Source organism: Muntiacus reevesi, chromosome 3 (genome assembly GCF_963930625.1).
Source record: "Muntiacus reevesi chromosome 3, mMunRee1.1, whole genome shotgun sequence".
Classification (NCBI taxonomy): domain Eukaryota; kingdom Metazoa; phylum Chordata; class Mammalia; order Artiodactyla; family Cervidae; genus Muntiacus; species Muntiacus reevesi.
This window is the reverse complement of record NC_089251.1, coordinates 12,820,764-12,892,637: the sequence shown is the minus strand read 5'-3', so window position 1 is coordinate 12,892,637 and position 71,874 is coordinate 12,820,764. Positions and strand designations below refer to the sequence as shown.

Here is a 71,874-nt window from a genome sequence, read left to right as displayed (position 1 = left end):
AAAGTCCTTTGTAAATTGTATAATGTATAAATATGAGTGGTAAAGTTTTCTTTGAGTTAGGAACATTTTAGAGAAAGGTAACTAACATAACATAGCTTCTCTGAAAATTCTAATGAGGATATAATTTCTATGCAGAGTGGTTAAGAGATGGATTCTGGACAGATAGACATACGTTGTGAGTCCATCTGTTGCACTTAATTGTGTGTATCTTTGCACATTTAAGTAATGCACACTTGGACTTCCTCAGTGATCCAGTGGTTAAGAATCTGCCTTCTAGTGCAGGAGATGTAGGTTCAATCTCAGATCAGGGAACTAAGATCCCATATGCTGCCAGGAAACTAAGTCTGCATGCCAACTGCAACAAAGACCCAGAGCAGCCAAAAAAATATAAAGTAAAGTAAATGTTACATACTTCTGTTTTTTATGATTAAAATGTGTTTAATAATACTCACTTCTTAGAGTTATCATGAAGATTCCATTTGAAAGTACATGTAAAACACTTGGAGTAGTGCTTGGTACTATTGTTGCTGTTGGTTTGGAGACCACTTTTTTGGTTTTTAATTTATATAGCTGTGCTGGGTCTTAGTTGCAGCATGCAGGACCTTTTAGTTGTGGCATGTGGAACTTTTTTTCTTTAGTTGTGGCATGTGAACTCTTTGATGAGGCATGTGGGATCAAGTTCCCTGACCAGGGATTGAACTCAGGCCTCCTTCATTGGTATAGTGGAGTCTTGGCCACTGGACCACTAGGGAAGTCCCTGGACACCTTTTGAAAACAGGGAATTTTAAGTGACTCAAAGCAAGTAGGATGCAGCCAATTATACTGAAAGCTCATGACAAAGCTTTAGTAATTCTCTTTCAGTTTAGGGACTCGCACATCCTTTTGATGAGGAAATGGCTGATACCTCTGGCCTGGTGCCCTTTTCACATTTTTTAACATATTTATTTATTTTTAATTGAAGAATAATTGTTTTACAGTGTTGCATTCATTATTCCTACCAAACATCAAGATGGATCAGCCATAGGTATACCCATGTCCCGTCCACTTGAATATCCTTCCCTCCTCCATCCCTATCCCACCCTTCCAGATTGTTACCAAGGCCTGGTTTGAGTTCCCTGAGTCAATTCCATTGGCTATCTATTTTACACATGGTAATGTATGTTTCCATGTTACTCTTGTCCTACCTCCCACCTTCTCCTCCCCACCCCCAGCCATGTCCATAATTCTGTTCTCAACATCTGTATTTCCATTGTGCTGTGCTGTGTATAGTTGCTGAGTCATGTCCGATTCTTTGTGACCCCATGCACTGTGGCCCACCAGGCTCCTTTGTCCATGGGATTCTCCAGGCAAGAATGCTGAAGTGGGCTGCCATGCCCTTCTGCTGCTCTGAAAATAGGTTCATCAGCACCATCTTTCTAGATTCCATATATATTCATTAGTATATGATGATTGTTTTCTTTCTGACTTACTTCACTCTGTATGATAGGCTCTAGGTTCATCCACCTCATCAGGGCTGACTCAAATGTGTTCCTTTTTAAGGTTGAGTAATATTCCTTTGTATATATGTACCATAGTTTTTTATCCATTCATCTGTTGATGGACATCTAGGTGGCTTTCATGTCCTAGCTATTGTAAATAGAGCTGCAGTGAATGTTGGGTTACATGTGTCTTTTTCAATTTTGGTTTCCTCAGGTATATGCCTTATGGTAGTCTTATTTCTAGTTTTTTTTTTTTTTTTTTTCTAGTTTTTTAAGGAATCCCCATGCTGTTCTTGGAGAAGGAAATGGCAACCCACTCCAGTACTCTTGCCTGGAAAATCTCGTGGACCGAGGAGCCTGGTAAGCTACAGTCCATGGGTTCAAGAAGTGTTGGACATGACTGAGTGGCTTCGCTTTCACTTTTCACTTTCATGCATTGGAGAAAGAAATGGCAATCTACTCCAGTGTTCTTGCCTAGAGAATCCTAGAGGCAGAGGTGCCTGGTGGGCTGCAGTCTATGGGGTCGCACAGAGTCGGACACGACTGAAGCGACTTAGCAGCAGCAGCAGCAGCAGCATGCTGTTCTCCATAGTGGCTATATCAATTTGCATTCCCACCAACAGTGTGAGAGGGTTCCCTTTTCTCCACACCCTCTCCAGCATTTATTGTTTATAGATTTTTCAATGATGGCCATTCTGACCAGTGTGAAATATTATTTCATTATAGTTTTAATTTGCATCTTTCTAATAATGAGCGATGTTGAGCACCTTTTCATGTGTTTATTAGCCATCTGTATGTCTTCTTTGGAGAAATGTCTGTTTAGGTCTTTTGCCCACTTTTTGATTGGGTTGTTTTTCTGGTATGGATTTGTATGAGCTGCTTCTATATTTTTGAAATTAATCCTTTGTCAGTTGTTTCATTCGCTGTTATGTTTTCCCATTCTGAGGGTTGTCTTTTCACCTTGTTTATAGTTTCCTTTGCTGTGCAAAAGCTTTTAAGTTTAATTAGGTTCCAATAATTTATTTTTGTTTTTATTTCCTTTCACGTTTTTGATCCTATTAAACTACAGAGGTTTGAACTCCACTTGATATAAAGGTGAAAACTCCCTAAACATGGAGACTTCTCAAGTCTTGTTCATTAGTATGTGCTTAATATGGGATGAAACTGTTTTTTGATAAATATTTATTGAATAAAGAACAATGTCCTTTGCTTTCTGTGGAAAGAGACTTGGTTAATGTGAAGGTTTGATGCATTATGAAAGCCAGAATGGGACAGACTGATTCATTCACCAACAATTATGAGAAATAAAGAGAAAGGGAGCAAAAAGTAAGAATTTTCATACTAAAGAGGACTTTATGATATTATGGAATGTTCACTGACATTTCCCACATTCTCCACTTTTCAGCAGAAATTAAGAAGAGAATGAAGAGGGAGAACCAGAGCAGCATGTCCGAGTTCCTCCTCCTGGGGCTCCCCATCTGGCCAGAACAACAGGGCATGTTCTTTGCCCTATTCCTGGGCATGTACCTGACCACAGTGCTGGGGAATCTGCTCATCCTCCTGCTCATCAAGCTGGACCCTCGCCTCCACACCCCCATGTACTTCTTCCTCAGCCACTTGGCCTTCACTGATGTCTCCTTTTCATCTGTTACTATTCCTAGGATGCTGATAAACATGCATACTCAGCAACAATCCATCCCCTATGTGGGATGCATTTCCCAGATGTATTTTTTCATAATTTTTGGCTGTCTTGACAACTTCCTTCTCGCAGTGATGGCATATGACAGGTATGTGGCCATATGTCAGCCACTTCACTACACCACTGTCATGAGGCAGGAGCTGTGTATCTCATTGGTAGCTGCATCCTGGTTCTTCTGCTGTATCCATGCCCTGTTGCACACCCTCCTCTTGGCCCAACTGTCCTTCTGTGCTGAAAATACCATCCCCAACTTCTTCTGTGATCTCCCTGCCCTCCTGAAGATGAGCTGCTCAGACATTTCCATCAATGAGCTGGTCATCTTTACCGAAGGAGGAATGCTGTTCATCTTGCCTCTGAGTATCATCTTGGGCTCGTATGTTCGTATAGGGACCATCGTCCTGAGAGTCCCCTCCACTAAGAGACTCTTTAAAGCCTTCTCCACCTGTGGTTCTCATCTCTTTGTAGTATCTTTATACTATGGAACACTTGCTGGTGTTTACTTTTTCTCCTCATTATGGGACTCCAATGACAAATATATAATTGCTTCAGTCATATATGCAGTAGTTACTCCCATGATGAACCCCTTTATCTACAGCCTCAGAAACAGAGACATAAAACAAGCCCTAGAGATATTTCTCAATAGGGCTAACTTCCTGAAATGACAGTCACTAAATCCTCTTATTGCAGCCATGAGCACTGTAAGATATATCGCCTAAGATTACTGTATGGTTGGCAACTTTGTGTAACTTCAAGTGAATATACATTCTGATGTCACGTTGTAGTGTTGTTAATATGCCAACAAAGTCCAGTTTGTTACTTGGACTCTTAAATATTCTTTATCTTCAATTTTTTTCTGCTTGTTCATCATCTCTCATAAAATATGTGGAAAATATTATGCCAAACATTTTTATACTGTGATGCTGAGGACACACAGATTTAGCATCATGATCTACTCCTGGTGGGCTAATTCTTCCCTGTAAGGTGTGCTGAAATTGGATGCACTGGCTTCAAGCTGATTGTGAACATCTCTTTTTAACTCCATATTCAATGACCACATGCTGGTGGATTGAAATCAGCCATAATGGGGATAATTACACTATGGAAATTGGCAAATGCTACAAAGCAAGTCTCCCTACAATAGAGAGCCATTTTTTATTCATTTAATCGGGTGGAGAGGGAGGTGGGATGGGGGACCGGGATGGGGAATACGTGTAACTCTATGGCTGATTCATATCAATGTATGACAAAACCCACTGAAAAATAAAATAAAAAAAAAAAATTTAAAAAATTAAAAAAAAAAAAGTAAAAAAAAAAAAAAAAAAACAGTACACCACTGCATTTATAATTAAGAGACGTTTCTCTTTAGCAATGGCTCCTAACTTAACGTCTCATTTACTTCTTCTGATGTTAGTATATATATACTAGCTTTCTTTTTGTTAGTATTTACATGGTACTTTTCCCATCACTTTAAACTTTGTTATGTTCTTCTATCTGTAAAGTGTCAGTTGTTAACAGTGTGAAGTTGGGGTTTGCTCTTTTATGTAGATTGGCAATCATTTATGGAGAATTTCTCTCTTAACATCTAATCTAATCTAACCAGAATATACTTGAAGTTATATTTTTCATATTTCTATAAGTTTTCTTCTATTTGTTTGGTTTTTTTGGCTGCACTATGTGGCATGCAGGATCCTAGTTCCCTAACCAGAGATCATCGAGTCTATGCTCCCCACATTGGGGGCATAGAGTCCTAACCAACGGACCACCAAGGAAATCCCTGAATTTCTACAAGTCTTCTAGCTGAGATATCTGATTTCATATGTATTGTCTCTTCTCTTTCTCCCTTTTGATTAATTAAATATATATTTTATTATTCCATTTCCCCTCTGCTAACAAATTAATCATATATTATTATTGATTTATAATTCTTTTCTGTAATTTATGTAGAGACTATGTCTTGCTTTTTCTTTAAAATTTTTTTCTTGTAGTATAATGCATACAACCCGAAATTTACCACTTTAACCATTTGAGGTATACAGTTAGATGACATTTGGTACATTTATCACTGCTATCTTATCCTAGGGCTTCAAAAGGAAACTTTGTAGAACATCATGCAATTGAGCTCTTCAAAGGTATTAAAAAATAATGACAAAGATATCTATGAGTCAACGTGGAAGGATTTCCAAGCTATATTATTTAATGAAAAAAGAAATATGTAAGACAGCATCTATAGCATGGTACTTCTTGTGTAAAAATAAAGGGAAAATAACATATACATGTAACTTCTTACTGAGCAAGAAGAAGCACACAAAGAATAAATCAGAAGCTAATGAAACTGCTTACCTACAGGAGGTGGGTGGGTATGGGATAGGAAAAGATGGAGTGATAGTATATTTATTTGTATAGTTTGATGATGTTACCATTTACCTACTAAAAATAAATAGAAGATGATGGAGAATAAAGCAAAGTAGAACAAAACAGAAAATGAGCCTAACTATATTTCAAATTAATACCATAATCGGACTAAGGTGCGGGGGAATAAAATAATCAAGTAGTTATTAAACACAGAATTTTGTCTGTAAACTACTCTCACAGTAAAGAAAAAATTAAGCAAGGTTGAGCTGAAGTTAGTCTGTCATTAACAGTGATTTGAGTTCAAGTGACATTACTTGTATTCAAAGATTTAGCAAATAAATAAACCTATTCTGGAAAAGGGAGTAATTCATCAGTTGGGGAAAGTTGTCACATACATGGAAAAGGAGAGGCTGGAAAGAACTCTACGGTGTCAAGCTAGAACTGGACATAAATCAACTTGAGCCCATGGGTTTTAATATGTCTAAACAGACTGAAATTTATCAGCTGCCATCCCACACATTCAGTGGTGTGGGGATCTCAAGGGCTAATACTGCTCTGTCTGGACCTTACTGTGATATATGGGGAGGCAGAGTTCGTTGCTGAGTTCTTCAAAGGTCAAGGGCATTCACCTCTTCTTGTCCTCATGAGCAGGCAGAGGAGCGGCTAACATGTCGGTGACATTAGGGACACCTTCTCCCGGGACTCCTGTGGCTCAGTCCTTTGGCCTCTGCAAGGACCCATCTCAAGAAGAAGGCAAGAAATTGGCCAATTAGCTCAGCTGGATTCTTTTCTAACAAGAAGCTTGGGGCTGAGTCCCTGGGGCCTTACTCCTATCGATAAAAATGAATCTTCCTGCTCATTGTTCTAGTTCTTGTAGTCAGGCATGGAAGGTGCTAAAGATCCTTAAGTCATGGAGGTACAAGAGACGGATATTTAGGTAGCAGCCTGAACCAGCAAACATCAACATCAACCTGAGGAAGGTGGGGAAGCATCTCTTTTCCTAGATATGTGCATTGATGTGAAGACTAGGAGAAAGAGAGAGAAAAGGTATGTTTACATTGCTAGTGCAACCATGTGTTCACTGGTTCACACACTGACTAAATGGTGCTACCAGCCACAGGTGGCCATAAAATTAAAATAAATTAAAATTACCTAAAATTAAAAACTTGGTTCTTTACTTGTACTAGCCTTATTTCAAGTCTTTGGTAGCATGAGGTTAGTGCTACTGTATTGGACAAAGCAGATGTAGAATATTTCCACCACTGTAGAAAGTCCTATAATGGGTTGATAACAGAACATGAAGGGCTAGAATTCTCCTGTACTGCATGGGTGTGTGCTTGTGTGGGTGTGTGTAAGTTATCTGTGTGTTGGGTTTGACTATATGTGATTCAATGTGTGTAGTGGAGTTTCTCTATGTGTGAGTTTGATTTGTGAGCTGCCTGGATGTAGTCTTAGCACGTCTGTTTAAAAAGTTTTTTTGGTGTGATGGTTATACAATACTGTATATATCTAATGTATACAATCTGAGGAGTTTGGACATATGCACACACATATGAAGCCATCACCACAATCAAGTAACTGACATGTCTATCCCCTCTAAAAATTTACTTGTGTCCCTTTTTTGTGGTAGAAAACTTTACACAGTTTTCTGTGTAAAAAAAGTTTAAAACTCTTTTAATGAGTTTTTAAGTGCACAATATATTGACTCTAGGCAATATGCTGTATAGCAGGACTCTAGAACTAATTCATTTTGCATAAATGAGACTTCATATCAATTGAATAACCACACTGCATTTTCCCCTCTTTTCCTCTTCAGTGCTTGATAACCTCCATTTATTCTCTGCTTCTGTGAATTTCTTAAACTGAAATCATGCAGTAATTTTCCTTGTAAGACTGACCTATTTCACTTAGCATAATGTTTCCCAGGTTCATCCCCATTGTCACAAATATCAGAATTTCCTTTTTTAAAAGCAAAATAATATTCCATTGCATGTCTATGCCATATTTTCTTTATCCGTTCACCTGTCAATGGGCATTTGGGTTGTTTTCATAACTTAACTTTTGTGAGTAGTACTGTAATACACATGGAAATGTAGAAATATCTTTGAGATCCTGATTTCTATTCTTTCTGATATATACTCAGAAGTGGGATCGCACCACTTCTGGGTATACACACTGAGGAAACCAGATCTGAAAGAGACACGTGCACCCCAATGTTCATTACAGCACTGTTTATAATAGCCAGGACATGGAAACAACCTAGATGCCCATCAGCAGATGAATGGATAAGGAAGCTGTGGTACATATACACCATGGAATATTACTCAGCTGTTAAAAAGAATTCATTTGAATCAGTTCTAATGAGATGGATGAAACTGTAGCCCATTATACAGAGTGAAGTAAGCCAGAAAGATAAAGAACATTACAGCATACTAACACATATATATGGAATTTAGAAAAATGGTAACGATAACTCTATTTGCAAAACAGAAAAAGAGACACAGAAGTACAGAACAGACTTTTGAACTCTGTGGGAGAAGGTGAGGGTGGGATGTATCAAAAGAACAGCATGTATATTATCTATGGTGAAACAGATCACCAGCCCAGGTGGGATGCGTGAGACAAGTGCTCGGGCCTGGTGCACTGGGAAGACCCAAGGAATCAGGTGGAGAGGGAGGTGGGAGGGGGGATCGAGATGGGGAATACGTGTAACTCTATGGCTGATTCATGTCAATGTATGACAAAACCCACTGAAATGTTGTGAAGTGGTTAGCCTCCAACTAATAAAAAAAATTAAAAAAAAAAAAAAAAAGAATTGGGATCACTGGATCATACGGTAGTTCTGTTTTTAATGTTTTTGGGGAAACTCCATACTGTTTTCCATAGCAGCCATACCATTTACATCCATACCAGCAGTGTAGAAGGGTTTTGTTTTCATGATTTTTAAGTTGTGTAATGATAAAGTATTTCATTTTAAAGTTGTGTGTAAGTTGGTCTGAATCCATAAAAACCTCTACACTTCTGTCTAAGATAAGTGAGAGAGGGTCAAAAAGAAGCACTTTGTCACTCTGTTTGTGTTTTTGTGTCCAGCACTCTCACAATCTCATTCTTCTCTCCTTGAATGAGTGTAGAGAAGAGTGGGCTAAGTGACTTAGAAACATGTGTTTGCGTTTGACCTGGGGAGATAGTCTTGCAGCCTGACTCTTCTCTTGCTTCAGCTCTGGACGGAAACAGGCAGCTCTAAACAAAGTAATCTTTATGCTAAGTTTGTGGAAGTTTGTCCTGGTGGCTTGAAAGTATCAAACTTCTCCAGGGTCCCAAGTTTTCTTCATCGACATTTAATTATTTCCACATTTCCACTTTGGGGGACATTCTGATAGAACTTCTTGGTCCTACAGCATCTTTAATGTCTTGGCTCTCAGGCCACACATTGAGCAAATTCTCATGTCACTCACTTTGGTTGTATGCTTAGAGCTCACTCAAGCATTTAAAAACACTGGAGATGGAAGGGGAGAGAGAGACAGTGGTGCATATGAAGGCAATTATGTGTGAGTGTGCTCACTTGCTCAGTCATGTTCAACTCTTTGTGATCCCACGTACTGTAGCCTGCCAGACTTCTCTGTCCATGGGATTCTCCAGGCAAGAATACTGGAGTGGGTTGCCCTTTCCTCCTCCAGGGGATCTTCCTGATCCAGGGATTGAGCTGGCATCTCCTCTGTCTCCTGCATTGGCAGGCAGATTTATGAAGGCAGTTATTAACATATATTGGCAAATTTATTAAAAATGCAGTGAGTCAAGTGTTACGGATGTGTTCATCTTCAAGGATCATGGTCTGGGCCCTTATTGTTTCTTTGGATATGAGAGCAAGACCCCAAAAGTCAACATGCATTTTCAGGAAGCTTCTTGATGGCCCCCTCATACCTTTGTTATCATTAGTTCCTCACCTGGGATCTTGATCATTCATCCTGCCTAAATAATAAATTGATTTATTTAGTTTTGGGGGTCACTCTCCTATGACTGCTTCTCTTCAGTCAATGCTTTAATATCCCTTGTGGCATATTTTTGAACGTAGACATTTTTTATTGTGGTAAACATATATATATATATAACATAAAAATTACCATTTCAATGGTTTTTAAGTGTACAGTTCAGTGACATTAAGTACATTCACCTTGTACAATCATCACCACCAGACACCTCTAGAACATTTTTAGCTTTCTAAACTGAATCTCTGTTTCCACTGGATAATAACTCCTCACTTTTCTCTCCCACACAAGTCCCTGGCAACCACCAACCACCATTCTACTTTTTGTCTCTATGAATATGACTATTCTAAGGTCTCATATAATTAAAATCATATAGTATTAACACTTTTGTGACTGGCTGATTTTACCTAGCATAATGTCTTCAAGGTTCATCCTTGTAGCATGTGTCAGAATTTCTTTCCTTTCTAAGGCTGAATAATATTCCATTGTATGTAAAAGCAACATTTTGTTTATCCATTCATTTGTCGATGAACACAGATTGTTTCCATCTTTCAGCTACTGTGAGTAATGCTGTTTTATACATAGGTGTACTAATAACTCTTTGGCTTCTGCTTTCAATTCTTTTGGACATATTATTAGAAGTGAAGTTTCTGGATTATATTCTATGTTTTAAGTTTCTGAGGAACTGCTATAACGTGTGTGTGTGTGTGTGTGTGTGTGTGTGTGTGTGTGTGGCATGCGTCTGTGTGCGGGACAGACACAAACACATAAGCAGCAGTCTGGCTATAAAGTTATGGAAGAGACTGTGCATTATTTATTATTCTCCTAATGTCTCTCGTGGTATCTCCACTATGTTAAAAAAATGAACTCTCCTGATTTCCATTGAAGAGTTTGATTGATGTTTGCTTTATTGATGCTTAATTGATATCTCCAAGTGAATGGTCGTGTTCAGATAGATCATATTTTCATTGTTGTCCCCAGACTGGATGAGCCTCAATGTGTGAGCAAAATACAGTGAGATTTGCCTGTATATTGAAACAGCCACTGGGAGAAATTGGTAATGTATGGTAATTGTTATGCTCAGTATGTCTAAGTTCCTAGCATTTCCAGCAGAGATAAGAAGAGCATGAGGCCTGAGAACCAGAGCCATGTATCTGAGTTCCTCCTCCTGGGTCTTCCTATCCAGCCAGAGCAGCAGGGCATGTTCTTCGCCCTGTTCCTAGGTGTGTATCTGACCACGGTGCTGGGTAACCTGCTCATCATCCTGCTCATCAGGCTGGACCCTCGCCTCCACACCCCCATGTACTTCTTCCTCAGCCACTTGGCCCTCACTGATGTCTCCTTTTCATCTGTCACTGTCCCTAACATGCTGATAAACATGCAAACCCAGGATCAATCCATCCCCTATGCAGGGTGTGTAGCACAGATGTATTTTTTCCTACTTTTTGGCTGCGTCGATAACCTTCTTCTTGTAGTGATGGCTTATGACAGGTACGTGGCCATCTGTCACCCTCTCCACTACACCACCATCATGAGCAGGGGGCTGTGTATGTTTCTGCTGGCTGGATCCTGGCTCCTCTCTTGTGTCAGTGCCCTGTCCCACACCATCCTCCTGGCTCAGCTGTCCTTCTGTGCGGAGAACATCATCCCACATTTCTTCTGTGACCTTGCTGCCCTGCTCAAGCTCTCCTGCTCAGACACCTCTCTCAATGAGCTGCTCATATTCACTGCAGGGACTGCAGTTGTCATTCTCCCACTGAGTGGCATCCTGATCTCTTATGGCCTCATTGGGGTCTCCATCCTGAAGGTCCCTTCTACCAAGGGGATCTGCAAAGCCCTGTCCACCTGTGGCTCCCACCTCTCTGTGGTGTCTCTATTCTATGGAACCATTATGGCGCTGTACTTTTCCACCTCATCAGGCAAGTCCAAGGACAAAGACATGATTGCCTCACTGATGTACACAGTGGTGACCCCTATGCTGAACCCCTTCATCTACAGCCTAAGGAACAGAGACATGAAATTGGCTCTGGGAATTCTTTTCAGAAGCAATAAACTTTTCATCCAGTGAGAATCACCTAACCATGTTATTTCACCCACTGACCTTGTCAGATATACCCTCTTGAAAAGTTGCGTGTTGACCATCCATGTCTCTAGCATCTTCCCAACTGTCCTTTAAGTGGTCACAATGTTATTGGATGAATTCCTTTCACTTTAGTCATATCTACTGCCCATTTATTCTTCCATAATCCTCAATATAGGATTGTCCACAACACACATGCAATTTATGGTCTTCAAAGCCCCCAACTCCTTATTAGTCAAATATGTGACTTATTTGAATATGCTGCACTATTGTTTTATCTTCCTGAAGAGAGAAAGACTTAAGATAACAACACACACCAACCATCACTCTCAAAAGGAAAACATTATGCTGACATTTTATACTTCTGTTTTAACGATGAAAGCAGGTTTGTTTTAGGCTAAGATTAGAGGCATGAAACAATTCTATTTTGGACCAAGCTATACATTTTCATATCCTGAGTTTCTGATCTCAATGTGGTAGATGGTCAGGATTCTCAAATGTGTTAAAGCCCTTTACTTTTCTATGGTCAACATTTGGAATCTCAAGTAGAACCAATTTAAGTTTTGTGTAACATTCTTTTGCTAGGTTAAAGAATCATCCTTAGTAATAGGTGATGTAACTTTTCTTTATAATCTGCAGTTTCTATCTGTTGAAATAAATGAGATATAAACCAACTTCATATTTCTTCTTTCTTGTCTAGTGTTTTCCAGAGCTACAAATATTAAGTTTCTCACGTTCAGTTTTAGTAAAGTCCAGAATGTTTACCTTTTCAATGCAGTATCTAGTTATAAAGTACTTCTGATGGTTTGCTAAAACTGAAGTAAACTTTAATCTTACTGTGCTTCTGACAACAGGGAACCACGGAGTAGTCAGTCAAATTACCAAATTTCCCCATTCTAGGAAGACTATAATTTTCCCCTCTAAGTTGGATTTTTGTGTTGAGAACAGCCTTCAGCTGTCTGATTAATTTTAGTCTAGGAAAATGAGTGTTGTCTTTTTCTCAGAGGTCTCACTTCTAATAGGAAAAAAATTAAATGCATAAATTTACAATTTTTGCACACAAAAATATTTACTGCATGACACTATATACCAGGCAATTTTCTTCTTTCTGGGAATACAGGTTAAAAAAATTGATCCCCTTTTAGACTTTTTATTCCAGCACTCCTGGTTCTGCTCATCACACTCCTTTTTTTTCCATAGCAGTTTTGAACTAACACACCATAAGCTTTACTTATTTTTTAATTGTTACTGCTTCTTTACTGGAATGTGAGCTCTAAAGAAGATGATTTTCACGTCTGCAATAAATCCTAGGTTTTGCTTGTAGGTAAAAACTTCTATGAATAATGGAGGCATAAAAAGGGAGGGCAAACACGCTGGGGATGGAGTTCATAATTTAACATTGTATGATCCAGGAGGTAGAGCTTGTTGGAAAGGTAATAAGCAAACAAGACATTAGTGAGGACAGGTAAGCCAGCCATGGGGGTAGCTGGGTAAAAGTATTCCAAGCATGGATATCAAACCTAGAAATACTCTGAGGTGAGTGGGTGCCTGGCCTGTTCCAGGGACATTAAGGGGCCTGTGCAGCTGGACAGGGCTGAGTTGGGGAGAGATGGTAGGCAATAAGCTTAGAGATATCAGAGGGTCAGATTTGTAGGGCACTTAAGGTTATAGCAAGTGTATTAGTCAAGGCTCATTAGGGAAATAGAACAAATGGTGTGTGTGTGTGTATGTGTAGGAAGAGTGTTATTGGAATTGGTTCATGTAATTGTAGACACCAGCAAGTCCAGTTTTGCAGGGTCAGTTGGCAGCCTGGAAACCCATGGAAAAGTTATAGTTTGAGTCTGAAAGTAGTCTGAGAATAGACTTGCCTCTCTTTTTTTGGCCGGGGTTGGGGGTCAGATTTTCTCTTAAGACCATTGGCTCATTGGATGAGACCCACCTACATTATGGAGGACAATCTGCTTTATCAGAGTCTGAGCATTAAAATGTTAATCTCATCCAAAAAATAGCTTCGTGGAAACAGCTAGAGTTGTGTTTGACCAAATATCTGGGTCCTGCAGCCTAGCCAAGTTGACACATAAAATGAACCATTATAGTAGGCTTTCTGGTTTTCAGTCTGAGGATTTGGGAACCCTTATAAAAAGGGATTCAATAGAGAAATAACAGGGCCACACTTGGTTTTTTTTGTTGTTGTTGTTGTTTCTTTAAAAACACCCAGATTTGGGGGAGTGTAAGTGACATACAATAAACTTTGTATATCTAATGTACACTATGTGACTAGTTTTGACATTTGTGTATGCCCATAAAACTATCACTGCAGACCTTAAAGATCATGGATTTTCCTGGCACCTACCCTACTTTTCTCTCTTCTTGCCTCTTCTGTCCTCAGGGGAAACACTGATCTGTTTCTGTCACATGGATTAGTTTGCATCTTCTGGGCTTCCCTGATAGCTCAGTTGGTAGAGAACCTGCCTGCAATGCAGGAGACCTCAGTTCAATTCCTGGGTTGGGAAGATCTGCTGGAGAAGGGATAGGCTACCTACTCCAGTATTCTTGGGCTTCCCTTGTGGCTCAGCTGATAAAGAATCAGCCTGCAATGCGGGAGAACTGGATTCGATACCTGGCTTGGGAAGATCCTCTAGAGAAGGGAAAGGCTATCCAGTCCAGTATTCTGGCCTGGAGAATTCCAAGGACAGTATAGTCCATGGGGTCACAAAGAGTAGGACATGACTGAGTGACTTAAAGAAAAAAGAAAGAAAGAAAGAAAAAGAAATTAATTTAAATAGAATCATACAGTGTGTGTTTATTTCTCGCTGCCTTCTTTCCCTCAGTGTAAGCATTTTGAGACTCATGCATGTGGTGCTGTATATCAGCAGTTCATTTATAAAAATTGGTAAACAGTATTCCATTGCATGGATATACCACAGCTTTTTTGACGGATCTATGGGCTATTTCCAGTTTTGGCTATTAAATAAAGTTGTAATGAACATTCTTGTATAAATCTATGTGTAGATGTATACATTCTTTTTCTCTGGACAAATACCTAGTCCCATGCTAGGTACTGAAAGGTTATTGCTGAACGATAAGACGCCGGGATTCTTGGCCTCCGGAGGAGATGAATTCAATCCGGGACCAGAGACGAGGCTGGATCGCTCAGAGCTTTTGTGTAATAAAGTATAAAGGAGATAGAGAAAGCTTCTGACATAGGCATCAGAAGGGGGCAAAAGAGTAACCCCCCTCCTAGTCTTTAGCTGTATGTTAAATAGTCACTCACAGTCTGTTAATGAAATGAAAGGAATGTCATAAAATTTAGAATGGCACCAGATAATTCATCCCTGGCCATAAAACAATTGACTTGAGTCTTGCAGAAGGGCAGAATACCAACAAATAGTTTATATAGATTAGGGGAACAATACCTGAGTAAGTAAGTTAGGCCGTTTGGCGGAACCAACTTGAAGATAGAGTCTGGGGTACATTAACATAGCTTAAGACAACATTTCCATAAGAAAAAGAAATGTATTGGTTAACTCAAGGTTTGAGAGTAGTTAGCTTTGGGTGAGACCAGGTGTCATGGCAACACAGCATTTTAAGAGAAACCTCCTTTTAAATTTGTATAGAGAAGGAAAAACATATCGCTGGTTTGTTTCCTCCTGCCGCTTAAGAGAGATAAAAATGTCTGGCACTTGCAGCCTCTTTCCTCCATTTGGAGACTCGTGGCCTTCCTGCCAGTTACCCTCTCAGTACAGTAACCTCAAGTTGCAAACTTCTAAAGATGCAAATGTGCCCCTTTGTGCAGGTTGTTATATTGTACTATTGTCCTTTTCAAAGTACTGTTCTATAAGAATAAAAATGTTTTCTTTACTTTTCTGTGTTTGTTTGTCTTTTATGTATTGTGTGAAAAATATTATAAATCTATTACAGTACTGTACAGCCAATTGTGTTTGTTGGGTACCTATGCCAACTCTGTTGGACTTGTGAGCAAATTGAATTAAAAAACACACTCTCAGAACAGAACTTGTTCATATGTAAGGAACTTACTGTATATTTTAACTTTTTTCCCCACTTCACTAATTTAATTTTTTTAATTTTGATTGGAGTATGGTTAATTTACAATGCTATATTAGTTCCTGATATATAGCAAAGTGAATCAATTATACGTAAATCCACTGCTTTAGATTCTTTTCCATATAGCTCATTACAGAGTATTGAGCAGAGTGCCATGTGCTATGCAGTAGGTCCTTATTAATTATTTCAGCATATGTTTAGCTTTAAAATAAAATTTCAAACTGTTTCATATTCCCACAAGCAGTGTATGAGAGTTACAATTCTGTCATAGCTTCAGTGACACTTGATAGCAGTGGTCCTTTTCATTTAGGCATTTCCATTTTAGCCATTCCAATAGGTGTGCAATGGTATAAACGAGTTTACAGATCTGGAGTCACTTGATTGGAGGGATATCTGGGTTTCTGTGAAAAATAACCCTGTGGCACTGGGTCTTTTCAGAACTTCTTCATTCTCCCTAACTCTGTGTCTGATTTTTATCATGCCCCAGCACTTTTGACCATTTATCTGCTATTCATTTTGCATTAATAATTTTTTTTCTACACCACTCCTACTTGGGTGTGTATTTCACAAAAGGGATATATATCTGTTGATATTATTCACTGTTAAATCTCCAGAGCATACATTAGTGTTTACTTTTGTGAGAGCCTTAATGATTATTTAAGCACATGAATGAAAAGATGAATTCATTCAGTGATTTTATGTGTGTGTGTGTATCCAGGCGCTCAGTCCTGTCCTGGGCTCATTGCCACAGCATGGACTGTAGTCTGCCAGGCTCCTCTGTCCATAGGATTCTCCAGGCAAGAATACTGGTTTGGGTTGCCATTCATTTCTCCAATTCAGCGATGACCAGGTGTCTATTGTGAGCCATAGCTGATTCCTAGTGACAAAAGGGGTTTCACAGGAGGCACTAGTGGTAAAGAATCTGCCTGCCAATGCAGAAGACTTAAGAAATGTGGGTTGGATCCCTGGGTGGGGAAGATCCCCTGGAGGAGGGCATACAATCTGCTCCAATATTCTTGCTTTGAGAATACCATGGACAGAGGAGCCTGGTGGGCTAGAGTCCATAGAGTCGCAAATAATTGGACACGACTAAAACGACCTAGTGTGCACGAACTCAGTGATAAAGACATTGACAATAAACCTTAACATTTGTCAAGCTTTCAATAAAACTCATTTATGCATCCTTCAAATTGACGTGAAGAGAACGATTATTACTTCTACTTTGAGGAAACTGAATCTGAGCTCTCTGATAACTTTCTCAGTCATGCTCTCTTACTAGGGGTAAGCCTTGAGTTTTTTTCAAAGTTATAGATTCAGTTCCCCTACTCCTGAACAAGGCATAGACCATACCCTAGAGAACCTCACAGAAGAGTGAGAAGACCTGTACATTTTAAGGGACTTTGTGTTCTAACAGAAGCCGGTGTAGTTGTTAGGAAGCCTGCAGAAGCTTGCTGAGATCGTAAGGACTGTGTGTACCATACATCAGTAGAGAGAAGCTGAACTCATGATGCAGAGGCCACAGGGAATGGGGGAACAGCTGCCTCCCAGCTGAGACTTGACCAGAAGCCCAAGGTACCACTGACTTTAGGGACAATTTCTCCTGTGGCTCCAGGTATAGCTCAGCCCCTCTGCACTCCAAGTATGCTCCCTCCTGAGGGGCCAGGGGAAAGCTGGGCAATTAGCCCCCAGTTGACTGCTTCTCTAGTCAGGAACTGGGGGCTATTTCTCTCTGGGGTTTCTTTCTAATGAGTCAAAGGAGACCTTCTTGCCTGTTGTTTTGAGGCTGCTGAACAGACATGAGAGTCTGTAAAGGTCCTTGGGCCACCAAGGTTTGCTCTTTTTTTTGGATGCTGGGTCTTTCAGAGAGAAAGTGAAGATTCAGGTAACAGAAAGAAGTGGAAGGTATCTGAACTCACAGCACTGTTATAGCTCAGGAGGATCCCAGAAATCTCCACAGTGGTGCATGTGTGTCTGTGTGTAAATGTGTGCATGTGTGACCATGAGGGACATTGCATGTATCTCTCTGTGTATGTTGTGTTGTATGACTATGTGTGTTTGTGTAACTGGATTTCCAGAGAAGCTGGAAATTTCTTATCAGTGTGTGCTCATTTGACTTGCATTCTTTGCTTGTGTGCTGTGTGTAAGACCCTCTGCATGGCTCATGATTCAAATATGAATAACCTCTTGGACTGCAGTATCTGTGTAGAGGATGCTTGAGAGATCTCTGTGTGTAGCTGAATTGTACATGTGCATTTTGTTTGTAATTTTTGCTGACTCACATCCTGACTGTATTCACCTATTAATAGTTTGAGTGTGTGTGTGTGTGTGTGTGTGTGTGTGTGTGTGTGTGTAATTGTGCTCAGTCATGTCACTGTTTGGGACTCCATGGACTGTAGCCCACCAGTCTCCTCTGTTCATGGAATTTTCAAGGCAAGAAAGTTTTCTCTACTTTCCAGATATAAATAAACACTGATGGATTGAATAAAATTGAAGGCAAATAAAAGCCATTTAAAGACTAAAGAACAGCAGGAATAGGAGTGTTGACAGTTATCTGAGCAGAAGACTCCATCAGATCTTGAAATAACACATCTTAAGGTCCTGACTATTTTCTTTAACTAAAAAGAGTCAGAAATAGTAGAGTCATAGGAATAGACATTGCAATAAATTTTAAAAAAACACAAGAGATGATTGTGACTATAGAGGCTACTGTATGAACAAGCTAGCTTCCTACTCCTTCTGAATATGTTGACAATGAAGGTTAATAACACCTACCTCTTAGGACTGTTGAAAAAAATTAGTGAAGCTATTATCAAGAAATGTATTAGTCTGACAAAGTGTTCATTGTATGTCAATAATTATCCAGTGTGAAGATCAATATTGGGAAATACTGAATGGTCAATTAGGCAACTAAATTCCAATAGACCCTTCCAATCCTTCAGTATCTCCTAGCTCTCAGATCCCAGAACTCAGGTGTCTTCCTACCTATGAACACCCAGATCCAAGTCAACATGAAGCACCAGAAATGTTTGGAGATACACGTACAGAAGGATGGTTATTTCTTGACAAGAAGATAAACAAGACAATTAATGACACAAAGGGAACATTTCAGGCAAAGATGACCTCAATAAATAGCAGAAACAGTGTGGGCCAAACAGAAGCGGAGGATAATAAGAAGAGATGGAAAGAATACACAGAAGAACTGTACAAAAAAATGTCTTAATGACCCAGGTAACCATGATGGTGTGATCACTCACCTAGAGCCAGACATCCTGGAGTTTAAGTCAAGCGGGGTTTAGGAAGCATTAGTCTGAATAAAGCTAGCAGAGATGATAGAATCCTGGATGAGACATTTCAAATCCTAAAAGATGATGCTGTTAAAATGCTGCACTCAGTATGTGAACAAATTTTCATAACTCAGCAGTGGTCAAGGCATCGGAAAAGGCCAGTTTTCATGCCAATCCCAAAGAAGGATAATGCCAAGTAATATTCAAACTACTGCACAAATGCACTCATTTCATATGCTTGCAAGGTCTTGCTCAAAATCCTCCAAGCTAGGCTTCAACAGTACATGAACCAAGAACTTACAGATATTCATTTGGATTTAGAAAAGGGAGAGGAACCAGAGATCAAATTGCCAACATCTGCTGGATCATAGAAAAAGCAAAAGAATTCCACAAAAATATCTACTGCTACTTCATTGACTACACTTAAGCCTTTGGCTGTGTGAATCACAACAAGCTATGGAAAATTCTAAGAAAGATGGGAACACCAGACCATATTACCTGCCTCTTGAGAAACCTATATGCAGGTCAAGAAGCAACAGTTAGAACTGGACATGGAACAACAGACTGGTTCCAAATTGGGAAAGGAGTATGTCAAGGCTGTATACTGTCACTCTTCTTATTTAACTTTTATACAGAATACATCATGCGAAATGACAGGCTGGATGAAGTACAAGCTGGAATCAAGATTGCCAGGAGAAAGATCAATAACCACAGATAGGCAGATGACACCACCCTAATGGCAGAAAGCAAAAGGGAACTAAAGAGCCTCTTGATGAAAGTGAAAGAGGATAGTGAAAAATCTGGCTTAAAACTCAACATTAAAAAAACAAAGATCATGGCGTCTGGTCCCATGACTTCATGGCAAACAGACAGGGAAACAATGGAAACAGTGATGACTTTATTTTCTGCGGACAGTGACTGCAGCCACAAAACTAAAAGACACTTGCTTCTTGGAAGAAAAATTATGACAAACCTAGACAATGTATTAAAAGGAGAGGCATCACTTTGCTGACAAAGGTCTGTATAGTCAAAGCTATCGTTTTTCCAGTAGTCATGTATGAATGTGAGAGTTGACCCATAAAGAAGCCTGAGTGCCAAAGAATTGAACTTTCGAACTGTGGTGCCAAAGAAGACTCTTGAGAGTCCCTAGGACAGCAAGATCAAACCAGTCAATCCTAAAGGAAATCAACCCTGAACATTCATTGGAAGGACTGATACTGAAGCTGAAGCTCCAGACAGAAGAGGCCCTGTGCATCCTGTTTATTCCCGTATCCTGACTTAGCTGATAAAGAATCTACCTGCAGTGTGGGAGACCTGGGTTCGATCTCTGGGTTGGAAAGATCACCTGGAGAAGGCAACAGCTACCCACTCCAGTATTCTGGCCTGGAGCATTCCATGAACTGTATAGTCCATGGGGCCACAAAAAGTCAGATTCGACTGAGCAATTTTCACCTTCTAGTCAAAAGCTTAGTGCCAGAAACATGGTTAATTAAAAAGAAAACTAAAGAATGAATTTACTCTGGTCTCCATCCAAATTAATCTATTGAGCATTGAGGATTTGTCACTTGCTCTGATAGCATTAGGTGATGAAAGAAATTTAGGAAAAAAATTCTTCTTCTCTATGAGTAAGTTAGGGACCATAGTATGTGTGTATGTTAGTCGCTCAGTTGTGTCTGACTCTTTGCAACGCCATGGACTGTAGCCTGCTAGGCTCCTCCATCCATGGGATTTTCCAGGCAAGAGTCCGGGAGTGGATTGCCATTTCCTTCTCCAGAGTATCTTTCCAACCCAGAGACTGAACCTGGGTCTCTCGCATATACAAGCAGACTCTTTACTGTCTGAGCCACCAGGGAAGCCAGAGAGACCTTAGTGTGGCAGCCATAATCACAATATCAAAGTTTCTGACATTTCCCCCTCTCCTTCATCCCCAGCAGACATGAGTGGAGCATGAGGAAGGAAAATCAGAGCAGCATGTCTGAGTTCCTCCTCCTGGGGCTTCCCATCAGGGCAGAGCAACAGGACATGTTCTTTGCCCTGTTCCTGGGCGTGTACCTGACCACAGTGCTGGGCAACCTGCTCATCGTCCTGCTCATCAAGCTGGACCCTCGCCTCCACACCCCCATGTACTTCTTCCTCAGTCACTTGGCCTTCTCTGACATTTCTCTCTCCACTACCACAGTTCCAAAGATGCTGATGAACATGCAAACTCAGCAACAATCCATCCCCTATGTGGAGTGCATTTCCCAGATGTATTTTTTCATAATTTTTGGCTGTCTTGACAACTTCCTTCTCGCAGTGATGGCATATGACAGGTACGTGGCCATATGTCAGCCACTTCACTACACCACTGTCATGAGGCAGGAGCTGTGTATCTCATTGGTAGCTGCATCCTGGTTCTTCTACTGTATCCATGCCCTGTTGCACACCCTCCTCTTGGCCCAACTGTCCTTCTGTGCTGAAAATACCATCCCCAACTTCTTCTGTGACCTCCCTGCCCTCCTGAAGATGAGCTGCTCAGACATTTCCATCAATGAGCTGGTCACCTTCACTGAAGGAGTAATGCTGTTCATTGTGCCTCTCAGTATCATCTTGGGCTCATATGTTCGTATAGGGACCATCGTTCTGAGAGTCCCCTCCACTAAGAGACTCTTTAAAGCCTTCTCCACCTGTGGTTCCCACCTCTTTGTGGTATCTTTGTACTATGGGACACTTGCTGGTGCTTACTTTTTCTCCTCATTATGGGACTCCAACGACAAATATATAATTGCTTCAGTCATATATACAGTGGTTACTCCCATGCTGAACCCCTTTATCTATAGCCTCAGAAACAGAGATATAAAACAAGCCCTAGAAATATTTGTCTTTAGGGGTAACTTCTTCAGATGAGAATCACTAAATCTTCTGTTTACAGTCTTGAGCACAGTTATATATATCTTCTAAAATTATTCTATGGTTGGCAACTCTGTGTAACTTTAAATGAATATGCATTCTGCATTCATGTTGTACTTAGTTATTCAGCCATATCCAGTCCTTGCAACCCCATGAACACCAGCATGCCAGGCTTCCCTGTCCTTCTCTATCTCCCAGAATTGCTCAAACTCATGTCCATTGAGTCAGTAATGCCATCCTACCATCTCATTCTCTGTTGCCCCCTTCTCCTGCTCAATCTTTCCCAGCATCAGAGTCTTCCAATGAGTTGGATCTTTGCATCAGGTGGCCAAAATATTGGAGCTTCAGCATCAGTCCCTCCAGTGATTATTCACAGTTGATTTCCTTTAGGATTGACTGGTTTGATCTCCTTGCTGTCCAAGGGACTCTCAAGATTCTTCTTTCGCACCGCAGTTCAAAAATATCAGTTCTTCAGCACTCAGCATTCTTTACAGTCCAACTCTCACATCCATACGTGTCTACTGGAAAACAATACCTTTGACTTTTGGACCTTTGTCACTAAAGTGATGTCTTTGCTTTTTATTTTTATTTCTTTTTATTAGTTGGAGGCTAATTACTTCACAACATTTCAGTGGGTTTTGTCATACATTGATATGAATCAGCCATAGAGATGCTGTCTAGGTTTGTTACAGCTTTTCCTCCAAGGAGAAAGTGTCTTTTAGTTTCATGGCTACAGTCACTGTCTGCAGTGATTTTGGAGCCCAAGAAAACAAAGTCTGTCACTATTTCCATTTCTCCCCATCTATTTGCCTTGAAGTAATAGGACCAGTTGTCACGTTGTAGTGTTGTTAATATGCCAACAAAGTCCAGTTTGTTACTTGGACTCTTATATATTCTTAACTTTATTTTTTTGTTTTTCTTCATTATCTCATAAAGTATATAAAAATATTATGCAAAACATTTTTATACTATGTTGTTGAGGACACACAGATTTAGCATCATGATTTGCTCCTGGTGGACTGATTCTTCTATGTAAGGTGTGCTGAAATTGGATGCATTGGCTTCAAGGTGATTGTGAATGCCTTATTCCAAGTCTGTATTCAATGACAGCATGCTAGTGGATTGAAATCAATCATAATTGGGGAGAATTACACTTTTGAGCAAGTTCCGGGAGTTGTTTTTGGACAGGGAAACCTAGTGTGAGGCAGTCTATGGGTTCACGAGGAGTCGGACTGAACTGAACTAAATGGAACACTATGGAAATTAGCAAATACTACAAAGCAAGTCTCCCTTACAATAGAGAGCCATTTTTATTCATTTAACAGTACACCACTGCATTTATAATTAAGAGGCATTTCTCTTTAGCAATGGCTCCTAACATAACATCTCATTTACTTCTGATGTTAGTAAGATATACTAGCTTTCTTTTGAGGTTTCTCACATAGCTCAGTCAGTAAAGAATCTGCTTGCAATGCAAGAGATCCAGGTTTGATTCCTGGGTCAGGAAGATCCTCTGGAGAAAGAAATGGCAGCCACTCAAGTAGTCTTGCCTAGAGAATCCTGTGGACAGAGGAGTCTGGCCGGCTACAGTTCATGGTATCGCAAGAGTCAGACGTGACTTAGTGACTAAACCACTCCTAGGTTTCTTTTGGTTAGTGTTGTTTACATGGTATTTTTTCCATCACTTTGCTTGAAATTATTTTGTCTTTATCTGTAAAGTGTTAGTTGCTAGTAATGTAAAGTTAGGTTTTGCTCTTTTTATGTGGACTGACAATCATTGTATTTCTGGAGAATTTATCTCTTAACATCTAATAAAAAATGATAGAATGTATTTGAATTTATATTGTCCATTATTTCTATATGCTTTCTTTTTTTTTTTTTCCTTTTTGTTTGTTTGTTTTGGGGTTTTTTTTTTTTTTTTGGCTGAATCATGTAGCATGTAGGATTCTAGTTCCACAACCAGGGATCAAACCCATGCCACCCACATCAAAAGCACAGAGTCCTAACCACTGGACTGCCAAGGAAGTCTCCGTATATCTACAAGTTTTCTAATTAAGACATCTAATTTCATATTTATCTTCTCTTCTCTTGCGCCTTTTTGATTAATTAAACATTTATTTTGTTATTTCATCTCCCTCCCTATTGAACAATTAATCATATATTATTATTATTTTAAAATTCTTTTTCTGTGCTTTATGTAGAAATTATTGTTATACCCAATGTCCGAATCCCCGAGCGGGAAGAGAGAAGGCTTCCAAGACAATGCAACTCGCAGGAAGGGAAGTTTATTACTGACTCGAGCCAGGACTCTCCTCCCACAACCAATGCAGTGGTGCGGGTCAGAGAGCCCGGAGCCCAAGCTGTTACACAAATTTATAGGGTGAGAAGCGGATTGGTTACATGTTTGCAGAGCAATTTCATTGGTCAATACTTTCGCGCGGTCGGGACTTTCCTGGGGGTTTCCGCCCCGTTCCTAATTTCCTAATTGGCAAACAGCGGTCAGTATTAAGTGAAAGCTAATTGGCCCTAATTGGCAGACAGCGGTCAGTGTTCTTACCAAGTAGGAAAGCCTACTCCTAATCTAAGCTGCGTTACTTCTGCTCACCTCACATTCCCCCCGTCTGTTGTTCAAGTAGAGGAATCTTCCTCTTTTCCATCTTGGGCTGCTGACACTATAAGTGGACCCAGGAGGGTGGAAATTAAGGTAGTCAGCCAGGGGGAGTGTTGAAACCAAGACTCAAACCATCTCTGCTGGGCTTCCCATTCTCTCTTTCTCCTTGCAGAGATAGTGAAGCTTGGTTAAATTGCACCCATATCTGAGGTACTTGGCCCTGCGGATTGTGCCACACTCAGGGTTACCAAATCTCTGTTTCCTACGTCCCATTCCCGGGGCCCATCACAAGAAGTTACACAGCTTCAGCTCCTGCAATAATCAGCAGGAGAATTAGGAGACCTCCCGGCAGACGAGTCAAAGGATTTGACGGGTGAGGGCTCGCCTTCCATTCTGCCCGCGCTTTTTCCTGCTCTTCCAGTGTGGCTTGCCACACGTGATTGCAGTGAACCCAGGGTCCAATCCCATCGACCTTGACAGCAGTAGGAGTGGTAAGGAGAACAACATAAGGGCCTTTCCATCTAGGTTCTAATACACACAGGAGGGGGTCTTCCATACAGAATCTCTTACAAGGGGTGTTACGCACCCGAAAGAGTGCGAAGGGAAGGAGGGTCACCCAGTCCCCGCTAGTCTTTATTGCCAACTTAGTAGCCCATAGTCACTGGCAGCCCGTACCTAGGCACTATCTCCTCTAAGCTCTCCCTTCCACTCACCCCGAGAAGGTATCTACCAGACTTGCCTGGCCTTACCTCAGTGAAATCTATCTCCCAGTGTTGCCCTGGCTCTTCCCCTTGGTACCTCCTTCCTGTGTGCTGCTTTTTCCCTGTCCTCATCAGCTGGCACGCTTTGCAAGCCTGGATTATCTCTCGTCTCAAACACTGATCATTTATCTACTGAGTGTACCCAAGCTTCTTCTTCAGAGACTATGGCATCTCAGGGGGAGGAGGGCAAGGGAGCCTGAAGTAGACCTTCACAGAATCATAGATAAACCACTGTAGTGCAGTCAGAGTGCCAATCATGATGATGTGGGCAGAGTCCCTTCCATACACCTCTAAATCCAAGTCTCTTGAGGACCTGAGAGGCACTGCTACCCTTCTCTTTATTCAACACAGACACCACAGAGTCGGCAGCACAGAAGACTACAGCTATGTACAACCAGCTGCTCTGGCTTTGAACTTTCACTTCGGGGCTTGGGAACCACAAACTTGTTCAAAGCAGGCAAACTTATCCAAAGAGGAGCAACCCCCTTGTAGAAGGCCTTTAAGCCTTCTTCCTTATACATTTTGGGAGCTGCATCCCTCAGAGTGTTAGCATAACCCAGTTGGGTTTGGATTCAAACCTTAGCAGCTTCCATAGGAGCCAGAGCAATGTCAGCAAAGAATTCAGCACTGGCAGAGGCAGCCAAATACAGTGATATGAGCCACAGATAGGCATTTTCCTCTCCAAGCATGTTGCTGTCATAAAAGCCAAACTTGCAGAGCCAATGAGGGAGTAGCCAATGAGGGTCGGGGCCCATCCTTTGGCCAAACCACAGAAACCATCCTCCACCTGCGTACGGCATTTAACAACAGCAGTGTGTGTCAGACCACAACTTAAGACCACACCAAAGCCACACAGTGCATAAAACTTCACGGAGCCATATTCACAACTGTACTCTACCGCGGTGGCTCCAGCTTTCCTTTGCCCATCTTTTACATAGCTGCTCTCATTGGTGAACCATACTAGCTCACTGTTGTCTAGGGGTACATCAGTTAAGTCTTTTCGTGCCACCAGGGCCTCCGCCAGTATCATGGAGCTACAAACAGCTGGAATGGCTTATTTTGGTTAGGCAGGGCAAGGGCTGGGGCTTCTAGTAGGGCCCGTCTGAGTGTCTGGAAAGCCTGTTTCATTGGCTCAGTCCAAACCCAGTTTGGGGTCTCTTTACTTCCCTCATACAAGGACCGGGCCTTCTCAGCAAACCCCATGATCCACAGTCTGCAATATCCAACAGTTCCCAGAAACTCTCTCACCTGGCGGGGGGTCTTGGGCTCTGGTATCTGCAATATTGTTTCCTTCATGGCCTGGGTTAGCCACCTTTGCCCCTGCCTGATCTTATACCCCAAACAGGTGACCTCTTGCCGGGCTATTAATTGGGTAGCAGAAGGACCTCTGGGTGGCAAGTCCGATATTCGTAGAGGTCCTCACTCAGAGCCTCATTCAACAAGATAGAGGAGTTCTTGAACCCCTGTGGGATTACCGGTTGCCCTTCCCCCTCGGTCCACTCAAAGGCCGCCAGGGGTAGGCTGAAAAAGGCATACCAAGTGTACTCAGGCAGCAAACTGCTCAGGAGAGTATACGGGTTAGAGACAGTGGGGTGTATGTCACTCACCCGTTTGTTGACTTCTCGCAGCTAATCTGTCCCCCCTGGCTTCTTCACCGGCAGTAAGGGTGTGTTCCAAGGGGATTGACTGCTTGAGAATTCTGGCATCCATGAGACGTCGAATGTGGGGAGTGATCCTCCACCGAGCTTCCTGGCTCATGGGGTACTATCTCACCCTCACAGGAGTTGCCTAGGCCTTTAGCTCGATGACGATCGGATGTCTGTTTGGCCAGTCCCATCCCTGCCATTTCAGCCCAGGCCAACGGGTATTTATTCATCTCTTAAGGCTAGGGATAAGACATGTATCGGCTGTACAAGTTCATCCATGACTGTCATTCTCCCATCTCTGTAGGCTTAACTGAATAAAACCCAATGGCCTCTCCTTTCTTCCACAGAATACTGCTATGACACAGGAATGGGATCTCATTTCTCTCCATTTCCTGCTTTAACCATTCTCTCCCCAAGAGTTCTCACCTGCTTAAGCCTCTCTCTAGAAGGGACAGATGTTTTCAATAGCCCACCACTGATCAGCAAGGTAAAGTGCCACAGCTGTGAGTGAGTAACTCTCTGGGTCTGATCTCCACCATAGAGAGGTACAAAGCCTACATTTGACAGGCTAATACGAAAACATGCCAGATTTTCAGGGTCCCCATACCTCAGATCTAACATGTAATCTTCAGCAGAATTTTCCAGTTCCTCATGACTGCAATTATCCAACATATCCACAGGGAATGCCATCGGCCACAACAAGTCTCATCCAAGTAGAGGGGCTGGGCATTCTGGTATCACCAAAAATGAATGAGACTCCTGATGGGTCCCCAGATCTACTTTTCATTAATATTTTTTGTCCCCGTGGCTCCTTGCACCAAGTTGGTTGCACCAGTATCTACCATGAAGTCAACGGGTTTCCCTTCCACATGTATGGTTACCCAGGATTCGGGGAGGGGTGCCGAGTCTTGACTCCCCTAGTCACTGTCTTTCCCTGCATATAGAACTCAAGTTCCAGGGGAGATTCTCTGTCCCTGGGTCATACCTCTCCTCAGGTCCCTCTTAGGGCACTCATTTTTCCAGTGCCCCTGTTCTCTGCAGTAGGCGCACTGATCTTTCTTTATGGCCTGCCTTTTTGGTTTCTCCTTTTCTCTCGTCCAGGGGTCTCGAGGTTCCCTCAATTCTGTTCTGGCTTTTATCCCCACAAAAAGAATCTGGGCTAGCTCCCTCTGGTTCTTCTGCTTTTCCCTCGTTCTATATGCTCTATCTTCTTTCCTGATCTTCTCAGCTAATTCCCTTTCCTCCCATCGAATTCGTTCTTCCCTTTCTTCTGGGGTCTCCCTATACCTTTTCAGCTGCTTTCAATAAATCCTGTATTGTCTGTTCTCCCAATCCCTCTATCTTTTGTAATTTCTTCCTAATATCTGGGGCTGCCTGATTTACAAATGCTAACAGGACTGCAGCACGTGATTCCTCAGTTTGGGGGTCCATAGGTGTATATTGCCTGAAAACTTCCATTAGCCTCTCTAGGAAGGCTGCCGGGCTCTCAGTGGGCTCTTGCCTTACTAAATTGGCTTTCTTGCTGTGGCCCGCAGGCCAGCCATCAGAGTCTGGCAGTACACTTGGAGACGCTCCCTACCTTCCGCTCGCTCAAAATCCCAGTTAGGCCGCAACAGAGGAAACCCCTTGTCCACGAGATGAGGCTGGGCGGTTGGCCTCCCGTCGGCCCCTGGGACCCATTTCCGCGCGTCTGTCAGAATTTGCTCCTGCAACAGCTGCTGACAATCGTAAAAACCAGAGACAATGCTGGCATACACACAAACACGGACCAATATGGAGAGCCGAAGACAAACACACAGACAGACAAACATCGGCCGACAACACAGCGCTGGGTTTTCGGGCCCCCTGACCAGACTCGGGATCAGGAGAGGAACTCTCCTTCCCACAGAGTCGGCTGCCTTCCAGCGCGCTCGCTGGCCTCGGCCTTACGCCGGCTGGAGAAAGCTTTGTCCTGTGCCAGATACCTTCCTGCTTCACAGCAGGGCCCCGGAATTACTCTGGGCTTTTCCTGTGCCAGATACCTTTGCAGCAGGGCCCCGGAATTACTCTGGGCTTTTCCTGTGCCAGATACCTCCCTGCTTTACAGCAGAGCCCCGGTTTTACTCTGGACTTCCTGTCCTGCCTGAGACAATGCTGGCACACACACAAACATGGAGAGCCAAAGACAAACACACGGACAGCTGACAACACAGCACTGGGTTTTCGGGCCCCCTGAGTTTTCCTGAGCACCGGTACTATTATCTATCCTTCCCTTCTGTCCTGGAAGTGTTCTCTTCCCCCGGTAAAGGGATCCCGGACGAGCCCCCAAATGTTATGCCCGATGTCCGAATCCCCGAGCGGGAAGAGAGAAGGCTTCCAAGACAATGCAACTCGCAGGAAGGGAAGTTTATTACTGACTCGAGTCAGGACTCCCTGCCGCAACCAACACAGTGGTGCAGGTCAGAGAGCCCCGAGCCCAAGCTGTTACACAAATTTATAGGGTGAGAAGCAGATTGGTTACACGTTTACAAAGCAATTTCATTGGTCAATACTTTCGTGCGGGCGGGACTTTCCTGGGGGTTTCCGCCCCGTTCCTAATTTCCTAATTGACAAACAGCGGTCAGTATTAAGTGAAAGCTAATTGGTCATAATTGGCAGACAGCAGTCAGTATTCTTACCAAGTAGGAAAGCCTATTCCTAATCTAAACTGCGTTACTTCTGCTCGCCTCACAATTATGTGTTGCTTTTTCCTTAAAAATGTTCTTACTGTAGTATAATACATGTGTATGCTCAGTCATTCAGTTGTATCCAACTCTTTTCAACTCCGTGGACTGCAGTTTGCCAGACTCCTCTGTCCATGGGATTTCCCAGGCAAGAATACTGAAATGGGTTGCCATTTCTTTCTCCAGGGCATCTTTCTGACCCAGATATTGAACTTGCATTTCCTGTGTCCTACAATTATTTGCAGGTGGATTCTTTGCCACTGAGCCACATGGAAAGCCCATTGTAGTATAATGATGCAACATGAAATGTACCATTTTAAACATTTGAAGTATACAGTTAGGTGGCATTTGGTATATTTATCACTATTCTCCTCTTCTAGGGCTTCAAAGGAAACTCTGTGGAACATCATTGCAATTGAGTACTTTGCAGCTATGAAAAAATAATGACAAAGATACTTATGAATCAATGTGGAGGGATTTCAAAGCTATATTATTAAATGGAAAAAAGAAATGTGTGAAAGAGCATCTATAGGATGCTACTTCTTGTGTAAAAATGAAGGGAATGTAATATTGGGTTGGCCAAAGTATTTGTTTGGGTTTTTCCATAAAATGGTATGGAAAACCCGAATGAACTTCTTGGCCAACCCAATATATACATGTAACTTCTCATTGAGCAAGAAGCACACAAACAGTAAATCAGAAACTAATGAGACTGTTTACCCACAGGAGGTGGGTGGGAATAGGATAGGAAAAGATGAGGAGATGAGTATATTTGTTTGTATAATTTGACTATGTTATCTATTACCTACTAAAAAACAAATAGAAGATAATGGAGAATAAAGCAAAGTAGAATAAAACAAAAAATGAGCTTAACTGTATTTCAAATTAATACCATAATCAGACTAAAGGGGAAAATAAAATAATTAAGTAATTATCAAATACCGAATTTTGTATATAAATTGCTCTCACAGTAAAGAAAATATTAAGAAAGTGTTTGAGCTGAAGTTAGTCATTAACAGTGGTTTGAGTTCAATACTCTGAAATTGTATTCAAAGATTTAGCAAATAAATAAACCTAATCTGGAAAAGGGAGTAATTCATCAGTTGGGAAAAGATCCCATGTACATGGAAAAGGAGAGGCTGGAAAGAACTCTATGGTGTCAAGCTTGCATTGGGTATGTATCAACTTGAGCTCGTGGATTTTAATATGTCTAAACAAGCTCAAACTTTATATTCCATATCAATATTGGTTCCCATCCCACATACTTTCTGTTCCACTCCTGACCTATTGCCTATGGGTAACCATTCCTTTAGTTTATTAGATCCTAGTTCATTTTCATCAAGGTTGTTCTGGCTTTAGTGAGTCTTTTGTGGGTTTATATGGATGGAATAAATAGTGACAGTGGAAAGAGTGCTCTAATACAGTTCAATGTCAGTGGTGTGGGACTCTCAAGGGTTAATACTGCTCAGTCTGGACCTTACTGTGATATATGGGGAGGCAGAGTCCATTGCTGGGTTCTTCAAAGGTCAACGGCATTCACCTCTTTTCCTCCTTCTCCTGACCAGGCAGAGGGATGGTTAACATGTCACTGACATTAGGGACGTCTTCTCCTAGGACTCCTGTGGCTCAGCCCTTTGCCCTCTGCAAGGATCTCTCTCAAGAGGAAGGCAAGAAATTGGCCAATTAGCTTAGTTGGTTTTTTCTCTAACCCAAAGCTTGGGCTGAGTTCCCTGGGGCCTTGGTCCTATTGGTAGAAATGAATCTTCCTGCTCATTGTTCTAGCTCTTGTAATCAGGCATGGAAGGTGCTAAAGATCCTTAGATCATGGAGGTATAAGAGATGGGTGTTTAGGCAGTAGCCTGGACCAGCAAAAATCAACATCGATCTGAGCAAGGTGGGGAACCATCTCTTTTCCTAGAAATGTGCATTGGTGTGAGGACTAGGAGAAAGAGAGAGAAAAAGTGTGTTTTGATTCACACACTGACTAAATGGTGCTACCAGTCACACAAGTGGCCATAAATTTAAAATGAATTAAAATTACCTAAAATGAATAATTTGCTTTCTTACTTGCACTAGTTATATTTCAAGTCTTTAGTAGTCACATGAGGTTCAGCCAGTTTAGTTCAGTTCAGTCGCTCAGTCGTTTCTGACGCTCTGAGACCCCATTAATTGGAGCACACCAGGCCTCCCTGTCCAACACCAACTCCCGGAGTTTACTCAAACTCTTGTCCATTGAGTCGGTGATGCCATCCAGCCATCTCATCCTCTGTCGTTCCCTTCTCCTCCTGCCCCCAATCCCTCACAGCATCAGGGTCTTTTCCAATAAGTCAACTCTTCGCATGAGGTGGCCAAAATACTGCAGTTTCAGCTTCAGCATCAGCCCTTCCAATGAACACCCAGGACTGATCTCCTTTAGGATGAACTGGTTGGATCTCCTTGCAGTCCAAGGGACTCTCAAGAGTCTTCTCCAACACCATAATCCAAAAGCATCAATTTTTCGGCACTTAGCTTTCTTCACAGTCCAACTCTCACATCCATACATGACCACTGGAAAAACCATAGCCTTGACTAGATGGACCTTTGTTGGCAAAGTAATGTCTCTACTTTTTAATATGCTATCTAGGTTGGTCATAACTTTCCTTTGAAGGAGTAAGCGTCTTTTAACTTCATGGCTGCAATCACCATCTGCGGTGATTTTGGAGCCCCAAAAAATAAAGTCTGACACTGTTTCCAGTGTTTCCCCATCTATTTCCCATGAAGTATTTCACATGAGATTAGCGCTACTGTATTGAACCAAGCAAATGTAGAATATTTCCATCACTGTAGAACGTCCTATAATGAGCTGATAACAGATCATGGAGGGCTGGAATTCTCTTGCAATGCATGGGTGTGGGCTTGTACTGGTATGTGTGTGTTATTTGTGTGTTGAGTTTGACTATAAGTGATTCAGGGTGTGTAGTGGAGTTTCTCTGTGTGGGTGTACTGTTTGTGAACTGTCTGGGTGACTGGATGTGGTCTTGGCATGTTTTTTTAAAACAGTTTTTGCTGTGTGATTGTTATATAAAACTGTACATATCTAATGTACACAGTTTGAGGAGTTTGGACATATGCACACACATGTAAAACCATCACCACAATCAAGTCATCAACATATCTACTCTAAAAATTTCCTTTTGTCCATTTTTTGTGGTAAGAAATGAATTTTTAAAAATTTTTAATGAATTTTTAAGTATGCAATATAAAATTTTTGACTCTAGGCAATATGCTGTATAGCAGGTCTCTAGAATTAATCCATTTTGCATAATTGAAACTTTATATCAATTGAATAACATACTACATTTTCCCCTCCTCTCCAGCCCTTGATAATCTTCATTTATTCTCTGCTTCTATGAATTTCTTAAACTGAAATCATGCAATATGTTTCCTTAATGAACTGGTTTATTACACTTAGCATAATGTCCTCCCAGTGTATCCCCACTGTCACAAATGTCGGAATTTCCTTTTTTAAAGGCAAAATAATATTTCATTGTATGTATATATGCCATATTTTCTTTACCCATTCATCTGACAATAGACATTTGAAATGTTTCCATAACGTAACTATTGTGAATAGTACTGCAATACACATGGGAGTAGATGATTTCTATTCTTTCTGATATATACCCACTCCTATACCCATTTCTATTCTTTCTGATGTATACCCACATCTGGGTAGAAGTGGGATCACTGGATCATATGGTAATTCTGTTTTTAATGTTTTTTGGGGAAACTCCATGCTGTTTTCCAAAGCAATTGCACCATTTACATCTGCACCAACAGTGTAGAAGGGTTTTTGTTTGCATGATATTTAAGTTGTATAAAGACAAAGTATTTCATTTTAAAGCTGTGCATAAGTTGGTCGGAGCCCATAAAAACTTCTACAACTTTGTCTAAGATAAGTCAGAAAGGGTCAAAAAGAAGCACTTGGGTTTTGCTTCTCTGTCACTCTGTGTGTCTGTTTTCTGTACAACACACTCACAATCTAATTCTCCTCTCTTTGAATGAGTGTAGAGCGGAGTGAGCTAAGTGAGGGACTTAGAAACAAGTGTATGCATTTGGCCTGGGGAGACAGCCTCGCAGCCTGACTCTTCTCTTGTCTCAGTTCTAGACATAAACAGGCAGCTCTATACAAAGTCTTCTATATGCCAAGTTGGTAGCAATTTGTCCTGGTGGCTTGAAGGTTACCAAAGTTCTCCAGGGCTTTTTTTTTTCATTGACATTTAATTATTTCCATATTTCTACTTTGGGGGACATGGTGGAGTCAATTCTGGAACCCTGTCTAGTTAACCTGATGATTGTAAATTCTGATACAACATTTTGGTCCTACAGCGTCTGTAATGTCTTGGCACAACGTTCGGCAAGTTCTCATGTAACTCACTTTGTGAGCATGCTGAGAACTCACTCAGCCATTTTATTTATTTATTTATTTATTTTATTCAGTATCATTACAATAGTATATTTGAAGAATGTCAGGTAACTCTCTTTTTTTTTTCCATTTATTTTTATTATTTGGAGGCTAATTACTTTACAATATTGTAGTGGTTTTTGCCATACATTGACATGAATCAGCCATGGATTTGAAAGGTTGTTGCTGAACGATAAGACGCCAGGATTCTTGGCCTCCAGAGGAGACAAATTCAATCTGGGGCCAAGACGAGGCTGGATCGCTCAGAGCTTTTGTGTAATAAAGTTTTATTAAAGTATAAAGGAGATAGAGAAAGCTTCTATCAGAAGGAGGCAGAAAGAGTGCCCCCCTTCTAGTCTTTAGCTGTAAGTTATATAGTCACTCACAGTCTGTTAATGAAAAGAAAGGAATGTCTTAGAATTTAGAATGGCACCAGATAATTCATCCCTGGCCATAACACGATTGACTTGAATCTTGTAGAAGGGCAGATTACCAACAAATAGTTTCATTTACATAGATTAGGGGAACAATATCTGAGTAAGTAGGTTAGGCCATTTGGTGGAAGTTAGAGACTGGGGTAAATTAACATATCTTAAGACAAACATTTCCATAAGAAAAAGAAGTGTATTGGTTAACTCAAGGTTTGAGAATAGTTAGCTTCAGGTGAAACCAGGTGACATGACAACACAGCATTTTAAGAGAAACCTCCTTTTAAATTTGTAGAGAGAAGAAAAAAACGTTGCTGGTTTGTTTCCTCCTGCCGCTTAAGAGAGATAAAAATGTCTGGCACTTGCAGCCTATTTCCTCCGTTTGGAGACCCCCTGGCCTTCCTGCCTGTTACCCTCTCAGATTTACATATATTCCCCATCCGGATCCCCCCTCCCACCTCCCTCTCCACCTGATCCCTCTGGATCTTCCCAGTGCACCAACGCCGAGCACTTGTCTCATGCATCCAATCTGGGCCGGTGATCTGTTTCATCCTTGATAATATACATGTTTCGATGCTGTTCTCTCTAAACATCCCACCCTCGCCTTCTCCCACAGAGTCCAAAAGTCTGTTCTGTACATCTGTGTCTCTTTTTCTGTTTTGCATATAGGGTTATCATTGCCATCTTTCTAAATTCCATATATATGTGTTAGTATACTGTATTGGTCTTTATCTTTCTGGCTTACTTCACTCTGTATAATGGGCTCCAGTTTCATCCATCTCATTAGAACAGATTCAAATGAATTCTTTTTAATGACTGTCACTCAGCCATTTTAAAACACTGGAGAAGGGAAGAGAGAGACAGTGGCGTATATGAAGGCAATTATGTGTGTCATGCTCGGTCACTCAGTCACGTCCAAGCTTTCTGACACTATGGACTATAGCCAGCCAGGCTCCTATGTCCATGGGATTCTCCTGACAAAAATACTGGAGTGGGTTGCCCTTTTCTCCTCCAGGGAATCTTCCCTACCCAGGAATCAAACTGGCATTTCCTGCATCTTATCATCTATATTGTCAGGCAGATTTATGAAGATACTAATATGCATTCCAAATGTTTTTTAAGTGTAGCGAGTCAAGTGCTATGGATGTGCTCATTTTAGAGACCATATTCTGGGCCCTGGATGTGAGAGGGAGACCCAGAAGTCAACACACATTTTCAGGAAGCTTCTTGATCTTGCTTGATGGTCTTCTCATGTCTCTGTTATATTTAGTTTCTGATCTGGGATCTCGGTCATTCATTTTGCCTAAATAATGAATTGATTTATATAGTTTTTGGGTCACTCTCCTTTTGACTGCTTCTTTGTAGTCAATGCTTATTAACCCTTGTGACATATTTCTAAATTAATAAATTTTTATTGTGCTAAAGTATATATGATATAAGTATTACCATTTCAATGATATTTAAGTATACAGTTCTGTGGCATTAAGTATGTTCATATTGTTGCACAACCATCACCACCATCCACTACAGAACATTTTTATCTTCCCAAAATGAAATTCTACATCTACTGAATAATAACTCCTCATTTTCATCCCCCCATGCAAGGCCCAGCAACCACCATTCTATTTTTTGTCTCTATGAATTTCACCATTCTAGGAATCTCATTTAAGTGGAATCATGCAGTATTTATATATTTGTGACTGGCTGATTTTACTTAGCATAATGTCCTCAATACATGAACCATGAACTTCCAGATGTTCAAGCTGGTTTTAGAAAAGGCAGAGAAACCAGGGATCAAATTGCTGACATCCACTGGGTCATAAAAAAAGCAAGAGAGTTACAGAAAAAAAACATGTATTTCTTTTTTATTGACTATGCCAAAGCCTTTGACTATGTGGATCACAATAAACTGTGGAAAATTATGAAACGGATGGGAATACCAGACCTCGTGGCCTGCCTCTTGAGAAACCTGTATGCAGGTCAGGAAGCAACAGAACTGGACGTGGAACAACAGACTGGTTTCAAATAGGAAAAGGAGTATGTCAAGGCTGTATATTGTCACCCTGCTTATTTAATTTATATGCAGAGTACACCATGAGAAATGCTGGGCTGGATGAAGCACAAGCTGGAATCAAGATTTCTGGGAGAAATATTGATAACCTCAGATATGTAGATGACACCACCCTTATGGCAGAAAATGAAGAATAACTAAAGAGCCTCTTGATGAAAGTGAAAGAGGAGAGTGAAAAAGTTGGCTTAAAGCTCAACATTCAGAAAACGAAGATCATAGCATCTGGTCCCACCCCTTCATGGGAAATAGGTGGGGAGACAGTGGAAACAGTGTCAGACTTTATTTTTTGGGCTCCAAAATCACTGCAGATGGTGAATGCAGCCATGATATTAAAAGACGCTTACTCCTTGGAAGGAAAGTTATGACCAACCTAGATAGCATATTAAAAAGGAGAGACATTACTTTGCCAACAAAGGTCCATCTATGGTTTTTCCAGTGGTTATGTATGGATGTGGGAGTTGGACTATGAAGAAAGCTGAGTGCCAAAAAATTGATGCTTTTGAACTATGTATGGTGTTGAAGAAGACTCTTGAGAGTCCCTTGGACTGCAAGGAGATCCAACCAGTCCATCCTAAAGGAGATCAGCCCTGGGTGTTCATTGGAAGGGCTGATGCTGAAGCTGAAACTCCAATACTTTGGTCACCTCATGCGAAGAGTTGACTCCTTGGAAAAGACTCTGATGCTGGGAGGGATTGGGGGCAGGAGGAGAAGGGGACGACAGAGGATGAGATGGCTGGATGGCATCACCGACTCGATGGACATGAGTTTGAGTAAACTGCGGGAGTTGGTGATGGACAGGGAGGCCTGGAGTGCTGCGATTCATAGGGTCTCAAAGAGTCAGACACGACTGAGTGACTGAACTGAACTGAACTGAATGTCCTCAAGGTTTATCGATGTTGTAGTACATGTCAGGATTTCTTTCCTCTTTAAGGATGAGTAATATTCCATTGCATGTAGAGACCACATTTTGTTTATCCATTCATTTGTCAGTGGATACAGATTCTTTTCATTTTTTGGCTATTGTGAATGATGTTGCTTTAAACATGGGCTTCCCTTGGGGCTCAGCTGGTAAAGAATCCTCCTACAATATGGGAGTCCTGGGCTCAATCCCTGGATTGGGAAGATCCCCTGGAGAAGGGAGAGGCTGCACACTCCAGTATTCTGACCTGGAGAATTCCATGGACTACAGCCCATGGGGTTCACAAAGATTCAGAAGCAACTGAGCGACTTTCACTTCACTTCACTTCAAACATGGCTATACAAATACCTTTTGAGCCCCAGCTTTCAGTTCTTTGGGACATATTAACAGAAGTGAAATTTCTGAGGTGTTAGTCACTTAGTCATGTCCACCTAAGATGGCATCCAGTCCCATCACTTCATGGCAGATAGATGGGGAAACAGTGGCTGACTTAATTTTTCTGGGCTCCAGAATTACTACAGATGGTGACTGCAGCCATGAAATTAAAAGATGTTTACTCTTTGGAAGGAAAGTTATGACCAACCTAGATAGCATATTAAAAAGCAGAGTCATTACTTTGCCAACAAAGGTCCGTCTAGTCAAGGCTATTGTTTTTCCAGTGGTCACGTATGGATGTGAGAGTTGGGCTATAAAGAAGGCCGAGTGCTGAAGAATTGATGCTTTTGAGCTGTGGTGTTGGAGAAGACTCTTGAGAGTCCCTTGGACTGCAAGGAGATCCAACCAGTCCATCCTAAAGGAGATCAGTCCTGGGTGTTCCTTGGAAGGAGTGAGGTTGAAGCTGAAACTCCAATACTTCGGCCACCTGAATCAAAGAGCTGACTCATTGGAGAAGACCCTGATGCTGGGAAAGATTGAGATTAGGAGGAGAAGGGGATGACAGAGGATGAGATGGTTGGATGGCATCATTGACTCTATGGACGTAGGTTTGGGTGGACTCCGGAAGTTGGTGATGGATGAAAGTAGGAAATGTCAGGAACTTAGACATACTGAGCATAGCAATTACCATACATTACCAATTTCTCCCAATGGCTGTGTCAATATACAGACAAATCTCACTGTATTTTGCTGCGGTTCATGGGGTTGCAAAGAGTCGGACACGACTGAGTGACTGAACTAAACTGAACTGAACTCTTTTGTGACCCCATGGACTATATATAGCCTACCGGGCTCCTCTGTCCATGGAATTCTACAGGCAAGAATAATAGTGTGGGTTGCCATTTCCTTCTCCAGGGAATCTTCCCAACCCAGGGATTGAACCTGAGTCTCCTGCATTGCAGGCAGATACTTTACCACTGAGCCACCAGGGAAGTCCTGAAATTTCTGAATCATATGGTAATTCTATGCTTAATTTTCTGAGGAACTGACATAATGTTTCATTACTTCCTTTCTCCCTTCCTCTCTCCCTCCCTCCATTTTTTATTTCTATGTCATTCTAATGATAAGAGGTGAATTTATGGGCTGAGCGCTTATTTTGTACATGGTGTATTACTTTTACAATAACGCTTTAAGTGGTATCTGTGTGAGTGTGTGTTTTTGTCTTTGCATGCACAAGACAGACACAAGAGCGTAAGCAGGCTGGTTGTAAAGTCATGGAAGGGACTGTATCTTATTTATTACTCTCCCTCTAATGTCTATAGTAGTGTCTCCACTATGTTTAAAAAAGAATGATGTGTTATGATTTCCACTGAAGAGTCTGGTTGATATTCATTCATTAATGTGTCTCCAAGTGACTGTGTCAGCACTCAGACAGATCACATTTTCATTGTTCTCACTACACTGGATGAGGCATCAATGTCTGAGTGAAATGCAGTGAGATTTGTCTGTACAATGACACGGCCACTGGGAGAAAGTATGTAACCATGTGGTAGTTAACATGTTCAATATGTCTAAGTTCCTGACCTTTCCCATTCTGTTCATCCCCAGTGGAGATAAGAAGAGCATGAGGCCTGAGAACCAGAGCCACGTGTCTGAGTTCCTCCTCCTGGGTCTCCCCATCTGCCCAGAGCAACAGGGTGTGTTCTTTGCCCTGTTCCTGGGCATGTACCTGACCACAGTGCTGGGCAACCTGCTCATCATCCTGCTCATCAGGCTGGACCCTCGCCTCCACACCCCCATGTACTTCTTCCTCAGCCACTTGGCCCTCACTGATGTCTCCTTTTCATCTGTCACTGTCCCTAACATGCTGATAAACATGCAAACCCAGGATCAATCCATCCCCTATGCAGGGTGTGTAGCACAGATGTATTTTTTCCTACTTTTTGGCTGCGTCGATAACCTTCTTCTTGTAGTGATGGCTTATGACAGGTACGTGGCCATCTGTCACCCTCTCCACTACACCACCATCATGAGCAGGGGGCTGTGTATGTTTCTGCTGGCTGGATCCTGGCTCCTCTCTTGTGTCAGTGCCCTGTCCCACACCATCCTCCTGGCTCAGCTGTCCTTCTGTGTGGAGAACATCATCCCACATTTCTTCTGTGACCTTGCTGCCCTGCTCAAGCTCTCCTGCTCAGACACCTCTCTCAATGAGCTGCTCATATTCACTGTAGGGACTGCAGTTGTCATTCTCCCACTGAGTGGCATCCTGATCTCTTATGGCCTCATTGGGGTCTCCATCCTGAAGGTCCCTTCTACCAAGGGGATCTGCAAAGCCCTGTCCACCTGTGGCTCCCACCTCTCTGTGGTGTCTCTATTCTATGGAACCATTATGGCGCTATACTTTTCCAACTCATCAGGCAAGTCCAAGGACAAAGACACGATTGCCTCACTGATGTACACAGTGGTGACCCCCATGCTGAACCCCTTCATCTACAGCCTAAGGAACAGAGACATGAAATTGGCTCTGGGAATTCTTTTCAGAAGCAATAACCTTCTCATCAAGTGAGAATCACCTAACTAAGTTCTTATTTAAACCCACTGACTTTGTCAGAAACGCCCTCTTAAAAAGTTGTGTGTTGACCACACATGTCTCTAGCATCTTCCCAGTTATTCTTTAAATGGTCACTATGTTACTGGGCCAGTTCCTTTCATTTTAGTCATATCTGCTTTCCATTCATTCTTCCATTGCCCCACAACACACATACAACTTGTGGTCTTCAAAGCACCAAACTCCATATTAGTGAGATATGTGATTGATCATTCTGAATACATTGTGCTATGTGTTTTTGTTTTTGTTTTGTTTTTTAGTATTTATTTATTTGTCTGTCTTTTAGCTGCAACACACAGGATCTTTGTTGCATCATGTGAGATCTCTCTTTGCAGCACACGGACTCTCTGGTTGTGGCCCAGGGGCTCAGAAATTGCCGCACACAGGCTTAGCTGCTTCATGGCATGTAGGATCTTAGTTTCCCAACTGGAAGTCGACCCTGTGCCCCCTGCTTGCAAGGCAAATTCTTAACCACTGGACCACCAGGAAGGTTTTATGAGTATGCTGCCCTATTGTTTTATCTTCCTGAAAAGAGAAAGACTTGCTAAGACAACAACACACATCAACCACCTCTCTTAAAAGGAAAACATGACAGTAGCATTTTACGCTTCCTTTTTAATGATGAAGCCAGGATTGTTTTAAATTTAGGCTAAGATTAGAGGTGTGAAATATGGTTATATTTTGGACCAAGCTGTACCTTCATGGGCTTCCCTGGTGGCTCTAGCTGTAAAGAAACCGCCTGCCAATGCAGGAGGTGAGGGTTAGATCCCTGGGTCAGGAAGATCCTCTGGAGTAGAGCATGCAACCCACTCCAGTATTCTTGCCTGGAGAATTCCATGGACAAAGGAGCCTGGTGGGCTACAAACCACAGGGTCGCAAAGAGTCAGACTGAAGCCACTTAGCAAACCTGCACACATGTTCCTCTCAAACGCTGGGTTTCTGATCCTCAAGTGGTGGATGGTCAGAATTCTCCAACTTGTTACAGAACTTCACTTTCTATGATGAAATGAGCATTTTGGAATCTCAAGTAGAGTCAGATCAAGTTTTAGGGAATGTTCTTCTGATAAGTTAAAGAACCATCCTTAGTAATAGGTGATATAACTTTTCATTATAACTTAGAGTTTCTATATGTTGAAATAAATTAGACATAAACCAGTCCCTTATTTCTTCTTTCTTGTCTAGTGTTTTCCAGGCACAAATATTCAGCTAAGTTTCTAATTTTTAGTTTTAATGAAGTCCAGAATGCTAGCTTCTCAATGCAGAATCTAGCTACTTAAGTACTTTTGATGGTTTGCTAAAACTGAAATAGACTCTAATTTGATTGCACCTGTGACAGTAGCAGACCACAGAGTGGTCAAACTGATTACCAAATTTCTCCATCCGAGGAAGACTACAATTTTTCCCCTCAAAACTGGATTTTTGTGTTGAGAACAGGCTTCTGCTGTCTGATTACTTTTAGCATGGGAAAGTAAGTGTTGTCTTTTACCCAGATATCACACTTTTGTTAGGATAAAACTAAATGCATGAACTCACAGTTTATGCACACAAAAATATTTATTGCATGACTACTATGGGTCAGGCAATCTCTACATTCTAGTAATACAAGTTAAAAAAATTGATCCCCTTGTAGAGTTTACATTTCAGCACTCCTGATCCTGCTCATTATGCTCCTTTTTTTTCCATAGTAGTTTTGAACCTTCCAACACACCATTACCTTTACTTATTTTTTGTCATTACTTTACTGGAATGTAAACTCTACGGAAGATGTCTGATATAAATAAATTCTAGGTTTGTTGGTAGGTAAAAACTATGAATAAAGGAAACTTAAAAAGGGGGATCAAGGGTGCTAGGGGTGAGGTCTGACTCTTTGCAACTCCATGGGCCGTAGCCTGCCAGGCTCTTCTGTCCATGGAATTCTCCAAGCCAGAATGCTAGAGTAGGGCAGCCGGTCCCTTCTCCAGAGGATCTTCCCAACCCAGGGATCAAACTCATGTCTCCCACAGTGCAGGCAGATTCTTTTACGGTCTGAGCCATCAGCAAAGCCCAACTTTCACAAAAAGGGGATCCAAGAGTGTTAGGGGTGAGGCTCATAATTTGATTTCATGTGGTCCAGGTAGAGTTCACTAAAGGGATAGCATCCAAAGTTGTTAGTGAGGACAGGGAAGTGAGCCATGGAGGTATCTGGGCAAAAGTATTTGAAGCATAGAAATTAGCAGCTAGAAATGCTCTGAGGTGAGATGGTGCCTGGCTATTCCAAGGACACTGAAGGGCCTCTATAGCTGGACAGGGACGAGTAGGGGAGGGATGGCAGGTGGTAAGTTTAGAGATATCAGAGAACCAGATCTGTAGGGTACTTAAGGTCATAGCAGGTGTACTAGTCAAGGTTCTCTAGAGAAATAGAACAAATGGGATGTGTGCATGTGTGTGTCTCTGTGTGTGTGTGAGAGAGAGAGAGAGACTCATTGGAATTGGCTTGTGTAATTGCAGATACTAGCAAGTCCAAATTTGGCAGTGTGGGTTGGCAGCCTGGAACCCATGGACAAGTTGCAGTTTGAGTCTGAAGGTAGTCTGGGGACAAAAGTGCCTCTTCTTTAGGGGAATCATTCTTCTTCTAGTGGCTCAGTCAGTAAAGAGTCTGCCTGCACTGTGGGAGATTTGAGTTCAGTTCCTGGGTCGGGAAGATCCCCTGGAGAAAGAAATGGCAACCCACTCCAGTACTCTTGCCTGGAGAATTCCATGGACAGAGGAGCCTGGTGGGCTACAATCCATAGGCCACACAGAGTCAGACACAACTGAGTGATTAACACTTCTTTCAACTGATTGAATAAGGCCCACCTCCATTATGGGGGACAATCTGCTTTAATCAGAGTCCGGATTGCAATGTTAATCTCATCCAAAAATACCTTCATGGAAACATCTAGAGTTGTGTTTGACCAAATATCTGGGTCCTGCAGCCTAGCCAAGTTGACACATAAAATTAACCATTCTAGTAGACTTTCTGGTTTTCATTCTGAGGATTTGGGAACCCATTGAAAGGAATTCAGTAGAGGAAAAACATGGTCATACTTGATTTTGCTATTGTTTCTTTAAAAACACCTGGCTTTGGAGGGTTATAAATGACATGCAATAAACTTTGTATAGCTAAAGTACACTATTTGCCTAGTTTTGACATTTGCATAACCCATCATGATCATGAATTTTCCTAATGGCTGCTCTCCCTTTGCTCTTCCCATCTGTCGCCAGAGAAAACACTAATCTGTTTCTGTCGCATGGGTTAGTTTGCATCTTCTACAAGTTTATTTAAGAAGTTATTAAGTTTATTACAGTGTGTGTTCTTTTCTTGCTGCCTGCTTTCACTCAGCACAAGCATTTTGAGGTTCATTCATGTTGTATTGTGCATCAGTAGTTCATTTTTAAAAAATTGGTGAGTAGTATTCCATTGTATGGACAGACCACAGATTTTTTTTTGATGGGTATGTGGGCTGTTTCCAGTTTCTGGCTATTAAATAAAGCTGTTATGAACATTCTTGTGTAAGTCTATGTATAGGTATATACATTCATTTTCTCTGGACAAATCTAATTGTGCTAGGTAGTACATGTTGAACTTTTCTCCTTTACATTACTTCTATTTTTAAAATATTTGTTGGAATATAGTTTATGTCCAAAGTTGTGTTAGTTGCTGTTCAGCAAAGTGAATCAGTTATACATATACATATATCCACTCTTTTTTTTTAAGATTCTTTTTCCATATAGGTCATCACAGAGTATTGAGTAGAGTTCTCTGTATTATGCAGTAGTTCCTTATTAGTTATCTTTTTTTGCATATATTTAACTTTTAAGTAAATTTCCAAACTGACCAGTGTAAATGAGTTCCACTTGTGTCATAGCTTCAACAACATTTTATATCAGTGGTTCTTTCCATTTTAGCCAATCTTATGGGTGTAAAGTAGTGCAAACCAGTTTACAGACCTGGAGCCACTTGATTGGAGAAATGTCTAGGTTTCTGAGAAAAAGTTATCTTGTAACATTAGGTATTTTCTGAGCTTCTTGATTCTCCCTAGCTCCATGCCTGATTTTTATCAGACCCCAGCACTTTTCACCATTTACCTGCCATTCGTTTTGCATTAACCATTTTTTTCTACACCCCCTCCCACTTGAGTATGTGTTCCACAAAAAGGATTTATTTCTGTTGATATTATTTGCTGTTTTGTCTCCAGAGCATAAATCAGTGTTTACTTTAAAGAGAGTCTTAATGATTATTTAAGTGAATGAATGAATGAATAAATGAACAGATGAATTCATTCAACAATTACTAAACAGAATTGTCTATTGCGAGCCATAGCCGATCCTTAGTGATACAAAGACACTGACAAGAAACCTTACCATTTGTTAAGCTTTCATTATGTGCTCACGTAAGCATCCTTCAAACTCACATGAAGAATATGATCATTGTTTCCAAGTTGAAGAAGCTGAATCTGAACTCTTTGATAACTTGCTCAGGTGTGCTCTCTTACTAGAGGGAGAACCCTGAGTCTTTTTTCCAGAGTTATAGATTCAGTGAAAGTGAATGTGAAAGTCGCTCAGTCACGTCCAACTCTTTGCAACCCCATGGATCATACAGTCCATGAAATTCTCCAGGCCAGAATACAGGAGTGCAACCTCTCCCTTCTCCAGGGGATCTTCCCAACACAGGTATCAAACCCCACTCTCCCACAGTGCAGGTGAATTCTTTACCAGCTGAGCTACAAGGGAAGCCCTACTTCAATCTCCCTACTCCTCAGGAGTAGAGAGTCCTGTACATTTTCAAAAATTAATTCATTTATTTTAATTGGAGGCTAATTACTTTACAATATTGTAGTGGTTTTTGCCATACATTGACACGAATCAACCATGGGTGTACATGTGTCCCCCATCCTGAACCCGCCTCCCACCTCGCTCCCCATCCCACCTCTCAGGGTCATCCCAGTGCACCAGCCCTGAGTAGCCTGTCTTATGCATCGAACCTGGACTGGCGATCTATTTCACATACGGTAATATATGTGTTTCAATGCTCTTCTCTCAAGTCATCCCACCCTCGCCTTCTCCCACAGAGTCCAAAAGTCTGTTCTTTACATCTGTGACTTTTTTGCTGTCTTGCATTGTTGCCATCTTTCTAAATTCCATATATATGTGTTAATATACTGTATTCGTGTTTTTCTTTCTGACTTACTGACTCTGTGTAATAGGCTCCAGTTTCATCCACCTCATTTGAACTGATTCAAATGCATTCTTTTTAATAGCTGAGTAATATTCCATTGTGTGTATGTACCACAGCTCTCTTATCCATTCATCTGCCAATGGACATCTAGGTTGCTTCCATGTCCTAGCTATTGTAAACACTGCTGTGATGAACACTGGGGTACACGTGTCTATTTCAATTCTGTTTTCCTCAGTGTGTATGACCTGTAGTGGGATTGCTGGATCGTATGGCAATTCTATTTCCAGTTTTTTAAGGAATCTGCATGCTGTTCTCCATAATGGCTGTACTAGTTTGCCTTCCCACCAACAGTGTAAGAGGGCTCTGTTTTCTCTGCACGCTTTCCAGCATTTATGCTCAACATCACTCATTTTCAGAGAAATGCAAATTAAAACCACAATGAGGTACTATCTCACGTTGGTCAGAATGGCTGCTATCAAAAAGCCCTGTACATTTTAAGGTTCTCTGTGTTTTAATGGAAGCCTGTGTAGGTGTTGGGGAGCCTGCAGAAGCTTGCTGAGTTTCTTACACTGTCTGTACAGAGAACCTGAACTCACAGCGCAGAAGCTGTGGGCAATAGGGGAACTTCCACTTCCCACCCAGAGATTTGACCAGAAGCCCAGGGTACCACTGACTTTAGGGAGAATATCTCCTGTGGCCCCAGGTATAGCTCAGTCCCTCTGGACCCTAAACATACTCCCCATCTGGGGGCCAGGAGGAACCTGGGCAATTAGCCCCCAGTTAACTGCTTCTCTAGTCAGGGATTGGTGGCTGTTTCCCTCTGGGGTTTCTTTCTGATGAGTCAAAGGAGACCTTCTTGCCTGTTATTTTGAGGCTGCTGAACAGACATGAGAGTCTGTAAAGGTCCTCGGGCCACCAAGGTTTGCTCTTTTTCTTTGGATGCTGGGTCTTTTGGGGAGAAAGTGAAGATTCAGGTAACAGAAAGAAACAGAAGGTATCTGAACTCATAGCACTGCTATAGCTCAGAAGAAGCCCAGAAATCTCCATAGTCGTACATGTGTGTCTGTGTGTAAATGTGTGCATGTGTGACCATGAGAGACATTGCATGTATCTGTGTGTGTGTGTTGTGTTTTATGACTATGTGTGTATGTGTAATTGGATTTCCAGAGAAGCTGGAAATTTCCTATCAGTGTGTGCTCCTTTTACTTCCATTCATTGCTGCGTGCTGAATGTAAGGCCTTCTGCATGACTCATGATTTGAATATGTGTGACTTTTTGGTCTACAATGTCTGTGGTATAGGATGCTTGAGAGTTTGTATGTAGCTGCACTGCACATGTGCATTTTGTTTGTGAGTTTTGCATAGATTTGAAGCTGACTTACATCCTGACTGTATTCACCTATTAATAGTTTGAGCACGTGTGTGTGTATGTGTGTGCAAAGTCATTTTTGACTATTTTGTGACTCCATGGACTGTAGCCCACCAGGGTCTTCTAGTCCATGGAATTTTCCAGGCAAGAATACTGGAGTGGGTTGCCATTTCCTACTTCAGGGGATTTTACCAACCCAGGGATTGAACCTGGGTCTCCTGTGTGCCACTGTGCTTCCTGGGAAGCCCAAGTTAGAGAAAAATAAAAATCCATTTGGCAAGTGTTTGTCTGTGACACTGTGTGAGTGCCTTTGTGTAAAAAACCCCACATCTTGACTTACTTCACACAGAAGATACAGGTGTGTGTGTGTGTGTGTGTGTGTGTGTGTGTGTGTGTGTGCATAATGGTCTCATATTTTAGCTTTCCATTTGGCTGAGACCAGAATCCACACAGGCAGCTCCAAAGGAAGCCCACTTTGAGGGACTTCTGACATCCATTTGTCAGTGATGTAAATATTCCAATAGTAGTGGAAACCCAACACTTTTGACATACTTCTTCAATTTTGGTAATACATTTTAGAAACAAAATGCTCATTTCTGATGTCACAGATGTCTACATTCAAATCTTTGTCTTTTCCCCACTTAATAGCTTTGGATTTGGCTTTGGTGATGCTCAGCATCCTCTACTGTCAATGGAATCCTGATGATTGCTGAAAGATCTTGTGTGTAAGGTGCTTCAGACGTTCTAGACACATTGCAAGCTCTTATTCAATAGCAAATTGTAGACTCATGGAGGCTAAGACAACTGACCCTCCATTTCTCCACTACTCAGGAGGCAAAATTTGGTATGAAGACAGGAAAATTAAGCCCATCCATAGGCTCTTTCCCAACCTTCTCCAGGCCGCACTCCCCCACGTTGCCACTTCTCTTTATTACTGAGCAATTCTGTGGCCACCTCTTTCCACATGGTGTTGATGGAATCACAGAACCACTTCTGTATTATTCCCAGCTCTTTGTTGTCATCATGTGGTCTGTTTCTCCTCCAGGAGATCTTTGCGATCCTGGGTTAAGTCTGACCTAGCAACTTTCAGGGAGAAGGCAGTCCTTGGCAGAATAGTCCAGAGCCTGGACCCTTCTTCTACCCTATGAACTGAGTCAATTAATGACCTCAAGCAACTTCCTGGTCTGGAGCAAGCATCTAGTGAGAGATCCTTATACAATGTTAATGTTTATCTTTCTCCCAAGTGTATTTTACCTTTTCATTTTAACTTTTCATATTTCACATTTAAATGTTGCCTCTCTACCACCCATAAAAATAAATGAGTGGGTCCTCTCTCTAGTGGAAATATTATCAGAAAATCAACCTTTGAGTCCAGACTCCACTATACAGTATCTATGTGAGATTATTTAATTTATTTCATTACTCCTGTTAGTGAAATGATGGGGAAAAATTACTATTTTCCAGATACAAATAAACACTGATGGACTGAACAAAATTGAAGGCAAATAAAAACCATTTACAAACTAAAGGGCTGCAGGAATTTGAGTATTGACAGTTATCTGAGCAGAGAGAATCCTTCAAATTTTAAAATAACATTTCTTAAGATCCTGCCTATTCTGTCTAACTAAAGAGAAAGAGAAATAGTAAAGTCACAAGAGCAGAGATTCCAACACATTAAAAAAAACACAAGAGACAGTTGTGACTATGGAAGTTACTGTATGACCATGCTAGCTTCCTACTGCTTCTCAGTAAGTTTACAAGGAAGTTTGATAACACCTACCTCTTAGGACTGTTGAAAAAAATTAGTGAGGCTATTTTCCAAAAATGTCTTAGTTTGACATAGTGTTCATTCAATGTCAGTAGTTATCCAGTGTGAAGATCAATTTTGGGAAGTAGTGAATGGTCAGTCAGGCAACTGAATTCTAGTAGACCCTCCAATCCTTCAGTATCTCTCAGCTCTCAGACCCCACGTCTCAGATCTCAGGTGTCTTCCCACCTATGAACACTCAGATCTGAGCCAACATGAAGCACCAGAAATGGATGGAGATACATGTACAGAAAGAAGGTTTATTTCTTGGCCAGAAGATAAACACGCATTAAGACAAGTTCTACCAGGGAACTGACCCCAGTGATATCTGAATTCTGTTCACCTTAGTGTGTGTGTGCTCAGATAGATGCAAATTTTAGGCCAGTTTCTTGGACCTTTGTGCTGACCATCTCATAATACTGTTTTATTAAATCCTTGAATTTGATACTGAGTTTTTTGGATACGTGTCCTATCAAAAAATAATTGAGAAAATCTTGTATGTATTTTATGTAGGACACTGTTCTTAGATATTAATATGCATTGAAATAGAACGCTCTTATTAACTCTATGACTGTGTGATGTTAGTATCTTTGCATTATAGAGGCACATGTGAGGGCAAGAGAGATTTAGCAACCCAAGTCATTTAGCTAAAAAGAGGTGGGGCCAGGATCGCAACACGAGGAATCTGGCTTCAGGTCCATAATGTTGGTCAGTCCTTTGGAAGGTGTTCCCTAGAGGGTTAGTATCCAGAGAGAAGCGGTCCTGTGTGTCCTATTTATTCCTGTATCTCCAGTCAAAATCTTAATGCCAGAAACACGCTTAATTAAAAAGAAAACTGAAGAATGAATTTGCTCTGGTTTTCATCAAAAGGAACCATTTTGAGCATTGAGGACATGTCACTTGCTCTGGCAATACTAGGTGATAAAAGAAATTTAGGAGAAAATTCTTTTTCTCTGAGAGTAACTTTGAGACCCTAGTGTGGTCAAAGCTTCTGACATTTCCCTCTATCCTTCATCCCCAGCAGACAGGAGAGGAGCATGAGGAGGGAGAACCAGAGCAGCGTGTCCGAGTTCCTCCTCCTGGGGCTCCCCATCTGGCCAGAGCAGCAGGGCGTGTTTTTCGCCCTATTCCTGGGCATGTACCTGACCACGGTGCTGGGCAACCTGCTCATCATCCTGCTCATCAGGCTGGACCCTCACCTCCACACCCCCATGTACTTCTTCCTCAGCCACTTGGCCCTCACTGATGTCTCCTTTTCATCTGTCACTGTCCCTAAGATGCTGATAAACATGCATACTCGGGATCAATCGATCCCCTATGCAGGGTGTGTAACACAGATGTATTTTTTCATATTTTTTGGTTGTGTTGATAATCTTCTTCTTGCAGTGATGGCCTATGACAGGTACGTGGCCATCTGTCACCCTCTCCACTACACCATCATCATGCGAGGAAACCTGTGTATTTCACTGGTGGCTGTGTCCTGGATCTTCTCCTGTGGCAGTGCAATGTCCCACACACTCAGCCTGGCCCGGCTGTCCTTCTGTGCTGATAACACAATCCCTCATTTCTTTTGTGATCTCGCTGCCCTGCTTAAGCTCTCCTGCTCAGACACCTCCCTCAACGAGTTGGTCATCTTCACTGTGGGGGCACTGGGAATCATCATACCACTCACTGGCATCCTAGTGTCTTATGTCCGCATCGGGGTCTCCATCCTGAGAGTCCCCTCGACCAAAGGGATTTACAAAGCCTTGTCCACCTGCGGCTCCCACCTCTCTGTGGTTTTCCTATTCTATGGGACAATTATGGTTCTGTACATTTTCCCACCATCAAACAACTCCAATGACAAAGACATAATTGCTTCAGTGATGTACACAGTGGTCACGCCCATGCTGAACCCTTTCATCTACAGTCTGAGGAACAGGGACATGAAGGGGGCTCTCGGGAGACTTTCTAGGTGGGAGATCTTCTTCTCTAAGTAACAATACCTCACCTTCTCAGCTTCTGATTCTGAAGAACCAAATGGCACCTGTCAGAGATTCCCCCATGGATGTCTATGCCAAGGACCAGCCTGTTGCCATACCCACTGTGCATCCCTGCTTCCTGCCACTTGCTTTGCTTGTTCTTTTGTTTGTTCTTCCTGAAACCAGTGAGTTCCAGGCCTAGACACATAGCAAGGGCTATTTGTTGTAACCATCTGTGTTTTTTGAACCAACTTCTTTTTGCTTTAGCTTTATTTTTTGTCTCTTTCTGTTTCATAAGCCTTGGGATCAGGCAACATACTAAAACACCATCGTTTCACTATCTTCAAAGCACCAAATGTCTTTTAAGTCATGAGTAGGAAGTGTCATCTTTATCAATTACACTATTGACTTATAGTTATGAACAGGCAAAAAGACCCCTTATTTTGATACATGTTTCCTCTTTAAGGAAAAAGAAAATTTGACTGCAAATTTATTTGCTCTTTGAATGTGTTAGAGCAAATAACAGTTTTTAAATTTTAATGTTATTTTTAAAAATAACATTTTTAAAAGCTGTATCTTCTCATTCTTTAAGTTTCTGATGCCTATGTCAAGAATACTAGATGATGACACTTGGACTAAAGTGATTAAGAAAAGCACAGGGAACTGATTCAAGATACATATTCTAAAAAATAAATGTCTACAACTACACTGAGAATTCTATCGAGAATTTTTATGGTAGAATCCAGGAAAAATTTTTGCCAAAGTTTTGCCACAGCTGAAAGAGCATCTTATCCTTGGGAGCCTTGTAGATAATGAAATATGAACCAAAACTGAACACAAAGAATCATTGCTTGATGAGACATTGCAATAAGGCAGATATAACTCTGATCTCTTTAGATAGTGGCTGACTGCAAAAGACAGGCTTCCAAAGGAATCTGCTCTGAAAAATGAAGATGGATAAAAACATATTTCCATGTTTAATATTTCTGTGAAATGTCTTTGTGTGGAAAGTATTCCCTAGTGTGAAAATTGTGTTAATTAAGATAATGGCGGGGGGAGGTCTCAATGGAAAATATTTCTGTTGTTTGGGGACTCCGGCTTATTTCTAATTTTTCATTTTTATTTACAGTTTTATTGGAAGTGTAATTGACATACAGTTTTTAAAAGTTCAACTGAAGATATTTTGACATACACATGAACAGATGGCACCTTGATCTTGGACTTCCTAGCCTCTAGACCTCAGACAAACAGGGGTCTACCATAGTGGCTGTACCAATTTGTATTCCTACTAGCACTGAACCAGGGTTCTTGTTGCTCCGCATCCTCACCAGCATTTAGCATTGTCAGTATTTTGGATTTTGACTTAGCTTTGTTACTCTTTTGTCTGTAGAAAGGGAACTGATCTACTGACTATAACTATTACTGAGCCTGTCTATGTGGGCAGGCCTGTGTTAGGCATCTGGACAAAGAGAAACATCAACCAAAGTGTCTTTGGCATACATGCAACTTTTTAGGGTCAGAATAAACGAACCTCATCATATTTGGAGGCAAATGTGTGTGTCTCAAGGCTGATGATTTGGGAAGCTTCTTAAAATGATACACAGCCTTTAGCAGGACCTAGAAAATCATGCATTTTTGAGAGATGGAGAATACTGGAGGTGGCCATCCCAAAAATTATGGTGGTGGCAACTGTGACTGTGGGTTGAGAATGGCAAGGCAAAATGTGGATTTAGTATATTAGTCAGTTCTCTACAGATTTAATAAATTATTTGTTGGAGTGTGAAGCTTCCTCCTCAGAAAGAAGTTTCTTCCTTTCATTAAAGGTTATGAAAACATTCTCATTTGAATCAACTATTTTTTATTCATATCTAACTTTCTCAGGATGCCTACTCTGACCACTTTGCTTAAATGTGTTTCTAGTCACTTCTCATATCCCTATCCTGATCTGTTAACACCATGATGATTTTTACCAACTGCCAAGTCATAGATTGTACTATTTTGATTTTTTGTGTTCTTGTTTTACTATGTAGACTTGTTTTGTTTTGGATTTTTGTTTCCTCCCCTTAGACTGCAAGCTATACCAAATAACATGTACTTCCCTGGTCGCTCAGGTGATAAAGAATCTGCCTGCAGTGCAGGAGATCTATGTTTGATCCCTAGGTTGGGAAGATCCCCTGGAGAAGGGAAAGACTACCCACTCCAGTATGTTTGTATTTTATTCACTCTGTGTTCCACAGCCTAGCTTGTCACCTTTGTAAAGTCTTTAGTCAATATATATCAGAAAGAACAAATGAATACATGAAGTTAATTAAATATCCTGAGATTTAAAAATTATTGCTGGTATCCTCTAATAATTACTACACATTTTCATGTACCAGGCACTGAGATAAGAATGCTAATGTGTATTATCTCATATAATCCTCACAACAACCTCTTGAGGAAGGTATGATTCGTAACCCCAAGTTACATTTCAGATTGAATACTGTAGAACTGAATTATATTGTTTAGGAGCTCTTGTTTAGGAGCTCACAGTAAGTGACAGAGTCCAAAATCAATTCCAACAGTGTCTTTGTCATGACCTATGGGGTACATTCTTCTGTTCTCCAATCTTCTGAGCTAGGCTCAGCCCCTGCTCTATAGGAGCCTCTCCAGGCAGGGGGGAGACCAGTGAATTCTAGGCATGGCTTGTGCCAGATGTTCAGGAGCCGTGCTCTGATATGGGAGCAGGCTTACTTTATCTCCATGAACATTTATGAAGCCCAAGACTGACTTTGGTCCCTTTGCCACCCACCTGAAAGAAGCATATTAGACAGAAAGGAGACCAAGTTATCACCAGCATCAGAAACACTGTCCCCAGGGACTCCACGGTTTCAGCACCTCTGGCCCCTGCACGGGCCCCTCCCCTAGAGGCCAGCAGGAATGTTGTTCAATTAGCCCACATTGACTGTTTCTTTGTTGATGATCCTGGGTGTTTTTCCCTCATGTCTTCCTTCTGCTATAAAATAAAAGCCTCCCGCCCATTGTTCTGTTACTGATAAACCGACATGCAAGTCTATGGCAGTCCCTGAACCACAGAGGCTGTATCTTGTCCTTTGGCTCCTGGATCTGTTGGAAAGAAAGCAAGGACTAAGGTAATATCCCAAAGCAGAAGGAATTTGAGCATATTGATAACAAACATAGGTCAGAGGGGCTTGTGTAAACTGATATGTGTGTGTGATTATGAGACTGAGTGTGCATGTTCTGTGTTTTCTACATGTGTGTTGCTGACTCATATATGGAAAATCTCCACCTGGGATGTGCATTGACCAGGCATGGCTAGAAATCTATGGGTAGTATATGTGCTTTAGTGGTTAAGCTTATGTTGCCTGTGTAGTGTCTATGTGACTCTCTGTGTTGTTGTGATTTGAGTATTTGTGATTGTCTGGGAGTACCTGTACATATGCATTTCTATTACATTTTTTTTTGTCAGTTCTTTGTGGGACTCTTTGTACGTTATGTATGCTTTACCTCTATGAGAGAATGCTTATTTATGAACTTCCTGTGAAACAGATTTGTACCCTGATCATCTTCATCTATGGCATGCATATGTCAGAGAGAATAGGAAATTACCATTTAACAGTATGTGTGTTGTGAAGTATATGTGTGGGAGAAAGAGAGAAATTACAGGTGTAGAGGTGTCTGTACTATATTTAACAGACTCACGTCTCTACTAAATTCACCCAGAAGTGATAGGGGAAATGCAAGGGATTAAATTCTAATAAAGCTGTGTGTGTGTGTGTGTAGGTGTGTTTGTGTATACATGCACACGTGTGCCTGTGTGTAGGACAGTCTTTTCAGTGTTCCTCTTGACTCAGACCAGAACCTACCAAGGCACTTTCAAATTGGATCCTCCTCAAGACCTATTGCTGCCATTGGACTTGGTGAGTTGACTTTTCCTATAATGTACGCAGAACCCTAAACATGTCCCACTCGGGCCTTCGGTATTGTTCATATTGACACTTTAGGAGCATGGTAACCTGGTTCAGTGTCCAGGTTCTGGTGCGCTAGGAATCTGGTGGTGCCATGCAATAGTTTTCTGGGCTTAACATTTGATCTCTCTGAGGTTCGCAGCCTTAAATGTAAAATAAGGTAACAATATGCTATGAGATATTGTCTGCATGTCAGGCATGTAGTAAGACCTAGCTAGCTGTATATTATTTCCCAAATAGAGGCTAATGTCCCTGGCTGGCTCTTCTTCAAGTAACTCTAACATGGGAGAATATGTCATGTCAGTTAGAACAGAAAGTTCATGCAAAGTTTCTCTCCCAAAAGTTAGGTTACAGCTTCAGTCCTGAGTATCTCTCACATTGCCATTTAAACGCATGAGGAATGCTTACTTTCTTCTGGTTCACCTCTTGACATGCAGCTCTGTGCCTGCTTCAGGCTTCCTGGTCACCCCATCCAGCACTCTCCCTTCCAGAGAAACCAGAGCTCTTGGTTGAGGTTTCACCCAAAAATTGTCAATAAGCATCCAGACTCCATAGGGTGGGAGGTCACCTCCTTCCTCCTAGTGTCCTTGTGGTCCTAAGAATCACCTCGGTTTGGAATAAGAATCTACTACTATCAGATATGCAGTCCTTTGTGTTAATGTCAGTTTCTTCTTTTAGGCATGCATCATGCATGCTAGTTGCTTCACTTGTGTCCTTGTCTTTGCAACCCTATGGACTGTAGCCTGCCAGACTCCTCTGTCCATGGGATTCTCCAGGCCAGAACACTGGAGTGGGTTGCCCTGCTGTCCTCCAGGGTATCTTCCTGTCACAGGGATTGAACCCATGTCTCTTATGTCTCCTGCATTGGCAGGTGGGTTCTTTACCACTAGCACCACCTGTGAAGCCCCTTCTAGACATTTGGGTATTTTAATTCCATTACCCACTCCCCCACCCCCAAATGGGAAGTCTGTCCCTAATGAACAGAGTATCAGCAGACTTTGAGATCAAGTTCTACCACCAAATACATTTTGTAAGAGATCAAGTTCTACCACCAAATACATTCTCACATTAGTAGAATGAAAGAAAATAAGTCACTGTTTTCGCTCCTTCTCAGACACAAAATGTATGCTGACTGCATATAATTGAAGGCATATGGAAGCCATTTGTACAGTGTAGATTGTGGGAATCTAAATGGATATATGTATGAGAGTTGGCAGATGGGTGCACTGGTAGTTGAGGTCATATTAAGCATAGAAATCCTCTTTCAAAGACAGAAATAACATGTCTCAAAAGCATTGCTCTTCTGATCAATTAAATAAGGGAAGGGAGAGTATGTAAATAAGAGTAGAGACTTAATAAAAAGTTGAGTAAAGAGTGATGACTCTCACAGTTACTGGCTGTGTGATCAAGGGCTGGTTTCTTAGCATCTCTTAGCTTGAGCATCACACACACATGATGTGTATACTAAAATCCATTTATTTTGTCTGGTGCATAGTAGACCCCATACTCAGTAAATGTCAATTACATTAGGACTGATAGTGTGGACTAGCCATATAAATCAGATAAATATTAATTCTAATAGGCATCACTTATCATATACCGTCTCTGATATCCTAGGGCAAATGTTCCAGTGCCTCACTGCATATGACTACCTAGATTGAGGCAATTTGATTCACTAAAGGTAGATGCAGGGAAATGAACAACAATGGAGATGGGTGAAATACAATTTATTTTGCTCCAAATTAAACAAAATTAATCAAGTTAAGCTCTATCAGGAAATTAACCACAGGGTCTAGGGTGTGTGTGTGTGTGTGCACGCGCACACGCGTGCATCTCCCTTGGGACATTAGGAGCCCATGTAGATTAACAAAGCTTTGAGATCAGCTACCTGGTCTCCTCCTATTCCTGGTGTAATGAATGGGTTTCTGAAGATTAATCCAGGATGTATCTGGATACTCACACTGGTGTGAAGATATTAAATGATGTATCTCTGCCCTTACTATGTGAACATTGTACTAATATCATAACTCACATTGAATCATTTAATTCTTCTACAATCCCTATGTGTAAGTGTTACTGTGAATACTCTAGAGGTTCAAAATGAAACTGGCAGAGAGTAAGTTGATGCAAATAACTAGAAAGTCTTGGAGTCAGAACCCAATAGAAATCTCATTACAAATACAATGAATTGAGCAAGTTTCTGAAGAGGCTACTCCTGAACATATGAGCTCCCTGAAGGAAGGGTCTTTGTCTTTGTTTTCTCCAGCAAAGAGTCTCCTGATAGAACTTAACTTGTCTCTCATATTGTTAAACAAATAAATAAGTTTCCCCTGGTATACACTGAAGGACAATTATTGCTCATTGGAGCTCTGATAACTTCCTCCTGCTCCACTGGGGGAGAGTGGGGATTGAGGTGATAGCATGTGAGGAATATCCTGAGGAATTCCTCAGTGGAAAGTAGGTAGCCCTACAGTGATTGTTGTTATCATGATTTATCATCTGGGACATTTCCAATCTAAGCAGAGAGACAAGGAGCATGAGGAGGGAGAACCAGAGCAGCATTTCTGAATTCCTCCTCCTGGGGCTCCCCATCCGGCCAGAGCAGCAGGGTATGTTCTTCGCTCTGTTCGTGGGCGTGTACCTGACTACAGTGTTGGGCAACCTGCTCATCGTCCTGCTCATCAGGCTGGACCCTCACCTCCACACCCCCATGTACTTCTTCCTCAGCCACTTGGCCCTCACTGACATCTCCTTCTCATCTGTCACCGTCCCTAAGATGCTCATGAACATGCAGACGCAGCATCAATCCATCTCCTATATAGGGTGTGTGACACAGACATATTTCTTCCTCTTTTTTACTGATCTTGATGATTTCCTGCTCACCTCAATGGCCTATGATCGGTATGTGGCCATCTGCCACCCTCTCCACTACTCCACCACCTTGGGACAGGGGCTGTGCACCTTACTAGTAACTGTGTCCTGGATTCTCTCCTGTGCCAGTGCCCTATGTCACACCCTCCTCCTGACCCGGCTGTCCTTTTGTGCTGACCACAGCATCCCCCATTTCTTCTGTGACCTTGATGCCCTGCTGAAGCTCTCCTGCTCAGACACATCCCTCAATGAGCTGGCCATTTTCACAGTAGGAGTGGCTGTCATTGTCCTCCCACTAGTATGCATCCTGATCTCATATGGTCGCATTGGGGCCACCATCCTGAAGGTCCCTTCCACCAAGGGGATCTGCAAAGCATTGTCCACATGTGGCTCCCACCTCTCTGTGGTTTTCCTATTTTATGGAACAATTATTGGACTTTATACTTTACCCTCATCCAGCACCTCTAACGACAAGAACATAATAGCTTCAGTGATGTACACAGTGGTCACACCCATGCTGAACCCTTTCATCTACAGTCTGAGGAACAGAGACATGAAGAGGGCTCTCAGAAGACTTTCCAGGAGGGAGAACTTCTCTAAGTAGCCATACTTCACCGTTTCAGTTCTTCCTTCAATGAATGGCACAGTGTCAGACATTCCTCATGGAAAACCATTCCGAAGACCATCCTTGTGCTGGTATCCACTGCACTTCCATGTTTCCAGCCACTAGCTTTGCTTGTTCTTTTCTGTTTGCTCCTCCTGAAACCAGAATTCCAGGCATAGACACACCAAGTGCTATTTGTTGTAACCACCTGTGTCCTTTTAAACCAACTTCTTTTTGCTTTAGCTTTATTTTATGTCTCTTTATGTTTCATAAGCTTTGAGATCTGGCAACATTAGAGCACCATCATCTTAGTTGTCTTCAAAGCACCAAGTGTATTTTAAGTCATGAGTAGGAAATGTCATCTTTTACAATTATACTATTGACTTATAGTTATGGGTAGACCAAAAAAAATCACTACTTTGTTACATATGTCTCCTCTTCAAAGAAAAAGAAATTTTGACTGCTAATTTATTTGCTATTTAGATTTGTTAGGCATTTTAAACAGCTGTGTCTTCTCATCCTTTAAGTTTCTGATGACTATGTTGAGAATATTAGAAATGTCAAATGTGCTGTGGTTTGGAAATGGTTATCTTTTGTAGTGTTTATGTGAACCTCTTATATGAGTTTGTATCAATGTTTGTGAAACTTAGTGGTGTTGGTAATTAGATCACTCTTAAAATGGCTATATAAAATTAATAATAACCCATATTTTAACAATCAACTCCTTAGTTTCATTCTCAATTTTTATCATATTTTTTTCTATAGCTGTCTCAATTTAACTTGTAAGTTTAGGGTAAGAACATTCAAAATGCTGCTTTAGCTATAGGATCATCTGATCAATTACATGCTTCATATGGGTTTTCAAAGTCTAAACACAAAACAAAACTTCTGACAGTTGATTGTAATGCACAGTTGAGGTTGAGGACACTTGGACTAAATGATTAAGAGAAGCACATAAGACTGAGTCAAGATTCATATCTTATCAATGTATGACAAAACCCACTGAAAAATAAAAATAAATAAATAAATAAATAAACAAAAAAAAAAAACAAATGCATGTAAAAAAATATAAAAAAAAATAAAAAAAAGTAAAAAACAAAACAAAACAAAAACACCTGTACCTACACTGGACTTTCTTGGTGGCTCAGATGGTAAAGAATCTGCCTGCAATGCCAGGGACCCTGTTTTGATCCCTGTGTCGGGAAGACTCCCTGGAGAAGGAAATGGCAACCCAGTCCAGTATTCTTGCCTGGAGAATTCCATGGACAGAGGAGCCTGGCTGGCTACAGTTCATGGAGTCTCAAAGAGTTGGACACGACTGAGCAACTAACACTTTCACTTTTATACCTATACTGGGAATTGCTATAGAGAATTTATATGGTAGAACACAAGAGTAAAATTTTGCCAAAGTTTTGCAATTATCCTTGGGAGCCTTGTAGATAATGAAATGTGGACCAAAACCAAACACAAAGAATCATCCCTCAATGAGACATTACAATATGGCAGATGTAACTCTGATCTCCCATCCTTTAGATAGTAGCTGGATGGAAAAAAAGCTTATTTACAAAGGAATCTGCTTGGAAAATGAAGATGGAAAAAAAAACATATTTCCATGTTAATTCCTTTGTGAAATACATTTGTGTGGAAAGTCTTCCCTGATATGAAAATTGGGTTAATTAAGATAATGGGGGAGGGGGTCTCAACGGAAAATTTCTCTGTTGTCCAAGGGGACTCCTGTATGTCTTATTTCTTCATTTTCATTTACAGTTTTATTGAGGTGTAATTGACATATAGTTTTTAAATGTTCAACTGTAGGTATCTTGACATCCACATGTGAGTTTCCTCATATGCTTTTGTAAGCCTGCCCTACCTTCACCTATACCTAATGTTTTAATTTGTGTCTTTTTTCTTAATCAGCTTGGTTGACAAATTTTATTATTTTCTTTAAAGAACCAATTTTTTGTTTTATTGTTATTATATATTGCTTTTTCTGTTTTCTCTTTCACATATTTCTGCTTTTTTATTATCATTTTCTTTGTTTTGCCTACTTTGGGTTTTGGATTCACAAAAGACCCTGAATAGCCAAAGCAAACTTGAGGGGAAAAAAACACCTGAAGCAGCACATATCATGATTTCTAACTATATTGCAAAGTTATAGTAATCAAAACAGTATGACATTAGCTTAAAACAGATGCATAGATATAGTGGAACAGAATAGACAGACTGGAAGTATTAACAAACCTATATGTATATGGTCAACTAAGTTTACCAAAAAAGTACCAACAATATACAATGGGGAAAGGACAGTCTCTTCAATAAATAGTGGTAGGAAAACTGGACAGCCACATGAAAAAGAGTGAAATTGGACTACTACCTTATACTCCTAAAATAAGTACAAAAATTAACTCAAAATGGATTAAAGACTTGAACGTAGACTTGAAACCATTAAAATCCTAGAAAAACACATAGGCAACAGTCTCCTAGACACTGTTTTTGATGGTGATTTTTTAAAATTTTGACACCAAAAGCAAAGGCAACCAAAGCAAAAGTAAACAGGTGGTACTATATCAATTTATAAAGCTCTGCACAGCAAAGGAAATCTCCACAGAATGAAAAGGCAACCTAATAATGGAAGAAAATATTTGCAAATAATATATTTGAAAAGGGATTAATATCCCCCCAAATTATAAAGATTTTATACAACTAGATTACAAACAATCAGACAATCAAATGAAAAAATGAGCAGAGGATATGAAATGGATATGTTTCCAAAGAAGACATACAGGTGGCCAATAGGCACACGAAATGATGCTCAACATCACTAATCATTGGTTTTGTTGCTAAGTCATGTCCAACTCTTGTGACCCCATGGACTGTAGCCCACAAGGCTCCTCTGTTCATGGGATTTCTCAAGCAAGAATACTGGAGTGGGTTGCCATTTCCTTCTCCAGAGGATCTTCCTGATCCAGGGATAGAAACTGGATCTCCTGCATTGCAGGTGGACATTGGGAAGATGCAAATCAAACCATAATGAGATATCACCTCACTCCTATTAGAAGGGCTATTATCAAAAAGACAACAGTAATATGTGTTGGCAAGAATGTGGAGAAAGGGGAATGATTGTGTACTGTTGGTGGGAATATAAATTGGTGCAGCTGCTGTGGAAACCAGTATAGAGGTTCCTCAAAAAATTAAAAATAAAGCTACTGTAGAATCCAGTAATTTCACATCTGGGGTATTATCCAAGTAATAATTATTTGAAAAAAATTATACAAATTTATTCTAGAGAAAACAAAAACAGTAATTTTAAAAGAGATATATGCATCCAAATATTCATTACAGCATTATTTACAAGAGCCAAGATATGGAAACAACCTAAGTGTCCATCAGTGAGTGAATGGATGAAGAAGATAATTGTATGTATATATGTGCATGAAACAGGCAAAAGGAGTCCAAAGGTGTAATTTTCCAGTTTTAAAATGAAGAAGTCCTGAGGGTGTAATGTACAGCATGGTGACTATAATTATTAATAATAATACTATATCACATATTCAAAAGTTGCTGAAAATCACTGCAGATGGTGACTGCAGTCATGAAAGTTATGACCAACCTAGACAGCATACTAAAAAGCAGAGACATTGCCTTGCCAACAAAGGTCCATCTAGTCAAGGCTATGGTTTTTCCAGTGGTCATATGGATGTGAGAGTTGGACTGTGAAGAAAGCTGAGTGCTGAAGAATTGATGCTTTTGAACTGTGGTGTTGGAGAAGACTCTTGAGAGTCCCTTGGACTGCAAGGAGATCCAACCAGTCCATCCTAAAGGAGATCAGTCCTGGGTATTCATTGGAAGGACTGATGCTGAAGCTGAAACTCCAATACTTTGGCCGCCTCATGCGAAGGGTTGACTCGCTGGAAAAGACTCTGATGCTGGGAGGGACTGGGGGCAGGAGGAGAAGGGGACAACAGAGGATGAGATGGCTGGATGGCATCACCAACTCAATGGGCATGAGTTTGATTTAACACCGGGAGTTGGTGATGGACACGGAGGCCTGGCGTGCTGCAATTTATGGGGTCGTAAAGAGTCAGACATGACTGAGCTACTGAACTGAACTGAACTGAACTGAAGACTGCAGATCTTAAATGTCCACATCACAAGAAAAAATATTTTTGGAACTATGTATGAGGACAAATGTTAACTAGACTTATTGTGGTGATTGTTTTATAATATGTAAATATTAAATATCAAATCATTATGTTGTACACCTAAAACCAACATAATTTATATGTCACTATACCCTAATCCTAAAAACTCTTATAAAAGAATAAAACAATTCTGATAAAGAACATCTCTTTTTAAAAAACTAAAGAGCATATTATATTTCATGGTAACATTCTTAAGCTTGCCTCCAAGATTTTTAATGAAACAAAGATTAATAATTTTTACTCTACTTTCCAACCAGAGCCTTTATACTAGTATGATAAAACTGGCAGTGTTAAGAACTTAATCTATGAACATTACAATCTTTACAACATAGTTTTGGTCAGATTCTCAGTCACAGCTACTCTGCAAACACCCGAGGTAAAGAGAAATGCTTCTATTTAGGGTGCTCTAGGGGGACTCTGCAGAGAAGGCAAGGTAATCCACTCCAGTACTCTTGCCTGGAAAATCCCATGGGCAGAGGAGCCTGGTAGGCTGCAGTCCATGGGGTCATGAAGAGTCGGACACAACTGAGAGACTTCATTTTCACTTTTCACTTTCATGCATTGGAGAAGGAAATGGCAACCCACTCCAATATTCTTGCCTGGAGAATCCCAGGGAGAGAGGAGCCTCGTGGGCTGCCATCTGTGGGGTCATTCAGAGTCAGACACAATTGAAGCGACTTAGCAGCAGCAGCAGCAGGGGCATTCTGATGCTTGTACTTATATTTGGTCTTTGGGTTTTTTGCTTGCTTCTACATACTCTTTGGGTAGTCAGAATCAGCAATCCCACCCCGTAAATATTGTTATTATTGTGTTACATTAATGACTCTATGCCATAGTGACTTGATCTCCCAATGCTTTGTCCTCCATCTCTATTACGTATCCAGCCACCACCAGTGATAATTTGAGCAATCAGAATGCTACCATATCCCAAAGGTTATCTACCACTCATTGTCATGAAGGTGACTCAGGAGCTTTTCAAATATATGAGCAACCCAATCTCAGAATTCTGGCTTTAGTCTGTCTGTCCTTTAGCAAGGACAATGTCTGCTATCAATTACTATTTTATGTAGGGTCCTGACAACAAACAATTATGCACTCAGACGGTGAGAAGGAGTTACCATTCATAATTATGAACACAGAAGGTGTGAAAGCACTGTCATCATAATTAACGCCCTCAGTCATATCCGACTCTTCATGACCCCATTGACTGTAACCCATCAGGTTCCTCTATCCATGAAATTTTCCAGGCAAGAATACTGGAGTGGGTTGCCATTTCCTACTCCAGGGATCTTCCTTACCCAGGGATCGAACCTGCGTCTCTTGCATCTCCTGCATTGGCAGGGAGATTCTTTACTATGGCACTACTCTTAGTATAAGCCATGAGTATTCTAGCTGTGAGAAAGAGGCTACTTGAGATGAACTACAACCTATAGGTACAGGGACAAAGGCAAAACAAACCCTAGTCTGGCAGAGAAGAGGAAATCTCGACCTCAAATCTCCTCCCATGGCTTAACCCTACAAGAATTCAGAGGCCCAAGAATATCAGAAACAAGAAAACCTTGGTTTGAAATAATACTGAGAAAGAAGGAAATAGTCATAATTGTTATTTGAAAAATATAGAAAATAACCTTCAAATATATATCCAAAATTTCTGAGAAAAGAACAATAGGTAAGTCACCTTGGGGCATGCATACTAAGTAGCTTCAGTTGTATCAACTCTTTGCGACATTATGGTCTGTAGCCCAAGAGGCTCCTTTGTCTATGAAATTCTCCAGGCAAGAATATTGTAGTGGTTTGCCATACCCTCCTTCAGGGGATCTTCCCAATCCAGAATTCAAACCTGTATCTCCTGTGACTCCTGCATTGCAGGTGGATTCCTTACTGCTGAGCCACCCGGGAAGCCCCGGTCACCTTGGTAGCATTGTTAAATAGTTTAACTTGAGATGGAAAACCAGTCAAAGCAAGTGAAATAAAGTGAAATGTTCAGAGGTAATTATTACAATCTACTGCATAAAGAAAGGCAATGCCAAAGAATGCTCAAACTACCACACAATTGCACTCATCTCACACGCTAGTAAAGTAATGCTCAAAATTCTCCAAGCCAGGCTTCAGCAATACATGAACCATGAATTTCCAGATGTTCAAGCTGGTTTTAGAAAAGGCAGAGGAACCAGAGATCAAAATTGCCAACATCCACTGGATCATTGAAAATGCAAGAGAGTTCCAGAAAAATATCTATTTCTGCTTTATTGACTATGCCAAAGCCTTCATCTGTGTGGATCACAATAAACTGTGGAAAATTCTGAAAGAGATGGGAATACCAGACCTCCTGACCTGCCTCTTGAGAAACCTGTGTGCAGGTCAAGAAGCAATAGTTAGAACTGGACATAGAACAACAGACTGGTCCCAAATAAGAAAAGGAGTACGTCAAGGCTGTATATTGTCACCCTGCTTATTTAACTTATATGCAGAGTACATCATGAGAAATGCTGGGCTGGAAGAAGCACAAGCTGGAATCAAGATTTCTGGGAGAAATATCGATAACCTCTGTTATGCAAATTACACCACCATTATGGCAAAAAGTGAAGAAGAACTAAAGAGCCTCTTGATGAGAGTGAAAGAGGAGAGTGAAAAGTTGGTTTAAAGCTCAACATTCAAAAAACTAAGATCATGGCATTGGGTCCCATCACTTCATGGCAAATACATGGGGAAACAGTGGAAACAGTGCCAGAATTTATTTTTGGGGGGCTCCAAAATCACTGCAGATGGTGATTGCAGCCATGAAATTAAAAGATGCTTACACCTTGGAGGGAAAGTTATGACCAACCTAGACAGCATATTAAAAAGCAGAGACATTACCTTGCCTACAAAGGTCTGTCTAGTCAAGGCTATGGTTTTTCCAGTGGTCATGTATGGATGTGAGCATTGGACTGTGAAGAAACCTGAACACTTAAGAATTGATGCTTTTGAATTATGGTGTTGGAGAAGACTCTTGAGAGTCCCTTGGACTGCAAGGAGATTCAACCACTCCATCCTAAATGAGATCAATCCTGAGTGTTCACTGGAAGGACTGATCTTGAAGCCGAAACTCCAATACTTTTGCCACCTGCTGTGAAGAACTGACTCATTGGAAAATACCCTGATGCTGGGAAAGATTGAGGGCAGGAGGAGAAGGGGATAACAGAGGATGAGATGGTTGGATGGCATCACCGACTCAATGGACATAAGTTTGGGTAAACTCCAGGAGTTGATGATGGACAGGGAAGCCTGGCATACTACTGTTCATGGGGTCGCAAAGAGTCAGACATGACTGAGTGACTGAACTGAACTGAACTGACTGCATAATTAGCATTTACTTGTGTCCCTCCAAAGCTCATACATTGAAACCTATTCCCCAATATGATGGTATTTAATGTTAATTAGGTTATGAGGGTGGAGCCCTCATGAATGGTATCAGTGCCCTGAAAAAGAGACCCCAGAGAGCTCCCTTTGCCCAGTCAGGACACAGCAAAAAGATGACCGTCTATGAACTAGGAAGCAGGCTCTCACCAGACACCAAGTCTGTTAGCATCTTAGTTTTGAACTCTCCAGCCTCCAGGACTATGAGAAAACAATGCTTGTTGCTTAAGCTACCCAGTCTTTGATATTCTGTTATAGTAGCTGAAACAGATTAAGATACACTCTTATCTACAAAAAGAAGAAATAAAGATGCATGGTGGCCAAGATGGCAGAGTAAGAAGACCCTGAGCTCCTCTTCTCCCACAAGCACACCAAAATTACAGCTATTTACAGAGCAATTATCTAAGATAATGACCTGAAGACTAGCAGGAAAGATTTCCCACAACTAAATATATAAAGAAGGAAACAGTGAGACAGGTAGGAGGGGTAGAGATGTGATATTGTCAAAATTCATACCCCTGGAGAGGTGACCCACAAAAGGAAGGATAATCACAATTGAAGAAGTTCTTGCCTAAAAGCCAGGAGTCCAAGCACCACATCAGGCTTCCCAGCCTGGAGGTTCTGCCCAGGGAAGACAGGCTCCCAGAATGTCTGGCTTTGAAAGCCAGCAGGGCTTGCATGTGGGAGAGGGCTGTAGGAAAGAGACTCTACTTTGAAAGGGTACATGCTAAATCTCACATGCTCTGAGTCCCCATGCAGAGACAATAATTTGAAAGGAGCCCCTCAGATTCACTTGCTGATCTTGGAGAATCTCTCAGAGAGACAAGAGCCAACCAACTAGGACTCCATCTGTGAGCATAGATGCTGGCAGCAGCCATTCATAGAAGCTTGTTCTGCCATAAGAAGACCACTGCTGGCAAGTGCCATGTGGGCGTTCTCCCTCTAGTCCACCAGCACCAGAGGTTTACCTAACCACCAGTCCCAGGTCCCTCAACAGCCAGTGGCCTAGTTACCCCCACCAGTGGGCTGGCACCAACCCAGGGATGACTTAGTAGTCACACCAGGCCTGGCCCCAGCCAGCCCCACCCAGTTGGAGCCAGCAGTCGACACATGAAGAAGAGCCAGGCAGCCAATTGGATAAGGGACCACTATTACCTACCAGTTCCCTACAATAGCCAGTCCTTCCACAGAAGAAGGACTCACACAGCCTACATAGGGGGCATCCCTAGAATATATAGCTTAGATGGCCAGGGGGTAGCATGCTGTTAGGCACATGGTACATCTCTATGTAGGATTACTTCTCCAATACTGGGAAACATAACCAATGTACCTAATACGTAGAAATAAACACAGAGAATTAGACAGAAGAGGAGACAGAAGAATATATTCCAAAAAAAGGAATAAGACAAAGCCACAGAAGAACAAAGGAAAGTGGAGATAAGGTAATGGTCACTGTCATTTAATTGCTAAGTCATGTCCAACCCTTTGTGACCCCATGGACTGCAGCATGCCAGGCTTCCCTGTCCTTAACCATTTCCCAGAGTTTGCTCAACTCATGTCCATTGAGTCAGTGATGCCATCCAACCATCTCATCCTGTGTCACCCCCTTCTCCTTCTGACCTCAATATTTCCCGGCATCAGGGTCATTTCACATCAGATGGCCAAAGTATTGGAGTTTCAGCATCAGTCTTTCCAATGAATATTCAAGGTTGATTTACTTGAGGATTGACTGGTTGGATCTCCTTGCAGTCCAAGAGACTCTCAAGAGTCTTCTCTAACACCACAGTTCAAAAGCATCAGTTTTTAGGCACTCAAACTTCTTAATGGCCTAACTCTCACATCCATACATGACTACTGGAAGTGCCATAGCCTTAACTAGATGTACCTTTGTCAACAAAGTGATGTCTCTGCTTTCTAATACACTGTCTAGGTTTGTCATACTTTTCTTCCAAGGAGCAAGCGTGTTTTAGTTTTGCGGCTGCAGACATCATCATCAGTGATTTTGGAGCCCAAGAAAATATAGTCTGTCACTGTTTCCTTTTTCCCCATCTATTGGCCATAAAGTGATGGGACTGGATGCCATGATCTTAGTTTTTTGAGTGTTGAGTCTTAAGCCAACTTTTTCACTTTCCTCTTTCACCTTCATCAAGAGGTTCTTTAGTTCCTCTTTGCTTTCTGCCATTAGGGTGGTATCTTCTGCATATCTGAGGTTGTTGATATTTCTTCCAGGAATCTTAAAGATCCTCAATGAAATTAAGAAAAGAATAGAACGTGGTGAGATGCTTATGAGTTAGAAAATATAAAGAGATAAAAGAATACAAAACAGATCTAAGAGTACAAAAACTGAAAAAAAATACACTAGAAGGAATCAAATGGATCAATAGATTAGATAACACAAGAAAGTGGAAATCACCAAGGTGAACAGAAAAAAAAATAAAAAGAATTTTTTAAAGTGTAGATGAGTTAAGAGATTTCTGGGACAACTTAACGTTCACATTATAGGGGTCCCAGAAGGAAAAGAGAGAGAGAAAGAGTCAAGTACTTACTTAAAGAAATGATTTCTGAAAACCTCTTTTACCGGGGGAAGTAAACAGGTTATCTAGATCCAGGCAGTATAGAGACTCTATACAAAGACACATTATAATTAAAGTGACAAGAATCAAAGATAACGAGAGAAGGTAAAGAGCAATAAGAGAGAGCTTCCCTGGTGGTCCAGTTGTTAAGACTCCACCTTGCAATGCAAATGACAGGGAAGATCCCACGTGCCTCAGAGCAACTAAGCCAATGTGCCACAACTACTGAGCTTGTGCACTAGAGCCCGTGCTCTGCAATAAGAGAAGCCACCACAGTGAGAGACCTGTGCGCTGCAACGAAAGGAGCCTCCCTCAATGAAACTAGAGGAAGCCTGTGTGTGGCAATCAAGAACCATGCACAGTCAAAAATAATAAAATAAGTAAATCTTGTTTAAAAAGGCAGTAAGAGGAAAGCAGCTCTTTATGTATATAAGACTAGCAGCTGATTCGTCAGCAGGAACTTTGCAGTCCAAAAGGAAGTAACATGACATCTTCAAAGTTCGGAAAGAGAAAACTACAACCAAGACTACTATATTTAACAAGTCTATCGTTCAGATTTGAAGGAGAGACAAAGAATTTTACAGACAAGCAAAAGCTAAAAGACGAAAATGGCTTTCAAGAAATGATAAAGGGACTTCTCTAAGCAGAAAAGACCGTAACTGGAAAAATGAAAATGATAAAAGGAAATATCTTGTTGGTAAAGGCAAACATAAAGTAAAAATATATACATGTAAAATGGGCAGCTAGTGACAACCTGTCATTAAGCACAGGAAGCTCAATTCAGTGTTCTGTAACACCTAGGTGGGTGGAAGGGAGGCCCAAGAGGGAGAGGATATATATATACAAGTAACTGATTCACTTCATTGTACAGCAGAGGCTAACACAACATTGTAATGCAATTCTACTCCAATAAAAATAACAAAATCTCCAGTCATAAAACTGGTAGAAAGAGTAAAGGAAAAAGCAGTAGAATCAACTATAGTCACAATAGGTAGTTCAGGGATGCTAAAAATAAAAGGATGTAAACTATGATGCAAAAAATTAAATGTAGTTGGAGGGAGTAAGAATCCAGGGTTGTTAGACTATTCAAACTTAAGAGATCATCAACTTAATCATAATGTGTAAACAAACTGTAGTCCATTCCCCAGGGTCCAGTTGTGGTGACAAGACATAAAATCTCTCAATCTTTTGTTCAGAGAACAAGAATATTAAAGTGTTTCTGGTGTTCTTGAAATAACATGGAATCCAGAAACAGGAGACTTTGGTTAACTCATTCAAGCTCCAGTTTGGTTTGTTATAGATTGTGAAACACATTTTCCCCAAAGTCAACTGAGAAAGCAAAAAGCTTTGTGAATCACCAAGTTCCTAAAAGTTGCTTTGTGGATATTATCCATTATTCCTCTGGGGTGAACTCTCCTATTTCCTGCTGTCAACAGACAGTTCTTCCCTCAAGGGAACCAAAAACATTGAAGGAATTATTTCCCATTTGTCTCTAGCCTGGTACTAGCAGTGGGGGTTCCCCTCCCATCCCCAATCTGGTCCTCTCCATTACTCATAAATTTAAAAGCCATTCCCATTGCCCAGGGATTATAAGAAAATGTGTGTTAGCACATCTATCTTATTTGGTTTTGAACTCTTACTTCTCCGCTTTGCAAGGCTTCTTCAATATCCTTAGAGCCTCCACTGTTTCAGTGTACCTTTTGTCTTCTAGAGAGAAATGAAAGAACATTCCCATGCCTTGTAGCTGAAGGTATATGTGCTCACCACCTAAGAGGCAAGAGGAGGAGTAAAATTTATTCAGTACTGTGATGCATATGTTTGTGTGTTTGTGTCCAGTGTGTATTATTGATCCCTCCTGTAGTTCTACCACTTTTCTCACCAGCATATAACAGACAGTTCCATGTAGAATAATTTATCTCAAACTGATCCTCTAGCCAATCTTTGAGAGGATAGGGAAAACTATATCTCTTCTTACTTTTGTCCCTCATTGTTGTCTTTTTGGCTTTTCCTCTAAATTTTATCCTAAATCTGTGATGATCTTCATTTCTGCTATTATGATCCAGGTACAATAAGCAGGTATTCTTTTGTACCTGAACTACTGGAATAGCCTCCTGTTAAAATTCTTGCTAACACTCCTGCCTTGCTATTAATGTAATCTGTCCTCTATCCAGTAGCCAGCATACAACTTAGAATTTTTCATTCGGTCCTTTACTTAAATATCTTCATAGGTGTCTATTGCTCTGAGAATAGAATCAAAGCTTTCAATCACAGCAGAGAAGGTCTTAAACAAGCTGACTCCTGGATAATTCTCCAACCATGTAAGTTTCCTGTGCTTACATTGCTCCTGAATTTTACCTATTCCTCAAACACCATAGTCCTGTACTATCCAACATAACTACAAAGCCTGTTTTTATAAGCTTTATTCAACAGGATTTTTATTATCTAGAACTCATTTTAAAGAACCTGTAAGGACAGACTCCCTTATCACCTCAGTTTGTAATTTAACAGTATCTATCACTATCATGAATTTATACAGCCTCCAATAGCCTTTCTAGGAATTTATCCTACAGATATACAAGCTAATGTGAAAAAGGCATTTGAACAATGTTACTAATGATGTATCATTGGCACTAGTAAAATACTAGAAACAATCTAAATGCCCATAGACAGCTAGTTAGCACTTTTATTGTGATAAACTGATTAGTATTAGCATAGTAATAATTAGCAACACTGAATGTGTAATTCATCTCAGGTAATAATATTAAGTAAATAGGATTTTTTAATGCAGTAAATTGGGGAATATAGAAATTGTAGAGATAACTTGAGTCAAGTTGGGAGAACTGGTAGATAATGTAAACTTCAGTTAACCCCCAGGATGAAAGACAGAGTTCTATTGTGAGATACTTTCTCAGCTCCCAAAGAGAAAGAGAACTTTAGAGTAAATGTGCTTATATAGTATGTGGATTCTATTTTTTAGTCAACAGACCACCATGTTCTCTTTCTCTATTATTTCATGAGCATTCACATGAGCAAATCTAACTGACATGGAGAAGAAAAATGATAATGTTAGCAAAGTGTTAAAAGTGTTAGAATACAACAAGGAAATATCAGTTATGAATCACTGGCATAAAACCTAGGTTAGGACTGTGAAAGTTATTTGGTAAATTATTTTGACCAGATACTTAAAATTAGCTTTTTTTTTTTTTTTTTGGCAGTTCCAGAATATGATTGGAAGAAGTCAAAGCATTTACTGCTGTTTTGAAAACTTGAATAAAATGATCTGGTCAGAACTGAGGAAATAAGTTTGGAATTTAGAAAAGGAAATGGTTTTTTTTCCTCCATGTCTCATGAAAATCTCTCTACAAAAATGATCATAGATTGAAAAAGTTGAGAAATGGGAAAGCATTTTCTTAAGAGAAGAATTGATTATATTACATGGTATGCCACTAGATCTTTTATGTTATTGACAAAGACTCCTCTCTTTAGTGCCTTTGTTTGACATGTTTTCACCAAGTCTCCAAATCCC

General features: G+C 41.0%; 6 protein-coding genes and 1 non-coding gene across 7 annotated transcripts; 6 read left to right on the top strand and 1 right to left on the bottom strand.

The window, feature by feature from the left end:
- The first annotated feature begins 2,900 nt into the window (after positions 1–2,900).
- On the top strand, positions 2,901–3,839 carry LOC136163924 (olfactory receptor 1J4-like). Its single transcript, XM_065928751.1, has one exon. The coding sequence runs from the start codon at positions 2,901–2,903 to the stop codon at positions 3,837–3,839; it is 939 nt and encodes a 312-aa protein (XP_065784823.1).
- Positions 3,840–10,641: 6,802 nt separating this feature from the next.
- On the top strand, positions 10,642–11,583 carry LOC136162697 (olfactory receptor 1J4-like). The gene has a single exon (XM_065927163.1). It carries the CDS (start codon positions 10,642–10,644, stop codon positions 11,581–11,583), a length of 942 nt encoding a protein of 313 aa, XP_065783235.1.
- A 9,308-nt stretch (positions 11,584–20,891) lies between these two features.
- On the top strand, positions 20,892–21,830 carry LOC136162695 (olfactory receptor 1J4-like). Its single transcript, XM_065927162.1, has one exon. It carries the CDS (start codon positions 20,892–20,894, stop codon positions 21,828–21,830), a length of 939 nt encoding a protein of 312 aa, XP_065783234.1.
- Positions 21,831–38,711: 16,881 nt separating this feature from the next.
- TRNAC-GCA (transfer RNA cysteine (anticodon GCA)) lies at positions 38,712–38,782 on the bottom strand. The gene has a single exon. It is a non-coding gene; the product is annotated as a tRNA-Cys (tRNA).
- Positions 38,783–39,414: 632 nt separating this feature from the next.
- Positions 39,415–40,356, top strand: LOC136162694 (olfactory receptor 1J4-like). The gene has a single exon (XM_065927161.1). It carries the CDS (start codon positions 39,415–39,417, stop codon positions 40,354–40,356), a length of 942 nt encoding a protein of 313 aa, XP_065783233.1.
- Positions 40,357–49,807: 9,451 nt separating this feature from the next.
- Positions 49,808–50,749, top strand: LOC136163922 (olfactory receptor 1J4-like). The gene has a single exon (XM_065928750.1). It carries the CDS (start codon positions 49,808–49,810, stop codon positions 50,747–50,749), a length of 942 nt encoding a protein of 313 aa, XP_065784822.1.
- A 6,486-nt stretch (positions 50,750–57,235) lies between these two features.
- LOC136162693 (olfactory receptor 1J4-like) lies at positions 57,236–58,174 on the top strand. The gene has a single exon (XM_065927160.1). The coding sequence runs from the start codon at positions 57,236–57,238 to the stop codon at positions 58,172–58,174; it is 939 nt and encodes a 312-aa protein (XP_065783232.1).
- The last annotated feature ends 13,700 nt before the right edge of the window (positions 58,175–71,874 follow it).

Excerpts from the sequence above, each read along its gene's own strand:
- LOC136163922 (XM_065928750.1), top strand. The coding sequence starts at position 49,808 with ATGAGGAGGGAGAACCAGAGCAGCGTGTCCGAGTTCCTCCTCCTGGGG.
- LOC136162693 (XM_065927160.1), top strand. The coding sequence starts at position 57,236 with ATGAGGAGGGAGAACCAGAGCAGCATTTCTGAATTCCTCCTCCTGGGG.
- LOC136162697 (XM_065927163.1), top strand. The coding sequence starts at position 10,642 with ATGAGGCCTGAGAACCAGAGCCATGTATCTGAGTTCCTCCTCCTGGGT.
- LOC136162695 (XM_065927162.1), top strand. The coding sequence starts at position 20,892 with ATGAGGAAGGAAAATCAGAGCAGCATGTCTGAGTTCCTCCTCCTGGGG.
- LOC136162694 (XM_065927161.1), top strand. The coding sequence starts at position 39,415 with ATGAGGCCTGAGAACCAGAGCCACGTGTCTGAGTTCCTCCTCCTGGGT.
- LOC136163924 (XM_065928751.1), top strand. The coding sequence starts at position 2,901 with ATGAAGAGGGAGAACCAGAGCAGCATGTCCGAGTTCCTCCTCCTGGGG.